The sequence below is a fragment of the Schistocerca gregaria genome, chromosome 7 (genome assembly GCF_023897955.1).
Source record: "Schistocerca gregaria isolate iqSchGreg1 chromosome 7, iqSchGreg1.2, whole genome shotgun sequence".
NCBI classification, from domain to species: Eukaryota; Metazoa; Arthropoda; class Insecta; order Orthoptera; family Acrididae; genus Schistocerca; species Schistocerca gregaria.
Genome location: NC_064926.1, coordinates 9,191,306 through 9,263,394, shown reverse-complemented (window position 1 = coordinate 9,263,394; position 72,089 = coordinate 9,191,306).

Sequence of the window (72,089 nt, the reverse complement as noted above, 5' to 3'; positions counted from 1 at the left end):
CTTCCAGGGAACGATCAAAGCTTAATCTGTTTGAGACATTACTCCCATGGAGGAAAGTGCGCATGGTGTCTGTTGTATTCAATCCCGATGCAATTTCTGTGTTTCATCAACACTCTGATAGTCCACTGATTACAGAATGCCTCCAGATGTGCATCGGAAACTACTACTGGTCTTCCAGTGAACGTTCAAAACGTAGACTGTTTGTGACATTACTCCCATGGAGGAAAGTGCGCATGGTGACTGTTGTATTCAATACCGTCGCATTTTCAGTGTTTCATCAACACTCTGATAGTCCGCCCATTACAGAATGCCCCCAGATGTGCGTCGGAAACTACTACTGGTCTTCCAGGGAACGATCAAAGCGTAAACTCTTTGAGACATTACTCCCATGGAGGAAAGAGCGCATGGTGACTCTTGTATTCAATCCTGATGCAGTTTCTGTGTTTCATCAACACTCTGATAGTCCACACATTACAGAATGTCCCCAGATATGCATCGGAAGCTACAACTGGTCTTGGAGGGAACGATCAAAGCGTAAACTGTTTGAGACATTATTCCCATGGAGGAAAGTGCGCATGGTGACTGTTGTATTCAATCCTGATGCAATTTCTGTGTTTCATCAACACTCTGATAGTCCACAGATTACAGAATGCCTCCAGATGTGCATCGGAAACTACTACTGGTCTTCCAGTGAACGTTCAAAACGTAGACTGTTTGTGACATTACTCCCATGGAGGAAAGTGCGCATGGTGACTGTTGTATTCAATACCGTCGCAATTCCTGTGTTTCATCAACACTTTGAAGGTCCACAGATTACAGAATGCCTCCAGATGTGCATCGGAAACTACTACTGGTCTTGCAGGGAACGATCAAAGCGTAGACTGTTAGAGACATTACTCCCATTGAGGAAAAAGCACATGGTGACTGTTGTATTGAATCCGGATGCAATAACTGTGTTTCATCAACACTTTGAAGGGCCAAAGATTACAGAATGCCTCCAGATGTGCATCGGAAACTACTACTGGTCGTGCAGGAAACGTTCAAACCGTACACTGTTTGAGACATTACTCCCACGGACGAAAGTGCGCATGGTGACTGTTGTATTAAATCCTGACGCAATTTCTGTGTTTCAACAACACTCTGATAGTCCACAGATTACAGAATGCCTCCAGATGTCCACCGGACACTACTACTGGTCTTCCAGGGAACGATCAAATCGTAGACTGTTAGAGACATTACTCCCATGGAGGAATGTGCGCATGGTGACTGTTGTATTGAATCCCGATTCAATTTCTGTGTTTCATCAACACTTTGAAGGTCCAAAGATTACAGAATGCCTCCAGATGTGCATCGGGAACTACTACTGGTCTTCCAGGAAACGATCAAATCGCAGACTGTTTGAGACAATACTCCCATGGAGGAAAGTGCGCATGGTGACTGTTGTATTCAAACCCGAGGCAATTTCTGTGTTTCATCAACCCTTTGAATGTCCACAGATTACAGATTGCTTCCAGATGTTCATCGGAAACTACTACTGGTCTTGCAGGGATCGATCAAAGCGTAGACTGTTTGAGACATTACTCCCATGGATGAAAGTGCGCATGGTGTCTGTTGTATTCAATCCCGATGCAATTTCTGTGTTTCATCAACACTCTGATAGTCCACACATTACAGAATGCCCCCATATGTGCATCGGAAATTACTACTTGTCTTCCATGGAACGATCAAAGCGTAGACTGTTTGAGACATTACTCCCATGGAGGATAATGCGCATGATGACTGTTGTATTCAATCCCGAGGCAATATCTGTGTTTCATCAACACTTTGAAGGTCCACAGATTACAGAATGCCTCCAGATGTGCATCGGAAACTACTACTGGTCTTGCAGGGAACGATCAAAGCGTAGACTGTTTGAGACATTACCCCCATGGAGGAAAGTGCGCATGGTGACTGTTGTATTCAATCCCGATGCAATTTCTGTGTTTCATCAACACCTTGAAGGTCCACAGATTACAGAATGCCTCCAGATGTGCATCGGAAAAAACTACTGGTCCTCCAGGAAACGATCAAAGCGTAGACTGTTTGAGACATTACTCCCAATGAGGAAAGTGCGCATGGTGACTGTTGTATTCAATCCCGATGCAATTTCTGTGTTTCATCATCCCTTTGAAGGTCCACAGATTACAGAATGCCTCCAGATGTGCTTCGGAAACTACTACTGGTCTTGCAGAGAACGATCAAAGCGTAGACTGTTTGAGACATTACTCCCATGGAGGAAAGTGCGCATGGTGACTGTTGTATTCAATCCCGATGCAATTTCTGTGTTTCATCAACCCTTTGAAGGTCCACAGATTACAGAATGCCTCCAGATGTGCTTCGGAAACTACTACTGGTCTTGCAGGGAACGATCAAAGCGTACACTGTTTGAGACATTACCCCATGGAGGAAAGTGCGCATGGTGACTGTTGTATTCAATCCCGATGCAATATCTGTGTTTCATCAACACTCTGGTAGTCCACAGATTACAGAATGACACCAGATGCGCGTCGGAAACTACTACTGGCCTTCCAGGGAACGATCAAAGCGTAAACTGTTTGAGACATTACTCCCATGGAGGAAAGAGCGCATGGTGACTCTTGTATTCAATCCTGATGCAGTTTCTGTGTTTCATCAACACTCTGATAGTCCACAGATTACAGAATGTACCCAGATGTGCATCGGAAGCTACAACTGGTCTTGGAGGGAACGATCAAAGCGTAAACTGTTTGAGACATTATTCCCATGGAGGAAAGTGCGCATGGTGACTGTTGTATTCAATCCTGATGCAATTTGTGTGTTTCATCAACACTCTGATAGTCCACAGATTACAGAATGCCTCCAGATGTGCCTCGGAAACTACTACTGGTCTTCCAGTGAACGTTCAAAACGTAGACTGTTTGTGACATTACTCCCATGGAGGAAAGTGCGCATGGTGACTGTTGTATTCAATACCGTTGCAATTTCTGTGTTTCATCAACACTCTGATAGTCCGCCCATTACAGAATGCCCCCAGATGTGCATCGGAAACTACTACTGGTCTTCCAGGGAACGATCAAAGCTTAATCTGTTTGAGACATTACTCCCATGGAGGAAAGTGCGCATGGTGTCTGTTGTATTCAATCCCGATGCAATTTCTGTGTTTCATCAACACTCTGATAGTCCACTGATTACAGAATGCCTCCAGATGTGCATCAGAAACTACTACTGGTCTTCCAGGGAACGATCAAAGCCTAGATTGTTTGACAATACTCCCGTGGAGGAAAGTGCTCATGGTGACTGTTGTATTCAATCCGGATGAAATTCCTGTGTTTCATCAACACTTTGAAGGTCCACAGATTACAGAATGCCTCCAGATGTGCATCGGAAACTACTACTGGTCTTGCAGGGAACGATCAAAGCGTAGACTGTTAGAGACATTACTCCCATTGAGGAAAAAGCACATGGTGACTGTTGTATTGAATCCCGATGCAATATCTGTGTTTCATCAACACTTTGAAGGTCCAAAGATTACAGAATGCCTCCAGATGTGCATCGGAAACTACTACTGGTCGTCCAGGAAACGATCAAACCGTACACTGTTTGAGACATTACTCCCATGGACGAAAGTGCGCATGGTGACTGTTGTATTAAATCCTGACGCAATTTCTGTGTTTCATCAACACTCTGATAGTTCACACATTACAGAATGCCCCCAGATGTGCATCGGAAACTACTACTGGTCTTCTAGGGAACGATCAAAGCGTAGACTGATTGAGACATTACTCCCATGGAGGAAAGTGCGCATGGTAACTGTTGTATTCAATCCCGCGGCAATTTCTGTGTTTCACCAACACTTTGAAGGTCCACAGATTACAGAATGCCTCCAGATGTGCATCGGAAACTACTACTGGTCTTGCAGGGAACGATCAAATCGTAGACTGTTTGAGACATTACTCCCATGGAAGATAGTGCGCATAGTGACTGTTGTATTCAATCCCGCGGCAATTTCTGTGTTTTACCAACACTTTGAAGGTCCACAGATTACAGAATGCCTCCAGATGTGCATCGGAAACTAGTACTGGTCTTGCAGGGAACGATCAAATCGTAGACTGTTTGAGACATTACTTCCATGGAGGAAAGTGCGCATGACGATTGTTGTATTCAATCCTGATGCAATTTCTGTGTTTCATCAACACTCTGATAGTCCACACATTACAGAATGTCCCCAGATGTGCATCGAAAGCTACTACTGGTCGTGGAGGGAACGATCAAAGCGTAAACTGTTTGAGACATTATTCCCATGGAGGAAAGTGCGCATGGTGACTCTTGTATTCAATCCTGATGCAGTTTCTGTGTTTCATCAACACTCTGATAGTCCACACATTACAGAATGCAACCAGATGTGCGTCGGAAACTACTACTGGTCTTCCAGGGAACGATCAAAGCTTAATCTGTTTGAGACAATACTCCCATGGAGGAAAGTGCGCATGGTGTCTGTTGTATTCAATCCCGATGCAATTTCTGTGTTTCATCAACACTCTGATAGTCCACTGATTACAGAATGCCTCCAGATGTGCATCGGAAACTACTACTGGTCTTCCAGGGAACGATCAAAGCCTAGACTGTTTGAGACATTACTCCCATGGAGGAAAGTGCACATGGTTACTGTTGTATTCAATCCAGCGGCAACTCCTGCGTTTCATCAACACTTTGAAGGTCCACATATTACAGAATATCTCCAGATGTGCATCGGAAACTACTACTGGTCTTGCTGGGAACGATCAAAGCTTAGGCTGTTTGAGACATTACTCCCATGGATTAAAGTGCGCATGGTGACTGTTGTATTCAATCCCGATGCAATTTCTGTGTTTAATTAACACTCTGATAGTCCACACATCACAGAATGCCCACAGATGTTCATCGGAACTACTACTGGTCTTCCAGGGAACGAACAAAGCCTAAACTCTTTGAGACATTACTCCCATGGAGGAAAGTGCGAATGGTGACTGTTGTATTCAATCCTGATGCAATTTCTGTGTTTCATCAACACTCTCATAGCCAGACATTACAGAATGCCACCAGATGTGCATTGGAAACTACTACTGGTCTTCCAGGGAACGATCAAAGAGTAAACTCTTTGAGACATTACTCCCATGGAAGAAAGTGCGCATGGTGACTGTTGTAATCAATCCCGCGGCAATTCCTGTGTTTCATCAACACTTTGAAGGTCCACAGATTAGAGAATGCCTCCAGATGTGCATCGGAAACTACTACTGGTATTGCAGGGAACGATCAAAGCGTAGACTGTTAGAGACATTACTCCCATGGAGGAGAGTGCGCATGGTGTCTGTTGTATTCAATCCCGAGGCAAGTTCTGTGTTTCATCAACACTCTGATAGTCCACAGATTACAGAATGCCTCCAGATGTCCACCGGACACTACTACTGGTCTTGCAGGGAACGATCAAATCGTAGACTGTTTGAGACATTACTCCCATGGAGGATAGTGCGCATAGTGACTGTTGTATTCAATCCCGATTCAATTTCTGTGTTTCATCAACACTTTGAAAGTCCACAGATTACAGAATGCCTCTAGATGTGCATTGGAAACTACTACTGGTCCTCCAGGAAACGATCAAAGCGTAGACTTTTTGAGACATTACTCCCATGGAGGATAGTGACCATGGTGACTGTTGTATTCAATCCCGCGGCAATTTCTGTGTTTTACCAACACTTTGAAGGTCCACAGATTACAGAATGCCTCCAGATGTGCATCGGAAACTAGTACTGGTCTTGCAGGGAACGATCAAATCGTAGACTGTTTGAGACATTACTTCCATGGAGGAAAGTGCGCATGACGATTGTTGTATTCAATCCTGATGCAATTTCGGTGTTTCATTAACACTCTGATAGTCCACTCATTACTGAAAGCCCCCAGATGTGCATCGGAGACTACTACTGGCCTTCCAGGGAACGATCAAAGCGTAAACTGTTTGAGACATTACTCCCATGGAGGAAAGTGCGCATGGTGACTCTTGTATTCAATCCTGATGCAGTTTCTGTGTTTCATCAACACTCTGATAGTCCACACATTACAGAATGTCCCCAGATGTGCATCGAAAGCTACTACTGGTCTTGGAGGGAACGATCAAAGCGTAAACTGTTTGAGACATTATTCCCATGGAGGAAAGTGCGCATGGTGACTCTTGTATTCAATCCTGATGCAGTTTCTGTGTTTCATCAACACTCTGATAGTCCACACATTACAGAATGCAACCAGATGTGCGTCGGAAACTACTACTGGTCTTCCAGGGAACGATCAAAGCTTAATCTGTTTGAGACAATACTCCCATGGAGGAAAGTGCGCATGGTGTCTGTTGTATTCAATCCCGATGCAATTTCTGTGTTTCATCAACACTCTGATAGTCCACTGATTACAGAATGCCTCCAGATGTGCATCGGAAACTACTACTGGTCTTCCAGGGAACGATCAAAGCCTAGACTGTTTGAGACATTACTCCCATGGAGGAAAGTGCGCATGGTTACTGTTGTATTCAATCCAGCGGCAACTCCTGCGTTTCATCAACACTTTGAAGGTCCACAGATTACAGAATATCTCCAGATGTGCATCGGAAACTACTACTGGTCTTGCAGGGAACGATCAAAGCTTAGGCTGTTTGAGACATTACTCCCATGGATTAAAGTGCACATGGTGACTGTTGTATTCAATCCCGATGCAATTTCTGTGTTTAATTAACACTCTGATAGTCCACACATCACAGAATGCCCACAGATGTTCATCGGAACTACTACTGGTCTTCCAGGGAACGAACAAAGCCTAAACGCTTTGAGACATTACTCCCATGGAGGAAAGTGCGCATGGTGACTGTTGTATTCAATCCTGATGCAATTTCTGTGTTTCATCAACACTCTCATAGCCAGACATTACAGAATGCCACCAGATGTGCATTGGAAACTACTACTGGTCTTCCAGGGAACGATCAAAGAGTAAACTCTTTGAGACATTACTCCCATGGAAGAAAGTGCGCATGGTGACTGTTGTATTCAATCCCGCGGCAATTCCTGTGTTTCATCAACACTTTGAAGGTCCACAGATTAGAGAATGCCTCCAGATGTGCATCGGAAACTACTACTGGTATTGCAGGGAACGATCAAAGCGTAGACTGTTAGAGACATTACTCCCATGGAGGAGAGTGCGCATGGTGTCTGTTGTATTCAATCCCGAGGCAAGTTCTGTGTTTCATCAACACTCTGATAGTCCACAGATTACAGAATGCCTCCAGATGTCCACCGGACACTACTACTGGTCTTCCAGGGAACGATCAAATCGTAGACTGTTTGAGACATTACTCCAATGGAGGAAAGTGCGCATGGTGACTGTTGTATTCAATCCCGCGGCAATTCCTGTGTTTCATCAACACTTGGAAGGTCCACAGATTACAAAATGCCTCCAGATGTGCATCGGAAACTACTACTGGTCTTGCTGGGAACGATCAAAGCTTAGGCTGTTTGAGACATTACCCCCATGGAGGAAAGTGCGCATGGTGACTGTTGTATTCAATCCCGATGCAATTTCTGTGTTTCATCAACACCTTGAAGGTCCACAGATTACAGAATGCCTCCAGATGTGCATCGGAAAAAACTACTGGTCCTCCAGGAAACGATCAAAGCCTAGACTGTTTGAGACATTACTCCCAATGAGGAAAGTGCGCATGGTGACTGTTGTATTCAATCCCGATGCAATTTCTGTGTTTCATCATCCCTTTGAAGGTCCACAGATTACAGAATGCCTCCAGATGTGCTTCGGAAACTACTACTGGTCTTGCAGAGAACGATCAAAGCGTAGACTGTTTGAGACATTACTCCCATGGAGGAAAGTGCGCATGGTGACTGTTGTATTCAATCCCGATGCAATTTCTGTGTTTCATCAACCCTTTGAAGGTCCACAGATTACAGAATGCCTCCAGATGTGCTTCGGAAACTACTACTGGTCTTGCAGGGAACGATCAAAGCGTACACTGTTTGAGACATTACCCCATGGAGGAAAGTGCGCATGGTGACTGTTGTATTCAATCCCGATGCAATATCTGTGTTTCATCAACACTCTGGTAGTCCACAGATTACAGAATGACACCAGATGCGCGTCGGAAACTACTACTGGCCTTCCAGGGAACGATCAAAGCGTAAACTGTTTGAGACATTACTCCCATGGAGGAAAGAGCGCATGGTGACTCTTGTATTCAATCCTGATGCAGTTTCTGTGTTTCATCAACACTCTGATAGTCCACAGATTACAGAATGTACCCAGATGTGCATCGGAAGCTACAACTGGTCTTAGAGGGAACGATCAAAGCGTAAACTGTTTGAGACATTATTCCCATGGAGGAAAGTGCGCATGGTGACTGTTGTATTCAATCCTGATGCAATTTGTGTGTTTCATCAACACTCTGATAGTCCACAGATTACAGAATGCCTCCAGATGTGCCTCGGAAACTACTACTGGTCTTCCAGTGAACGTTCAAAACGTAGACTGTTTGTGACATTACTCCCATGGAGGAAAGTGCGCATGGTGACTGTTGTATTCAATACCGTTGCAATTTCTGTGTTTCATCAACACTCTGATAGTCCGCCCATTACAGAATGCCCCCAGATGTGCATCGGAAACTACTACTGGTCTTCCAGGGAACGATCAAAGCTTAATCTGTTTGAGACATTACTCCCATGGAGGAAAGTGCGCATGGTGTCTGTTGTATTCAATCCCGATGCAATTTCTGTGTTTCATCAACACTCTGATAGTCCACTGATTACAGAATGCCTCCAGATGTGCATCAGAAACTACTACTGGTCTTCCAGGGAACGATCAAAGCCTAGATTGTTTGACAATACTCCCGTGGAGGAAAGTGCTCATGGTGACTGTTGTATTCAATCCGGATGAAATTCCTGTGTTTCATCAACACTTTGAAGGTCCACAGATTACAGAATGCCTCCAGATGTGCATCGGAAACTACTACTGGTCTTGCAGGGAACGATCAAAGCGTAGACTGTTAGAGACATTACTCCCATTGAGGAAAAAGCACATGGTGACTGTTGTATTGAATCCCGATGCAATATCTGTGTTTCATCAACACTTTGAAGGTCCAAAGATTACAGAATGCCTCCAGATGTGCATCGGAAACTACTACTGGTCGTCCAGGAAACGATCAAACCGTACACTGTTTGAGACATTACTCCCATGGACGAAAGTGCGCATGGTGACTGTTGTATTAAATCCTGACGCAATTTCTGTGTTTCATCAACACTCTGATAGTTCACACATTACAGAATGCCCCCAGATGTGCATCGGAAACTACTACTGGCCTTCTAGGGAACGATCAAAGCGTAGACTGATTGAGACATTACTCCCATGGAGGAAAGTGCGCATGGTAACTGTTGTATTCAATCCCGCGGCAATTTCTGTGTTTCACCAACACTTTGAAGGTCCACAGATTACAGAATGCCTCCAGATGTGCATCGGAAACTACTACTGGTCTTGCAGGGAACGATCAAATCGTAGACTGTTTGAGACATTACTCCCATGGAAGATAGTGCGCATAGTGACTGTTGTATTCAATCCCGCGGCAATTTCTGTGTTTTACCAACACTTTGAAGGTCCACAGATTACAGAATGCCTCCAGATGTGCATCGGAAACTAGTACTGGTCTTGCAGGGAACGATCAAATCGTAGACTGTTTGAGACATTACTTCCATGGAGGAAAGTGCGCATGACGATTGTTGTATTCAATCCTGATGCAATTTCTGTGTTTCATCAACACTCTGATAGTCCACACATTACAGAATGTCCCCAGATGTGCATCGAAAGCTACTAATGGTCGTGGAGGGAACGATCAAAGCGTAAACTGTTTGAGACATTATTCCCATGGAGGGAAGTGCGCATGGTGACTCTTGTATTCAATCCTGATGCAGTTTCCGTGTTTCATCAACACTCTGATAGTCCACACATTACAGAATGCAACCAGATGTGCGTCGGAAACTACTACTGGTCTTCCAGGGAACGATCAAAGCTTAATCTGTTTGAGACAATACTCCCATGGAGGAAAGTGCGCATGGTGTCTGTTGTATTCAATCCCGATGCAATTTCTGTGTTTCATCAACACTCTGATAGTCCACTGATTACAGAATGCCTCCAGATGTGCATCGGAAACTACTACTGGTCTTCCAGGGAACGATCAAAGCCTAGACTGTTTGAGACATTACTCCCATGGAGGAAAGTGCACATGGTTACTGTTGTATTCAATCCAGCGGCAACTCCTGCGTTTCATCAACACTTTGAAGGTCCACATATTACAGAATATCTCCAGATGTGCATCGGAAACTACTACTGGTCTTGCTGGGAACGTTCAAAGCTTAGGCTGTTTGAGACATTACTCCCATGGATTAAAGTGCGCATGGTGACTGTTGTATTCAATCCCGATGCAATTTCTGTGTTTAATTAACACTCTGATAGTCCACACATCACAGAATGCCCACAGATGTTCATCGGAACTACTACTGGTCTTCCAGGGAACGAACAAAGCCTAAACTCTTTGAGACATTACTCCCATGGAGGAAAGTGCGAATGGTGACTGTTGTATTCAATCCTGATGCAATTTCTGTGTTTCATCAACACTCTCATAGCCAGACATTACAGAATGCCACCAGATGTGCATTGGAAACTACTACTGGTCTTCCAGGGAACGATCAAAGAGTAAACTCTTTGAGACATTACTCCCATGGAAGAAAGTGCGCATGGTGACTGTTGTATTCAATCCCGCGGCAATTCCTGTGTTTCATCAACACTTTGAAGGTCCACAGATTAGAGAATGCCTCCAGATGTGCATCGGAAACTACTACTGGTATTGCAGGGAACGATCAAAGCGTAGACTGTTAGAGACATTACTCCCATGGAGGAGAGTGCGCATGGTGTCTGTTGTATTCAATCCCGAGGCAAGTTCTGTGTTTCATCAACACTCTGATAGTCCACAGATTACAGAATGCCTCCAGATGTCCACCGGACACTACTACTGGTCTTGCAGGGAACGATCAAATCGTAGACTGTTTGAGACATTACTCCCATGGAGGATAGTGCGCATAGTGACTGTTGTATTCAATCCCGATTCAATTTCTGTGTTTCATCAACACTTTGAAAGTCCACAGATTACAGAATGCCTCTAGATGTGCATTGGAAACTACTACTGGTCCTCCAGGAAACGATCAAAGCGTAGACTTTTTGAGACATTACTCCCATGGAGGGTAGTGACCATGGTGACTGTTGTATTCAATCCCGCGGCAATTTCTGTGTTTTACCAACACTTTGAAGGTCCACAGATTACAGAATGCCTCCAGATGTGCATCGGAAACTAGTACTGGTCTTGCAGGGAACGATCAAATCGTAGACTGTTTGAGACATTACTTCCATGGAGGAAAGTGCGCATGACGATTGTTGTATTCAATCCTGATGCAATTTCGGTGTTTCATTAACACTCTGATAGTCCACTCATTACTGAAAGCCCCCAGATGTGCATCGAAAGCTACTACTGGTCTTGGAGGGAACGATCAAAGCGTAAACTGTTTGAGACATTATTCCCATGGAGGAAAGTGCGCATGGTGACTCTTGTATTCAATCCTGATGCAGTTTCTGTGTTTCATCAACACTCTGATAGTCCACACATTACAGAATGCAACCAGATGTGCGTCGGAAACTACTACTGGTCTTCCAGGGAACGATCAAAGCTTAATCTGTTTGAGACAATACTCCCATGGAGGAAAGTGCGCATGGTGTCTGTTGTATTCAATCCCGATGCAATTTCTGTGTTTCATCAACACTCTGATAGTCCACTGATTACAGAATGCCTCCAGATGTGCATCGGAAACTACTACTGGTCTTCCAGGGAACGATCAAAGCCTAGACTGTTTGAGACATTACTCCCATGGAGGAAAGTGCGCATGGTTACTGTTGTATTCAATCCAGCGGCAACTCCTGCGTTTCATCAACACTTTGAAGGTCCACAGATTACAGAATATCTCCAGATGTGCATCGGAAACTACTACTGGTCTTGCAGGGAACGATCAAAGCTTAGGCTGTTTGAGACATTACTCCCATGGATTAAAGTGCGCATGGTGACTGTTGTATTCAATCCCGATGCAATTTCTGTGTTTAATTAACACTCTGATAGTCCACACATCACAGAATGCCCACAGATGTTCATCGGAACTACTACTGGTCTTCCAGGGAACGAACAAAGCCTAAACGCTTTGAGACATTACTCCCATGGAGGAAAGTGCGCATGGTGACTGTTGTATTCAATCCTGATGCAATTTCTGTGTTTCATCAACACTCTCATAGCCAGACATTACAGAATGCCACCAGATGTGCATTGGAAACTACTACTGGTCTTCCAGGGAACGATCAAAGAGTAAACTCTTTGAGACATTACTCCCATGGAAGAAAGTGCGCATGGTGACTGTTGTATTCAATCCCGCGGCAATTCCTGTGTTTCATCAACACTTTGAAGGTCCACAGATTAGAGAATGCCTCCAGATGTGCATCGGAAACTACTACTGGTATTGCAGGGAACGATCAAAGCGTAGACTGTTAGAGACATTACTCCCATGGAGGAGAGTGCGCATGGTGTCTGTTGTATTCAATCCCGAGGCAAGTTCTGTGTTTCATCAACACTCTGATAGTCCACAGATTACAGAATGCCTCCAGATGTCCACCGGACACTACTACTGGTCTTCCAGGGAACGATCAAATCGTAGACTGTTTGAGACATTACTCCAATGGAGGAAAGTGCGCATGGTGACTGTTGTATTCAATCCCGCGGCAATTCCTGTGTTTCATCAACACTTGGAAGGTCCACAGATTACAAAATGCCTCCAGATGTGCATCGGAAACTACTACTGGTATTGCAGGGAACGATCAAAGCGTAGACTGTTAGAGACATTACTCCCATGGAGGAAAGTGCGCATGGTGACTGTTGTATTGAATCCCGATGCAATTTCTGTGTTTCATCAACACTTTGAAGGTCCAAAGATTACAGAATGCCTCCAGATGTGCATCGGGAACTACTACTGGTCTTCCAGGAATCGATCAAACCGCAGACTGTTTGAGACAATACTCCCATAAAGGAAAGTGCGCATGGTGACTGTTGTATTCAAACCCGAGGCAATTTCTGTGTTTCATCAACACTTTGAATGTCCACATATTACAGATTGCCTCCAGATGTTCATCGGAAACTACTACTGGTCTTGCACGGATCGATCATAGCGTAGACTGTTTGAGACATTACTCCCATGGATGAAAGTGCGCATGGTGTCTGTTGTATTCAATCCCGATGCAATTTCTGTGTTTCATCAACACTCTGATAGTCCACACATTACAGAATGCCCCCATATGTGCATCGGAAATTACTACTTGTCTTCCATGGAACGATCAAAGCGTAGACTGTTTGAGACATTACTCCCATGGAGGATAATGCGCATGATGACTGTTGTATTCAATCCCGATGCAGTTTCTGTGTTTCATCAACACCTTGAAGGTCCACAGATTATAGAATGCCTCCAGATGTGCATCGGAAAATACTACTGGTCCTTCAGGAAACGATCAAAGCGTAGACTGTTTGAGACATTACTCCCAATGAGGAAAGTGCGCATGGTGACTGTTGTATTCAATCCCGATGCAATTTCTGTGTTTCATTAACACTTTGAAGGTCCACAGATTACAGAATGCCTCCAGATGTGTATCGCAAACTACTACTGGTCTGGCAGGTAACGATCAATGCGTAGACTGTTTGAGACATTACTCCCATGGAAGAAAGTGCACATGGTGACTGTTGTATTCAATCCCGATGCAATTTCTGTGTTTCATCAACCCTTTGAAGGTCCACAGATTACAGAATGCCTCCAGATGTGCTTCGGAAACTACTAGTGGTCTTACAGGGAACGATCAAAGCGTAGACTGTTTGAGACATTACTCCCATGGAGGAAAGTGCGCATGGTGACTGTTGTATTCAATCCCGATGCAATTTCTGTGTTTCATCAACCCTTTGAAGGTCCACAGATTACAGAATGCCTCCAGATGTGCTTCGGAAACTACTACTGGTCTTGCAGGGAACGATCAAAGCGTACACTGTTTGAGACATTACCCCATGGAGGAAAGTGCGCATGGTGACTGTTGTATTCAATCCCGATGCAATATCTGTGTTTCATCAACACTCTGGTAGTCCACAGATTACAGAATGACACCAGATGCGCGTCGGAAACTACTACTGTTCTTCCAGGGAACGATCAAAGCGTAAACTGTTTGAGACATTACTCCCATGGAGGAAAGAGCGCATGGTGACTCTTGTATTCAATCCTGATGCAGTTTCTGTGTTTCATCAACACTCTGATAGTCCACACATTACAGAATGTCCCCAGATATGCATCGGAAGCTACGACTGGTCTTGGAGGGAACGATCAAAGCGTAAACTGTTTAAGACATTATTTCCATGGAGGAAAGTGCGCGTGGTGACTGTTGTATTCAATCCTGATGCAATTTCTGTGTTTCATCAACACTCTGATAGTCCACAGATTACAGAATGCCTCCAGATGTGCATCGGAAACTACTACTGGTCTTCCAGTGAACGTTCAAAACGTAGACGGTTTGTGACATTACTCCCATGGAGGAAAGTGCGCATGGTGACTGTTGTATTCAATACCGTCGCAATTTCAGTGTTTCATCAACACTCTGATAGTCCGCCCATTACAGAATGCCCCCAGATGTGCGTCGGAAACTACTACTGGTCTTCCAGGGAACGATCAAAGCTTAATCTGTTTGAGACATTACTCCCATGGAGGAAAGTGCGCATGGTGTCTGTTGTATTCAATCCCGATGCAATTTCTGTGTTTCATCAACACTCTGATAGTCCACTGATTACAGAATGCCTCCAGATGTGCATCAGAAACTACTACTGGTCTTCCAGCGAACGATCAAAGCCTAGATTGTTTGAGACAATACTCCCATGGAGGAAAGTGCTCATGGTGACTGTTGTATTCAATCCGGCGGCAATTCCTGTGTTTCATCAACACTTTGAAGGTCCACAGATTACAGAATGCCTCCAGATGTGCATCGGAAACTACTACTGGTCTTGCAGGGAACGATCAAAGCGTAGACTGTTAGAGACATTACTCCCATTGAGGAAAAAGCACATGGTGACTGTTGTATTGAATCCCGATGCAATATCTGTGTTTCATCAACACTTTGAAGGTCCAAAGATTACAGAATGCCTCCAGATGTGCATCGGAAACTACTACTGGTCGTGCAGGAAACGATCAAACCGTACACTCTTTGAGACATTACTCCCATGGACGAAAGTGCGCATGGTGACTGTTGTATTAAATCCTGACGCAATTTCTGTGTTTCAACAACACTCTGATAGTTCACACATTACAGAATGCCCCCAGATGTGCATCGGAAACTACTACTGGTCTTCTAGGGAACGATCAAAGCGTAGACTGATTGAGACATTACTCCCATGGAGGAAAGTGCGCATGGTAACTGTTGTATTCAATCCCGCGGCAATCTCTGTGTTTCACCAACACTTTGAAGGTCCACAGATTACAGAATGCCTCCAGATGTGCATCGGAAACTACTACTGGTCTTGCAGGGAACGATCAAATCGTACACTGTTTGAGACATTACTCCCATGGAGGATAGTGCGCATAGTGACTGTTGTATTCAATCCCGATTCAATTTCTGTGTTTCATCAACACTTTGAATGTCAACAGATTACCCAATGCCCCTAGATGTGCATTGGAAACTACTACTGGTCCTCCAGGAAACGATCAAAGCGTAGACTGTTTGAGACATTACTCCCATGGAGGATAGTGAGCATGGTGACTGTTGTATTCAATCCCGCGGCAATTTCTGTGTTTCACCAACACTTTGAAGGTCCACAGATTACAGAATGCCTCCAGATGTGCATCGGAAACTAGTACTGGTCTTGCAGGGAAAGATCAAATCGTAGACGGTTTGAGACATTACTTCCATGGAGGAAAGTGCGCATGACGAGTGTTGTATTCAATCCTGATGCAATTTCGGTGTTTCATTAACACTATGATTGTCCACTCATTACAGAAAGCCCCCAGATGTGCATCGGAAACTACTACTGGCCTTCCAGGGAACGATCAATGCGTAAACTGTTTGAGACATTACTCCCATGGAGGAAAGTGGTCATGGTGACTCTTGTATTCAATCCTGATGCAGTTTCTGTGTTTCATCAACACTCTGATAGTCCACACATTACAGAATGTACCCAGATGTGCATCGAAAGCTACTACTGGTCTTGCAGGGAACGATCAAATCGTACACTGTTTGAGACATTACTCCCATGGAGGAAAGTGCGCATGGTGTCTGTTGTATTCAATCCTGATGCAATTTCTGTGTTTCATCAACACTCTGATAGTCCACTGATTACAGAATGCCTCCAGATGTGCATCGGAAACTACTACTGGTCTTCCAGGGAACGATCAAAGCCTAGACTGTTTGAGACATTACTCCCATGGAGGAAAGTGCGCATGGTGACTGTTGTATTCAATCCGGCTTCAATTTCAGTGTTTCATCAACACTTTGAAAGTCCACAGATAACAGAATGCCTCCAGATGTGCATCGGAAACTACTACTGGTCTTGCAGGGAACGATCAAAGCGTAGACTGATAGAGACATTATTATCATTGAGGAAAAAGCACATGGTGACTGTTGTATTGAATCCCGATGCAATATCTGTGTTTCATCAACACTTTGAAGGTCCAAAGATTACAGAATGCCTCCAGATGTGCATCGGAAACTACTACTGGTCTTCCAGGAAACGATCAAACCGTACACTGTTTGAGACATTACTCCCATGGACGAAAGTGCGCACGGTGACTGTTGTATTCAATCCTGACGCAATTTCTGTGTTTCATCAACACTCTGATAGTTCACACATTACAGAATGCCCCCAGATGTGCATCGGAAACTACTACTGGTCTTCCAGGGAACGATCAAAGCGTAGACTGAATGAGACATTACTCCCATGGAGGAAAGTGCGCATGGTAACTGTTGTATTCAATCCCGCGGCAATTTCTGTGTTTGACCAACACTTTGAAGGTCCACAGATTACAGAATGCCTCCAGATGTGCATCGGAAACTACTACTGGTCTTGCAGGGAACGATCAAATCGTAGACTCTTTGAGACATTACTCCCATGGAGGATAGTGCGCATAGTGACTGTTGTATTAAATCCCGATTCAATTTCTGTGTTTCATCAACACTTTAAAAGTCCACAGATTACAGAATGCCTCTAGATGTGCATCGGAAACTACTACTGGTCCTCCAGGAAACGTTCAAAGCGTAGACTGTTTGAGACATTACTCCCATGGAGGATAGTGCGCATGGTGACTGTTGTATTCAATCCCGCGGCAATTTCTGGGTTTCACCAACACATTGAAGGTCCACAGATTACAGAATGCCTCCAGATGTGCATCGGAAACTAGTACTGGTCTTGCAGGGAACGATCAAATCGTAGACTGTTTGAGACATTACTTCCATGGAGGAAAGTGCGCATGGTGAGTGTCGTATTCAATCCTGATGCAATTTCGGTGTTTCATCAAGACTCTGATAGTCCACTCATTACAGAATGCCCCCAGATGTGCATCGGAAACTACTACTGGTCTTCCAGGGTACGATCCAAGCGTAAACTCTTTGAGGCATGACTCCCATGGAGTAAAGTGCGCATGGTGACTGTTGTATTCAATCCCGATGCAATTTCTGTGTTTCATCAACACTCTGATAGTCTACAGATTACAGAATGACACCAGATGTGCATCGGAAACTACTACTTGTCTTCCAGGGAACGGTCAAAGCGTAGACTGTTTGAGACATTACTCGCATCTAGGAAAGTGCGCATGGTGACTGTTGTATTCAATCCCGATGCAATTTCTGTGTTTCATCAACACTCTGATAGTCCACACATTACAAAATGTCCCCAGATGTACATCGGAAACTACTACTGGTCTTCCAGGGAACGATCAAAGCGTAAACTGTTTGAGACATTACTCCAATGGAGGAAAGTGTGCATGGTGTCTGTTGTATTCAATCCCTATGCAATTTCTGTGTTTCATCAACACTCTGATAGTCCACAGATTACAGAATGCCTCCAGATGTCCATCGGAAGCTACTACTGGTCTTCCAGGGAACGATCAAATCGTACACTGTTTGAGACATTACTCCCATGGAGGAAATTGCGCATGGTTACTGTTGTATTCAATCCAGCGGCAATTCCTGTGTTTCATCAACACTTTCAAGGTCCACAGATTACAGAATGTCTCCAGATGTTCATCGGAAACTACTACTGGTCTTGCAGGGAACGATCAAAGCGTAGACTGTTAGAGACATTACTCCCATTGAGGAAAAAGCACATGGTGACTGTTGTATTGAATCCCGATGCAATATCTGTGTTTCATCAACACTTTGAAGGTCCACAGATTACAGAATGCCTCCAGATGAGCATCGGAAACTACTACTAGTCTTGCAGGGAACGATCAAAGCGTAGACTGTTTGAGACATTACTCCCATGGATTAAAGTGCGCATGGTGACTGTTGTATTCAATCCCGATGCAATTTCTGTGTTTCATTAACACTCTGATAGTCCACACATCACAGAATGCCCACAGATGTGCATCGGAAACTACTACTGGTCTTCCAGGGAACGATCAAAGCGTAAACTCTTTGAAACATTACTCCCATGGAGGAAAGTGCGCATGGTGACTGTTGTATTCAATCCTGATGCAATTACTGTGTTTCATCAACACTGTGATAGTCCACACATTACAGAATGCCCCAACATGTGCATCGGAAACTACTACTAGTCTTCCATTGAACGATCAAAACGTAAACTGTTTGAGACATTACTCCCATAGAGGAAAGTGCGCATGATGACTGTTGTATTCAATCCCGATGCAATTTCTGTGTTTGAACAATACTCTGATAGTTTTCAGATTACAGAATGCCTCCAGATGTGCATCGGAAACTACTACTGGTCTTCCAGGGGACGATCAAACCGTAGACTGTTTGGGACATTACTCCTATGGAGGAAAGTGCGCATGGTGACTGTTGTATTCAATCCCGAGGCAATTTCTGTGTTTCATCAACACCTTGAAGGTCCACAGATTACAGAATGCCTCCAGATGTGCATCGGAAAATACTACAGGTCCTCCAGGAAACTATCAAAAGCGTAGACTGTTTGAGACATTACACCCATGGAGGAAAGTGCGAATTGTGACTGTTGTATTCAATCCCGATGCAATTTCTGTGTTTCATCAACACTCTGATAGTCCACACATTACAGAATGCCTCCAGATGTGCATCGGAAACTTCTACAGGTCTTCCAGGGAACGATTAAAGCGTAAACTGTTTGAGACATTACTCCCATGGAGGAAAGTGTGCATTTGACTGTTGAATTCAATCCTGATGCAATTTCTGTGTTTCATCAACACTCTGATAGTCCACACATTACAGAATGTCAGAAGATGTGCATCGGAAACTACTACTTGTCTTCCAGGGTACGATCAAAGCGTAGGCTGTTTGAGATATAACTCCCATGGAGGAAAGTGCGCATGGTGACTGTTGTATTCAATCCCGATTCATTATCTTTGTTTCATCAACACTTTGAAGGTCCACAGATTACAGAATGCACCCAGATGTGCATCGGAAACTACTACTTGTCTTCCAGGGAACGATCAAAGCGTAAACCGTTCGAGGCATTACTCCCATGGAGGAAAGTGAGCATGGTGAGTGTTGTATTCAATCCCGATGCAATTTCTGTGTTTCATCAACACTCTGATAGTCCACGTATTACAGAATGCCTCCAGATGTGCATCGAAAACTACTACTGGTCTTCCACGGAACGATCAAAGCGTAGACTGTTTGAGACATTACTCCCATGGAGGAAAGTGCGCATGGTGAGTGTTGTATTCAATCCCGATGCAATTTCTGTGTTTCATCAACACTCTGATAGTCCACACATTACAGAATGTCAGAAGATGTGCATCGGAAACTACTACTGGTCGTGCAGGAAACTATCAAAGCGTAGACTGTTTGAGACATTACTCCCATGGAGGAATGTGCGCATGAAGACTGTTCTATTCAATCCCGATTCAATTTCTGTGTTTCATCAACACTCTGATAGTCCGCACATTACAGAATGGAAACAGATGTGCATCAGAAACTACTACTGGTCTTCCAGGGAACGATCAAAGCGTAAACTGTTCGAGACATTACTACAATGGAGGAAAGTGCGCATGGTGACTGTTGTATTCAATCCTGATGCAATTTCTGTGAATCATCAACACTCTGATAGTCCACACATTACAGAATGCCCCCAGATGTGCATCGGAAACTACTACTGGTCTTCCAGGGAACGATCAAGCGTAAAATGTTTGAGACATTACTCCCATGGAGGAAAGTGCGCATGGTGACTGTTGTATTCAATCCTGATGCAATTTCTGTGTTTCATCAACACTCTGATAGTCCGCACATTACAGAATGGAAACAGATGTGCATCAGAAACTACTACTGGTCTTCCAGGGAACGATCAAAGCGTAAACTGTTTGAGACAATACTACCATGGAGGGAAGTGCGCATGGTGACTGTTGTATTCAATCCTGATGCAATTTCTGTGATTCATCAATACTCTGATAGTCCACACATTACAGAATGCCCCCAGATGTGCATCGGAAACTACTACTGGTCTTCCAGGGAACGATCAAAGCGTGAACTGTTTGAGATATTACTCCCATGGAGGATAGTGCACATGGTGACTGTTGTATTCAATCTCGATGCAATTTCTGTGTTTCATCAACACTCTGATAGTCCACAGATTACAGAATGAGTCCAGATGTGCATCGGAAACTACTACTGGTCTTGCAGGGAACGATCAAAGCGTAGACTGTTTGAGACATTACTCCTATGGAGGAAAATGCGCATGATGACTGTTGTATCCAATCCCGATGCAATTTCTGTGTTTCATCAACACTCTGATAGTCCACACATTACAGAATGCCTGCAGATGTGCATCGGAAACTACTACTGGTCTTCCAGGGAACGATCAAAAGCGTAAACTGTTTGAGACATTATTCCCATGGAGGAAAGTGCGCATGGTGACTGTTGTATTCAATCCTGATGCAATTTCTGTGTTTCATCAACACTCTGATAGTCCACACATTACAGAATGTCAGAAGATGTGCATCGGAAACTACTACTGGTCTTCCAGGGAAAGATCAAAGCGTAGACTGTTTAAGACATTACTCCCATGGAGGAAAGTGCCCATGGTGACTGTTGTATTCAATCCCGATTCAATTTCTGTGTTTCATCAACACTTTGAATGTCCACAGATTACAGAATGCCCCCAGATGTGCATCGGAAACTGCTACTGGTCTTCCAGGGAACGATCAAAGCGTAAACCGTTCGAGGCATTACTCCCATGAAGAAAAGTGCACTTGGTGACTGTTGTATTCAATCCCGATGCAATTTATGTGTTTCATCAACACTCTGATAGTCCACAGATAACAGAATGCCTCCAGATGTGCATCGGAAACTACTACTGGTCTTCCAGGGAACGATAAAAGCGTAGACTGTTTGAGACACTACTCCTATGGAGGAAAATGCACATGATGACTGTTGTATCCAATCCCGATGCAATTTCTGTGTTTCATCAACACTCTGATAGTCCACACATTACAGAATATCAGAAGATGTGCATCGGAAACTACTACTGGTCTTCCAGGGGAAGATCAAAGCGTAGACTGTTTGAGACATTACTCCCATGGAGGAAACTGCGCATGGTGACTGTTGTATTCAATCCCGATTCAATTTCTGTGTTTCATCAACACTTTGAAGGTCCACAGATTACAGAATGCCCCCAGATGTGCATCGGAAACTGCTACTGGTCTTCCAGGGAACGATCAAAGCGTAAACCGTTCGAGGCATTACTCCCATGAAGGAAAGTGCACTTGGTGACTGTTGTATCCAATCCCGATGCAATTTCTGTGTTTCATCACCACTCTGATAGTCCACAGATAACAGAATGCCTCTAGATGTGCATCGGAAACTAATACTGGTCTTCCAGGGAACGATAAAAGCGTAGACTGTTTGAGACATTACTCCTATGTAGGAAATTGCGCATGATGACTGTTGTATCCAATCCCGATGCAATTTCTGTGTTTCATCAACACTCTGATAGTCCACACATTACAGAATGCCCACAGATGTGCATCGGAAACTACTACTGGTCTTGCAGGGAACGATCAAAGCGTAAACTGTTTGAGATATTACTCCCATGGGAGAAAGTGCGCATGGTGACTGTTGTATTCAATCTCGATGCAATTTCTGTGTTGCATCAACACTCTGATAGTCAACAGAATACAGAATGCCTCCAGATGTGCATCGGAAACTACTACTGGTCTTGCAGGGAACGATCAAAGCGTAGACTGTTTGAGACATTACTCCTATGGAGGAAAATATGCATGATGACTGTTGTATCCAATCCCGATGCAATTTCTGTGTTTCATCAACACTCTCATAGTCCACACATTACAGAATGCCAGAAGATGTGCATCGGAAACTTCTACTGGTCTTCCAGGGAAAGATCAAAGCGTAGACTGTTTGAGACATCACTCCCATGGAGGAAACTGCGCATGGTGACTGTTGTATTCAATCAATATTCAATTTCTGTGTTTCATCAACACTTTGAAGGTCCACACATTACAGAATGCCCACAGATGTGCATCGGAAACTACTACTGGTCTTGCAGGGAACAATCAAAGAGTAGACTGTTTGAGACATTACTCCCATTGAGGAAAGTGCGCATGGTGACTGTTGTATTCAATCCCGATGCAATTTCTGTGTTTCATCAACACTCTGATAGTCCACACATTACAGAATGTCCCCAGATGTACATCGGAAACTACTACTGGTCTTCCAGTGAACGATCAAAGCGTAAACTGTTTGAGACATTACTCCCATGGAGGAAAGTGCGCATGGTGACTGTTGTATTCAATCCCGATGCAATTTCTGTATGTCATCAACAATCTGATAGTCCACAGATTACAGAACGCCTCCAGATGTGCATCGGAAACTACTAATGGTCTTGCAGGGAAGGATCAAAGCGTAGACTGTTTGAGACATTACTCCTATGGAGGAAAATGCGCATGATGAATGTTGTATCCAATCCCGATGCAATTTCTGTGTTTTATCAACACTCTGATAGTCCACACATTACAGAATGCCCACAGATGTGCATCGGAAACTACTACTGGTCTTCCAGGGAACGATCAAAAGCGTAAACTGTTTGAGACATTATTCCCATGGAGGAAAGTGCGCATGGTGACTGTTGTATTCAATCCTGATGCAATTTCTGTGTTTCATCAACACTCTGATAGTCCACATATTACAGAATGTCAGAAGATGTGCATCGGAAACTACTACTGGTCTTCCAGGGAAAGATCAAAGCGTAGACTGTTTGAGACATTACTCCCATGGAGGAAAGTGCGCATGGTGACTGTTGTATTCAATCCCGATTCAATTTCTGTGTTTCATCAACACTTTGAAGGTCCACAGATTACAGAATGCCCCCAGATGTGCATCGGAAATTGCTACTGGTCTTCCAGGGAACGATCAAAGCGTAAACCGTTCGAGGCATTACTCCCATGAAGGAAAGTGCACTTGGTGACTGTTGTATTCAATCCCGATGCAATTTCTGTGTTTCATCAACACTCTGATAGTCCACAGATAACAGAATGCCTCCAGATGTGCTTCGGAAACTAGTACTGGTCTTGCAGGGAACGATCAAATCGTAGACTGTTTGAGACATTACTTCAATGGAGGAAAATGCGCATGGTGTGTGTTGTATTCAATCCTGATGCAATTTCGGTGTTTCATCAACACTCTGATGGTCCACTCATTACAGAATGCCCCCAGATGTGCATCGGAAACTACTACTGGTCTTCCAGGGTACGATCAAAGCGTAAACTGTTTGAGGCATGACTCCCATGGAGTAAAGTGCGCATGGTGACTGTTGTATTCAATCCCGACACATTTTCTGTGTTTCATCAACGCTTTGTAGGTCCGCAGATTACAGAATGCCTCCAGATGTGCATCGGAAACTACTACTGGTCTTGCAGGGAACGATCAAAGCGTAGGCTGATTGAGACATTACTCCCATGGATTAAAGTGCGCATGGTGACTGTTGTATTCAATCCCGATGCAATTTTTGTGTTTCATTAACACTCTGATAGTCCACACATCACAGAATGCCCACAGATGTGCATCGGAAACTAATACTGGTCTTCCAGGGAACGATCAAAGCGTAAACTCTTTGAGACATTACTCCCATGGAGGAAAGTGCGCATGGTGACTGTTGTATTCAATCCTGATGCAATTTCTGTGTTCATCAACACCCTGATAGTCCACACATTACAGAATGCCACAACATGTGCATCAGAAACTACTACTAGTCTTCCAGGGAACGATCAAAAGCGTAAACTGTTTGAGACATTATTCCCATAGAGGAAATTGCGCATGGTGACAGTTGTATTCAATCCTGATGCAATTTCTGTGATTCATCAACACTCTGATAGTACACACATTACAGAATGCCCCCAGATGTGCATCGGAAACTACTACTGGTCTTCCAGGGAACGATCAAAGCGTAAAATGTTTGAGACATTCCTCCCATGGAGGAAAGTGTGCATGGTGACTTTTGTATTCAATCCTGATGCAATTTCTGTGTTTCATCAACACTCTGATAGTCCACACATTACAGAATGCTCCCAGATGAGCAACGGAAACTACTACTGGTCTTCCAGGGAACGATCAAAGCGTAAACTGTTTCAGATATTATTCCCATGGAGAAAAGTGCACATGGTGACTGTTGTATTCAATCTCGATGCAATTTCTGTGTTTCATCAACACTCTGATAGTCCACAGATTACAGAATGCCTCCAGATGTGCTTCGGAAACTACTACTGGTCTTGCAGGGAACGATAAGAGCGTAGACTGTTTGAGACATTACTCCTATGGAGGAAAATGCGCATGATGACTGTTGTATCCAATCCCGATGCAATTTCTGTGTTTCATCAATACTCTGATAGTCCACATATTACAGAATGCCCACAGATGTGCATCGGAAACTACTACTGGTCTTCCAGGAAACGATCAAATGCGTAAACTGTTTGAGACATTATTCCCATGGAGGAAAGTGCGCATGGTGACTGTTGTATTCAATCCTGATGCAATTTCTGTGTTTCATCAACACTCTGATAGTCCACACATTACAGAATGTCAGAAGATGTGCATCGGAAACTACTACTGGTCTTCCAGGGAAAGATCAAAGCGTAGACTGTTTGAGACATTACCCCTATGGAGGAAAGTGCGCATGGTGACTGTTGTATTCAATCCCGATTCAATTTATGTGTTTCATCAACACTTTGAAGGTCCACAGATTACAGAATGCCCCCAGATTTGCATCGGAAACTGCTACTGGTCTTCCAGGGAACGATCAAAGCGTAAACCGTTCGAGGCATTACTCCCATGAAGTAAAGTGCACTTGGTGACTGTTGTATTCAATCCCGATGCAATTTCTGTGTTTCATCAACACTCTGATAGTCCACATATTACAGAATGCCCACAGATGTCCATCGGAAACTACTACTGGTCTTCCAGGAAACGATCAAAAGCGTAAACTGTTTGAGACATTATTCCCATGGAGGAAAGTGCGCATGGTGACTGTTGTATTCAATCCTGATGCTATTTCTGTGTTTCATCAACACTCTGATAGTCCACACATTACACAATGTCAGACGATGTGCATCAGAAACTACTACTGGTCTTCCAGGGAACGATAAAAGCGTAGACTGTTTTAGACATTACTCCCATGGAGGAAAGTGCGCATGGTGTGTGTTGTATTCAATCCTGATGCAATTTCGGTGTTTCATCAACACTCTGATAGTCCACTCACTACAGAATGCCCCCAGATGTGCATCGGAAACTACTACTGGTCTTCCAGGGTACGATCAAAGCGTAAACTGTTTGAGGCATGACTCCCATGGAGTAAAGTGCGCATGGTGACTGTTGTATTCAATCCCGATGCAATTTCTTTGTTTCATCAACACTCTGATAGTCTACAGATTACAGAATGACACCAGATGTGCATCGGAAACTACTACTTGTCTTCCAGGGAACGATCAAATCGTAGACTGTTTGAGACATTACTCGCATCTAGGAAAGTGCGCATGGTGACTGTTGTATTCAATCCCGATACATTTTCTGTGTTTCATCAACGCTTTGAAGCTCCACAGATTACAGAATGCCTCTAGATGTGCATCGGAAACTACTACTGGTCTTGCAGGGAACGATCAAAGCGTAGGCTGATTGAGACATTACTCCCATGGATTAAAGTGCGCATGGTGACTGTTGTATTCAATCCCGATGCAATTTTTGTGTTTCATTAACACTCTGATAGTCCACACATCACAGAATGCCCACAGATGTGCATCGGAAACTACTACTGGTCTTCCAGGGAACGATCAAAGCGTAAACTCTTTGAGACATTACTCCCATGGAGGAAAGTGCGCATGGTGACTGTTGTATTCAGTCCTGATGCAATTTCTGTGTTTCATCAACACTCTGATAGTCCACACATTACAGAATGCCCCAACATGTGCATCGGAAACTACTACTAGTCTTCCGTTGAACGATCAAAGCGTAAACTGTTTGAGACATTACTCGCATGGAGGAAAGTGCGCATGATGACTGTTGTATTCAATCCCGATGCAATTTCTGTGTTTCATTAACACTCTGGTAGTCCACACATCACAGAATGCCCACAGATGTGCATTGGAACTACTACAGGTATTCCAGGGAACGATCAAAGCGCAAACCCTTTGAGACATTACTCCCATGGAGCAAAGTGCGCATGGTGACTGTTGTATTCAATCCTGATGCAATTTCTGTGTTTCATCAACACTCTGATAGTCCACACATTACAGAATGCCGCAACATGTGCATCGGAAACTACTACTAGTCTTCCATTGAACGATCAAAGCGTAAACTGTGTGAGACATTACGCCCATGGAGGAAAGTGCGCATGATCACTGTTGTAATCAATCACTTTGCAATTTCTGTGTCTGAACAACACTCTGATAGTTTTCAGATTACAGAATGCCTCCAGATGTGCATCGGAAACTACTACTGGTCTTCCAGGGGACGATCAAACCGTAGAGTGTTTGAGACATTACTCCTATGGAGGATAATGCGCATGATGACTGTTGTATTCAATCCCGAGGCAATTTCTTTGTTTCATCAACACTTTGAAGGTCCACCGATTACAGAATGCCTCCAGATGGGCATCGTAAAACTACTACTGGTCTTGTAGGGAACGGTCAAAGCGTAGACTGTTTGAGACATTACTCCCATGGAGGAAAGTGCGCATGGTGACTGTTGTATACAATCCAGATGAGAATTCTGTGTTTCACCAACACTCTGATAGTCCACACATTTCAGAATGGTAAAAGATGTGCATTGGAAACTACTACTTGTCTTCCAGGGAACGATCAAAGAGTAGCCTGCTTGAGACATTACTCCCATGGAGGAAAGTGCGCATGGTGACTGTTGTATTCAATCGCGATGCAATTTGTGTGTTTCATCAACACCTTGAAGGTCCACAGATTACAGAATGCCTCCAGATGTGCATCGGAAAATACTACTGGTCCTCCAGGAAACGATCAAAGCGTAGACTGTTTGAGACATTACACCCATGAAGGAAAGTGCGAATTGTGACTGTTGTATTCAATCCCGATGCAATTTCTGTGTTTCATCAACACTCTGATAGTCCACACACTGCCGAATGCCTCCAGATGTGCATCGGAAACTACTACAGGTCTTCCAGGGAACGATTAAAAGCGTAAACTGTGTGAGACATTACTCCCATGGAGGAAAGTGCGCATTTGACTGTTGTATTCAATCCAGATGCAATTTCTGTGTTTCATCAACACTCTGATAGTCCACACATTACAGAATGTCAGAAGATGTGCATCGGAAACTACTACTGGTCTTGCAGGGAACGATCAAAGCGTAGACTGTTTGAGATATAACTCCCATGGAGGAAAGTGCCCATGGTGACTCTTGTATTCGATCCCGATTCAATTTCTGTGTTTCATCAACACTCTGATAGTCCACAGATTACAGAATGCCTCCAGATGTGAATCGAAAACTACTACTGGTCTTCCAGGGAACGATCAAAGCGTAGACTGTTTGAGATATTACTCCTATGGAGGAAAGTGCGCATGGTGACTGTTGTATTCAATCCCGATGCAATTTCTGTGTTTCATCAACACTCTGATAGTCCACACATTACAGAATGCCTCCAGATGTGCATCGGAAACTACTACAGGTCTTCCAGGGAACGATTAAAGCGTAAACTGTTTGAGACATTACTCCCATGGAGTAAATTGCGCATGGTTACTGTTGAATTCAATCCAGCGGCAATTCCTGTGTTTCATCAACACTTTGAAGGTCCACAGATTACAGAATATCTCCAGATGTGCATCGGAAACAACTACTGGTCTTGCAGGGAACGATCAAACCGTAGACTGTTTGAGACATTACACCCATGGAGGAAATTGCGAATTGTGACTGTTGCATTTAATCCCGATGCATATTTCTGTGTTTCATCAACACTCTGATAGTCCACACATTACAGAATGTCCCAACATGTACATCGGAAACTACTACTAGTCTTCCATTGAACGATCAGAGCGTAAACTGTTTGAGACATTACTCCCATGGAGGAAATCCCGATGCAATTTCTGTGTTTTAACAACACTCTGATAGTTTTCAGATTACAGAATGCCTCCAGATGTGCATCGGAAACTACTACTGGTGTTCCAGGGGACGATCAAACCGTAGACTGTTTTAGACATTACTCCTATGGAGGAAAATGCGCATGATGACTGTTGTATTCAATCCCGAGGCAATTTCTATGTTTTATCAACACTCTGATAGTCCACACATTACAGAATGTCATAAGATGTGCATCGGAAACTACTACTGGTCTTGCAGGAAACGATGAGACATTACTCCCATGGAGGAAAATGCGCATGGTGACTGTTCTATTCAATCCCGATGCAATTTCTGTGTTTCATCACAACTCTGATAGTCCGCACATTACAGAATGGCCCCAGATGTGCATTAGAAACTACTACTGGTCTTCCAGGGAACGATCAAAGCGTAGACTGTTTGAGACATTACTCCCAAGGAGGAAATTGCGCATGGTTACTGTTGTATTCAATCCAGCGGCAATTCCTGTGTTTCATCAACACTTTGAAGGACCACAGATTACAGAATATCTCCAAATGTGCATCGGAAACTACTACTGGTCTTGCAGGGAACGATCAAAGCGTAGGCTGTTTGAGACATTACCCCCATGGATTAAAGTGCACATGGTGACTGTTGTATTCAATCCCGATGCAATTTCTGTGTTTCATTAACACTCTGGTAGTCCACACATCACAGAATGCCCACAGATGTGCATTGGAACTACTACAGGTATTCCAGGGAACGATCAAAGCGCAAACTCTTTGAGACATTACTCCCATGGAGCAAAGTGCGCATGGTGACTGTTGTATTCAATCCTGATGCAATTTCTGTGTTTCATCAACACTCTGATAGTCCACACATTACAGAATGCCCCAACATGTGCATCGGAAACTACTACTAGTCTTCGATTGAACGATCAAAGCGTAAATTGTGTGAGACATTACTCCCATGGAGGAAAGTGCGCATGATGACTGTTGTAATCAATCACTTTGCAATTTCTGTGTCTGAACAACACTCTGATAGTTTTCAGATTACAGAATGCCTCCAGATGTGCATCGGAAACTACTACTGGTCTTCCAGGGGACGATCAAACCGTAGAGTGTTTGAGACATTACTCCTATGGAGGATAATGCGCATGATGACTGTTGTATTCAATCCCGTGGCAATTTCTTTGTTTCATCAACACTTTGAAGGTCCACCGATTACAGAATGCCTCCAGATTGGCATCGTAAAACTACTACTGGTCTTGTAGGGAACGGTCAAAGCGTAGACTCTTTGAGACCTTACTCCCATGGAGGAAAGTGCGCATGGTGACTGTTGTATACAATCCAGATGAGAATTCTGTGTTTCACCAACACTCTGATAGTCCACACTTTTCAGAATGGTACCAGATGTGCATTGGAAACTACTACTTGTCTTCCAGGGAACGATCAAAGAGTAGCCTGTTTGAGACATTACTCCCATGGAGGAAAGTGCGCATGGTGACTGTTGTATTCAATCGCGATGCAATTTGTGTGTTTTATCAACACCTTGAAGGTCCATAGATTACAGAATGCCTCCAGATGTGCATCGGAAAATACTACTGGTCCTCCAGGAAACGATCAAAGCGTAGACTGTTTGAGACATTACACCCATGGAGGAAAGTGCGAATTGTGACTGTTGTATTCAATCCCGATGCAATTTCTGTGTTTCATCAACACTCTGATAGTCCACACATTGCAGAATGCCACCAGATGTGCATCGGAAACTACTACAGGTCTTCCAGGGAACGATTAAAAGCGTAAACTGTGTGAGACATTACTCCCATGGAGGAAAGTGCGCATTTGACTGTTGTATTCAATCCAGATGCAATTTCTGTGTTTCATCAACACTCTGATAGTCCACACATTACAGAATGTCAGAAGATGTGCATCGGAAACTACTACTGGTCTTCCAGGGAACGATCAAAGCGTAGACTGTTTGAGATATAACTCCCATGGAGGAAAGTGCCCATGGTGACTCTTGTATTCGATCCCGATTCAATTTCTGTGTTTCATCAACACTCTGATAGTCCACAGATTACAGAAAGCCTCCAGATGTGCATCGAAAACTACTACTGGTCTTCCAGGGAACGATCAAAGCGTAGACTGTTTGAGATATTACTCCTATGGAGGAAAGTGCGCATGATGAGTGTTGTATTCAATCCCGATGCAATTTCTGTGTTTCATCAACACTCTGATAGTCGACACATTACAGAATGGCCCCAGATGTGCATCAGAAACTACTACTGGTCTTCCAGGGAACGATCAAAGCGTAAACTGTTCGAGACATTACTACCATGGAGGAAAGTGCGCATGGTGACTGTTTTATTCAATCCTGATGCAGTTTCTGTGATTCATCAACACTCTGATAGTCCACACATTACAGAATGCCTCCAGATGTGCATCGGAAAATACAACTGGTCCTGCAGGAAACGATCAAAGCGTAGACTGTTAGAGACATTACTCCCATGAAGGAAAGTGCGCATGGTGATTGTATTGAATCCCGATGCAATTTCTGTTTTTATTCAACACTTTGAAGGTCCAAAGATTACAGAATGCCTCCAGATGTGCATCGCAAACTACTGCTGGTCTTGCAGGGAACGAACAAAGCGTAGACTGTTTGAGACATTACTCCCATGGAGAAAATTGCGAATGGAGTCTGTTGTATTGAATCCCGATGCAATTTCTGTGTTTCATCAACACCATGAAAGTAAACAGATTACAGAATGCCTCCAGATGGGCATCGGAAACTACTACTAGTCTTGCAGGGAACGATCAAAGCGTAGACTGTTTGAGACATTACTCCCATGGATTAAAGTGCGCATGGTGACTGTTGTATTCAATCCCGCTGCAGTTTCTGTGTTTCATTAACACTCTGATAGTCCACACATCACAGAATGCCCACAGTTGTGCATCGGAAACTACTACTGGTCTTCCAGGGAACGATCAAAGCGTAAACTCTTTGAAACATTACTCCCATGGAGGAAAGTACGCATGGTGACTGTTGTATTCAATCCTGATGCAATATCTGTGTTTCATCAACACTCTGATAGTCCACACATTACAGAATGCCCCAACATGTGCATCGGAAACTACTACTAGTCTTCCATTGAACGATCAAAGCATAAACTGTTTGAGACATTACTCCCATGGAAGAAAGTGCGCATGATGACTGTCGTATTCAATCCCGATGCAATTTCTGTGTTTGCCCAATACTCTGATAGTTTTCAGATTACAGAATGCCTCCAGATGTGCATCGGAAACTACTACTGGTCTTCCAGGGGACGATCAAACCGTAGACTGTTTGGGACATTACTCCTATTGAGGAAAATGCGCATGATGACTGTTGTATTCAATCCAGAGGCAATTTCTGTGTTTCATCAACACTCTCAATGTCCACCGATTACAGAATGCCTCCAGATGGGCATCGGAAACTACTACTGGTCTTGTAGGGAACGGTCAAAGCGTAGACTGTTTGAGACATTACTCCCATTGAGGAATGTGCGCATGGTGACTGTTGTATTCAATCCCGATGCAATTTCTAAGTTTCATCAACACCTTGAGGGTCCACAGATTACAGAATGCCTCCAGATGTGCATCGAAAATACTACTGGTCCTCCAGAAACGATCAAAGCGTAGACTGTTTGAGACATTACTCCTATGGAGGAAAATGCGCATGATGACTGTTGTATTCAATCCCGATGCAATTTCTGTGTTTCATCAACACTCTGATAGTCCACACATTACAGAATGCCCCCAGATGTGCATCGGAAACTACTACTGGTCTTCCAGGGAACGATGAAAGCGTAAACTGTTAGAGACATTACACCCATGGAGGAAAGTGCGCATGGTGACTGTTGTCTTCAATCCCGATGCACTTTCTGTGTTTCATCAACACTCTGATAGTCCACACATTACAGAATGGCACCAGATGTGCATTGTAAACTACTACTTGTCTTCCAGGGAACGATCAAAGAGTAGACTGTTTGAGACATTACTCCCACGGAGGAAAGTGCGCATGGTGACTGTTGTATTCAAACCCGATGTAATTTCTGTGTTTCATCAACACCTTGAAGGTCCACAGATTACAGAATGCCTCCAGATGTGCATTGGAAAATACTACTGGTCCTCCAGGAAACGATCAAAGCGTAGACTGTTTGAGACATTACACCCATGGAGGAAAGTGTGAATTGTGACTGTTGTATTCAATCCCGATGCAATTTCTGTGTATCATCAACACTCTGATAGTCCACACATTACAGAATGCCTCCAGATGTGCATCAGAAACTACTACAGGTCTTCCAGGGAACGATTAAAGCGTAAACTGTTTGAGACATTACTCCCATGGAGGAAAGTGCGCATTTGACTGTTGTATTCAATCCTGATGCAATTTCTGTGTCTCATCAACACTCTGATAGTCCACACATTACAGAATGTCAGAAGATGTGCATCGGAAACTACTACTGGTCTTGCAGGAAACGATCAGATCGTAGACTGTTTGAGACATTACTTCCATGGAGGAATGTGCGCATGGTGAGTGTTGTATTCAATTCTGATGCAATTTCGGTGTTTCATCAACACTCTGATAGTCCACTGATTACAGAATGCCCCCAGATGTGCATCGGAAACTACTACTGGTCTTCCGGTTAACGATCAAAGCGTAGACTCTTTGAGACATTACTCCCATGGAGGAAAGTGTGCATGGTTACTGTTGAATTCAACCCAGCGGCAATTCCAGTGTTTCATCAACACTTTGAAGGTCCACAGATTACAGAATATCTCCAGATGTGCATCGGAAACTACTACTGGTCTTGCAGGGAACGATCAAAGCGTAGACTGTTAGAGACATTACTCCCATGGAGGAAAGTGCGCATGGTGATTGTTGTATTGAATCCCGATGCAATTTCTGTGTTTATTCAACACTTTGAAGGTCCAAAGATTACAGAATGCCTCCTGATGTGCATCGGAAACTATTACTGGTATTGCAGGGAACGAACAAAGCGTACACTGTTTGAGACATTACTCCCATGGAGGAAGGTGCACATGGAGTCTGTTGTATTGAATCCCGATGCAATTTCTGTGTTTCATCAACACCTTGAAGGTCCACAGATTACAGAATGCCTCCAGATGAGCATCGGAAACTACTACTAGTCTAACAGGGAACGATCAAAGAGTAGACTCTTTGAGACATTACTCCCATGATTTAAAGTGCGCATGGTGACTGTTGTATTCAATGCCGATGCAATTTCTGTGTTTCATTAACACTCTGATAGTCCACACATCACCGAATTCCCACAGATGTGCATCGGAAACTACTACTGGTATTCCAGGGAACGATCAAAGCGTAAACTCTTTGAGACATTACTCCCATGGAGGAAAGTGCGCATGGTGACTGTTGTATTCAATCCTGATGCAATATCTGTGTTTCATCAACACTCTGATAGTCCACACATTACAGAATGCCCCAACATGTGCATCGGAAACTACTACTAGTCGTCCATTGAACGATAAAAGCGTAAACTGTTTGAGACATTACTCCCATGGAGGAAAGTGCGCATGATGACTGTTGTATTCAATCCCGATACAATATCTGTGTTTGAACAACACTCTGATAGTTTACAGATTACAGAATGCCTATAGATGTGGATCGGAAACTACTACTGGTCTTCCTGGGGACGATCAAACCGTAGACTGTTTGAGACATTACTCCAATGTAGGAAAATGCGCATGATGACTGTTGTATCCAATCCCGAGGCAATGTCTGTGTTTCATCAACACTTCAAAGGTCCACCGATTACAGAATGCCTCCAGATGGGCATCGGAAACTGCTACTGCTCTTGCAGGGAACGGTAAAAGCGTAGACTGTTTGAGACATTACTCCCATGGAGGAAAGTGCGCATAGTGACTGTTGTATACAATCCAGATGCAATTTCTGTGTTTCATCAACACTCTGATAGTCCACACATTACAGAATGGCACCAGATGTGCATTGGGAACTACTACTAGTCTTCCAGGGAACGATCAAAGCGTAGACTGTTTGAGATATAACTATCATGGAGGAAAGTGCGCATTGTGACTCTTGTATTCGATCCCGATTCAATTTCTGTGTTTCATCAACACTCTGATATTCCACAGATTACAGAAAGCCTCGAAATGTGCATCGAAAACTACTACTGGTCTTCCAGGGAACGATGAAAGCGTAGACTGTTTGAGACATTATTCCCATGGAGGAAAGTGCGCATGGTGAGTGTTGTATTCAATCCCGATGCAATTTCTGTGTTTCATCAACACTCTGATAGTCCACACATTACAGAAAGTCAGAAGATGTGCATCGGAAACTACTACTGGGCTTGCAGGAAACGATCAAAGCGTAGACTGTTTCAGACATTACTACCATGGAGGAAAGTGCGCATGGTGACTGTTGTATTCAATCCTGATGCAATTTCTGTGTTTCATCAACACTCCGATGGTCCACACATTACAGAATGCCACCAGATGTGAATCGGAAACTACTACTGGTCTTCCAGTGAACGATCAAAGCGTAAAATGTTTGAGACATTACTCCCATGGAGGAAAGTGCGCATGGTGACTGTTGTATTAAATCCTGATGCAATTTCTGTGTTTCATCAACACGCTGATAGTCCACACATTACAGAATGCTCCCAGATGAGCAACGGAAACTACTACTGGTCTTCCAGGGAACGATCAAAGCGTAAACTGTTTGAGACATTACTCCCATGGAGGAAAGTGCACATGGTGACTGTTGTATTCAATCTCGATGCAATTTCTGTGTTTCATTAACACTCTGATAGTCCACAGATTACAGAATGCCTCCTGATGTGCATCGGAAACTACTACTGGTCTTGCAGGGAACGATCAAAGCGTAAACTGTTTGAGACATTACTCCCATGGAGGAAAGTGCGCATGGTGACTGTTGTATTCAATCCCGATGCAATTTCTGTGTTTCATCAACACTCTGATAGTCCACACATTACAGAATGCCCACAGATGTGCATCGGAAACTCTACTGGTCTTCCAGGGAACGATGAAAGCGTAAACTGTTTGAGACATTATTCCCATGGAGGAAAATGTGCATGGTGACTGTTTTATTCAATCCTGATGCAATCTCTGTGTTTCATCAACACTCTGATAGTCCACACATTACAGAATGTCAGAAGATGTGCATCGGAAACTACTACTGGTCTTCCAGGGAAAGATCAAAGCGTAGACTGTTTGAGACATTACTCCCATGGAGGAAAGTGCGCATGGTGACTGTTGTATTCAATCCTGATGCAATTTCTGTGTTTCATCAACACTCTGATAGTCCACACATTACAGAATATCTCCAGATGTGCATCGGAAACTACTACTGGTCTTGCAGGGAACGATCAAAGCGTAGACTGTTTGTGACATTACCCCATGGAGGAAAGTGCGCATGGTGAGTGTTGTATTCAATCCTGATGCAATTTCTGTGTTTCATCAACACTCTGCTAGTCCACACATTACAGAATGCCTCCAGATGTGCGTCGGAAACTACTACTGGCCTTCCAGGGAACGATCAAAGCGTAAACTGTTTGAGACATTTCTCCCATGAAGGAAAGTGTGCATGGTGTCTGTTGTATTCAATCCCGATTCAATTTCTGTGTTTCACAACACTTTGAAGGTCCACAGATTACAGAATGCCCCCAGATGTGCATCGGAAACTGCTACTGGTCTTCCAGGGACGATAAAAGCGTAAACCGTTCGAAGCTTTACTCCCATGGAGGAAAGTGCACATGGTGACTGTTGTATTCGATCCCGATGCAATTTCTGTGTTTCATCAACACTCTGATAGTCCACAGATTACAGAATGCCTCCAGATGTGCATCGGAAACTACTACTGGTCTTGCAGGGAACGATCAAAGCGTAGACTGTTAGAGACATTACTCCCATGGAGGAAAGTGCGCATGGTGATTGTTGTATTGAATCCCGATGCAATTTCTGTGTTTATTCAACACTTTGAAGGTCCAAAGATTACAGAATGCCTCCTGATGTGCATCGGAAACTATTACTGGTCTTGCAGGGAACGAACAAAGCGTACACTGTTTGAGACATTACTCCCATGGAGGAAGGTGCACATGGAGTCTGTTGTATTGAATCCCGATGCAATTTCTGTGTTTCATCAACACCTTGAAGGTCCACAGATTACAGAATGCCTCCAGATGAGCATCGGAAACTACTACTAGTCTAACAGGGAACGATCAAAGAGTAGACTCTTTGAGACATTACTCCCATGATTTAAAGTGCGCATGGTGACTGTTGTATTCAATGCCGATGCAATTTCTGTGTTTCATTAACACTCTGATAGTCCACACATCACCGAATTCCCACAGATGTGCATCGGAAACTACTACTGGTATTCCAGGGAACGATCAAAGCGTAAACTCATTGAGACATTACTCCCATGGAGGAAAGTGCGCATGGTGACTGTTGTATTCAATCCTGATGCAATTTCTGTGTTTCATCAACACTCTGATAGTCCACACATTACAGAATGCCCCAACATGTGCATCGGAAACTACTACTAGTCGTCCATTGAACGATAAAAGCGTAAACTGTTTGAGACATTACTCCCATGGAGGAAAGTGCGCATGATGACTGTTGTATTCAATCCCGATACAATATCTGTGTTTGAACAACACTCTGATAGTTTACAGATTACAGAATGCCTATAGATGTGGATCGGAAACTACTACTGGTCTTCCTGGGGACGATCAAACCGTAGACTGTTTGAGACATTACTCCAATGTAGGAAAATGCGCATGATGACTGTTGTATCCAATCCCGAGGCAATGTCTGTGTTTCATCAACACTTCAAAGGTCCACCGATTACAGAATGCCTCCAGATGGGCATCGGAAACTGCTACTGGTCTTGCAGGGAACGGTAAAAGCGTAGACTGTTTGAGACATTACTACCATGGAGGAAAGTGCGCATGGTGACTGTTGTATTCGATCCCGATTCAATTTCTGTGTTTCATCAACACTCTGATATTCCACAGATTACAGAAAGCCTCGAGATGTGCATCGAAAACTACTACTGGTCTTCCAGGGAACGATGAAAGCGTAGACTGTTTGAGACATTATTCCCATGGAGGAAAGTGCGCATGGTGAGTGTTGTATTCAATCCCGATGCAATTTCTGTGTTTCATCAACACTCTGATAGTCCACACATTACAGAAAGTCAGAAGATGTGCATCGGAAACTACTACTGGGCTTGCAGGAAACGATCAAAGCGTAGACTGTTTGAGACATTACTACCATGGAGGAAAGTGCGCATGGTGACTGTTGTATTCAATCCTGATGCAATTTCTGTGTTTCATCAACACTCTGATGGTCCACACATTACAGAATGCCCCCAGATGTCAATCGGAAACTACTACTGGTCTTCCAGTGAACGATCAAAGCGTAAAATGTTTGAGACATTACTCCCATGGAGGAAAGTGCACATGGTGACTGTTGTATTCAATCTCGATGCAATTTCTGTGTTTCATTAACACTCTGATAGTCCACAGATTACAGAATGCCTCCTGATGTGCATCGGAAACTACTACTGGTCTTGCAGGGAACGATCAAAGCGTAAACTGTTTGAGACATTACTCCCATGGAGGAAAGTGCGCATGGTGACTGTTGTATTCAATCCCGATGCAATTTCTGTGTTTCATCAACACTCTGATAGTCCACACATTACAGAATGCCCACAGATGTGCATCGGAAACTCTACTGGTCTTCCAGGGAACGATGAAAGCGTAAACTGTTTGAGACATTATTCCCATGGAGGAAAGTGCGCATGGTGACTGTTGTAATCAATCCTGATGCAATTTCTGTGTTTCATCAACACTCTGATAGTCCACACATTACAGAATATCTCCAGATGTGCGTCGGAAACTACTACTGGCCTTCCAGGGAACGATCAAAGCGTAAACTGTTTGAGACATTTCTCCCATGAAGGAAAGTGTGCATGGTGTCTGTTGTATTCAATCCCGATTCAATTTCTGTGTTTCACAACACTTTGAAGGTCCACAGATTACAGAATGCCCCCAGATGTGCATCGGAAACTGCTACTGGTCTTCCAGGGACGATAAAAGCGTAAACCGTTCGAAGCTTTACTCCCATGGAGGAAAGTGCACATGGTGACTGTTGTATTCGATCCCGATGCAATTTCTGTGTTTCATCAACACTCTGATAGTCCACAGATTACAGAATGCCTCCAGATGTGCATCGGAAACTACTACTGGTCTTGCAGGGAACGATCAAAGCGTAGACTGTTAGAGACATTACTCCCATGGAGGAAAGTGCGCATGGTGATTGTTGTATTGAATCCCGATGCAATTTCTGTGTTTATTCAACACTTTGAAGGTCCAAAGATTACAGAATGCCTCCTGATGTGCATCGGAAACTATTACTGGTCTTGCAGGGAACGAACAAAGCGTACACTGTTTGAGACATTACTCCCATGGAGGAAGGTGCACATGGAGTCTGTTGTATTGAATCCCGATGCAATTTCTGTGTTTCATCAACACCTTGAAGGTCCACAGATTACAGAATGCCTCCAGATGAGCATCGGAAACTACTACTAGTCTAACAGGGAACGATCAAAGAGTAGACTCTTTGAGACATTACTCCCATGATTTAAAGTGCGCATGGTGACTGTTGTATTCAATGCCGATGCAATTTCTGTGTTTCATTAACACTCTGATAGTCCACACATCACCGAATTCCCACAGATGTGCATCGGAAACTACTACTGGTATTCCAGGGAACGATCAAAGCGTAAACTCATTGAGACATTACTCCCATGGAGGAAAGTGCGCATGGTGACTGTTGTATTCAATCCTGATGCAATTTCTGTGTTTCATCAACACTCTGATAGTCCACACATTACAGAATGCCCCAACATGTGCATCGGAAACTACTACTAGTCGTCCATTGAACGATAAAAGCGTAAACTGTTTGAGACATTACTCCCATGGAGGAAAGTGCGCATGATGACTGTTGTATTCAATCCCGATACAATATCTGTGTTTGAACAACACTCTGATAGTTTACAGATTACAGAATGCCTATAGATGTGGATCGGAAACTACTACTGGTCTTCCTGGGGACGATCAAACCGTAGACTGTTTGAGACATTACTCCAATGTAGGAAAATGCGCATGATGACTGTTGTATCCAATCCCGAGGCAATGTCTGTGTTTCATCAACACTTCAAAGGTCCACCGATTACAGAATGCCTCCAGATGGGCATCGGAAACTGCTACTGGTCTTGCAGGGAACGGTAAAAGCGTAGACTGTTTGAGACATTACTACCATGGAGGAAAGTGCGCATGGTGACTGTTGTATTCGATCCCGATTCAATTTCTGTGTTTCATCAACACTCTGATATTCCACAGATTACAGAAAGCCTCGAGATGTGCATCGAAAACTACTACTGGTCTTCCAGGGAACGATGAAAGCGTAGACTGTTTGAGACATTATTCCCATGGAGGAAAGTGCGCATGGTGAGTGTTGTATTCAATCCCGATGCAATTTCTGTGTTTCATCAACACTCTGATAGTCCACACATTACAGAAAGTCAGAAGATGTGCATCGGAAACTACTACTGGGCTTGCAGGAAACGATCAAAGCGTAGACTGTTTGAGACATTACTACCATGGAGGAAAGTGCGCATGGTGACTGTTGTATTCAATCCTGATGCAATTTCTGTGTTTCATCAACACTCTGATGGTCCACACATTACAGAATGCCCCCAGATGTCAATCGGAAACTACTACTGGTCTTCCAGTGAACGATCAAAGCGTAAAATGTTTGAGACATTACTCCCATGGAGGAAAGTGCACATGGTGACTGTTGTATTCAATCTCGATGCAATTTCTGTGTTTCATTAACACTCTGATAGTCCACAGATTACAGAATGCCTCCTGATGTGCATCGGAAACTACTACTGGTCTTGCAGGGAACGATCAAAGCGTAAACTGTTTGAGACATTACTCCCATGGAGGAAAGTGCGCATGGTGACTGTTGTATTCAATCCCGATGCAATTTCTGTGTTTCATCAACACTCTGATAGTCCACACATTACAGAATGCCCACAGATGTGCATCGGAAACTCTACTGGTCTTCCAGGGAACGATGAAAGCGTAAACTGTTTGAGACATTATTCCCATGGAGGAAAGTGCGCATGGTGACTGTTGTAATCAATCCTGATGCAATTTCTGTGTTTCATCAACACTCTGATAGTCCACACATTACAGAATATCTCCAGATGTGCATCGGAAACTACTACTGGTCTTGCAGGGAACGATCAAAGCGTAGACTGTTTGTGACATTACCCCATGGAGGAAAGTGCGCATGGTGAGTGTTGTATTCAATCCTGATGCAATTTCTGTGTTTCATCAACACTCTGCTAGTCCACACATTACAGAATGCCTCCAGATGTGCGTCGGAAACTACTACTGGCCTTCCAGGGAACGATCAAAGCGTAAACTGTTTGAGACATTTCTCCCATGAAGGAAAGTGTGCATGGTGTTTGTTGTATTCAATCCCGATGCAATTTCTGTGTTTATTCAACACTTTGAAGGTCCAAAGATTACAGAATGCCTCCTGATGTGCATCGGAAACTATTACTGGTCTTGCAGGGAACGAACAAAGCGTAGACTGTTTGAGACATTACTCCCATGGAGGAAAGGACAAATGGAGTCTGTTGTATTGAATCCCGATGCAATTTCTGTGTTTCATCAACACCTTGAAGGTCCACAGATTACAGAATGCCTCAAGATGAGCATCGGAAACTACTACTAGTCTTGCAGGGAACGATCAAAGCGTAGACTCTTTGAGACATTACTCCCATGATTGAAAGTGCGCATGGTGACTGTTGTATTCAATGCCGATGCAATTTCTGTGTTTCATTAACACTCTGATAGTCCACACATCACCGAATTCCCACAGATGTGCATCGGAAACTACTACTGGTTTTCCAGGGAACGATCAAAGCGTAAACTCTTTGAGACATTACTCCCATGGAGGAAAGTGCGCATGGTGACTGTTGTATTCAATCCTGATGCAATTCCTGTGTTTCATCAACACTCTGATAGTCCACACATTACAGAATGCCCCAACATGTGCATCGGAAACTACTACTAGTCTTCCATTGAACGATAAAAGCGTAAACTGTTTGAGACATTACTCCCATGGAGGAAAGTGCGCATGATGACTGTTGTATTCAATCCCGACACAATATCTGTGTTTGAACAACACTCTGGTAGTTTACAGATTACAAAATGCCTCCAGATGTGCATCGGAAACTACTAATGGTCTTCCTGGGGACGATCAAACCGTAGACTGTTTGAGACATTTCTCCTATGGAGGAAAATGCGCATGATGACTGTTGTATTCAATCCCGAGGCAATTTCTGTGTTTCATTAACACTTCGAAGGTCCACCGATTACAGAATGCCTCCAGATGGGCATCGGAAACTACTACTGGTCTTGCAGGGAACGGTAAAAGCGTAGACTGTTTGAGACATTACTCCCATGGAGGAAAGTGCGCATAGTGACTGTTGTATACAATCCAGATGCAATTTCTATGTTTCATCAACACTCTGATAGTCCACACATTACAGAATGGCACCAGATGTGCATTGGGAACTACTACTTGTCTTCCAGGGAACGATCAAAGCGTAGACTGTTTGAGATATAACTCCCATGGAGGAAAGTACGCATTGTGACTCTTGTATTCGATCCCGATTCAATTTCTGTGTTTCATCAACACTCTGATAGTCCACAGATTACAGAAAGCCTCGAGATGTGCATCGGAAACTACTACTGGTCTTCCAGGGAACGATCAAAGCGTAAAATGTTTGAGACATTACCCCATGGACTAAAGTGCGCATGGTGAGTGTTGTATTCAATCCTGATGCAATTTCTGTGTTTCATCAACACTCTGATAGTCCACTGATTAAAGAATGCCTCCAGATGTGTATCGGAAACTACTACTGGTCTTCCGGGGAACGATCAAAGCGTAGACTGTTTGGGACATTACTCCCATGGAGGAAAGTGTGCATGGTTACTGTTGTATTCAACCCAGCGGCAATTCCAGTATTTCATCAACACTTTGAAGGTCCACAGATTACAGAATATCTCCAGATGTGTATCGGAAACTACTACTGGTCTTGCAGGGAACGATCAAAGCGTAGACTGTTAGAGACATTACTCCCATGGAGGAAAGTGCGCATGGTGATTGTTGTATTGAATCCCGATGCAATTTCTGTGTTTATTCAACACTTTGAAGGTCCAAAGATTACAGAATGCCCCAACATGTGCATCGGAAACTACTACTAGTCTTGCATTGAACGATAAAAGCGTAAACTGTTTGAGACATTATTCCCATGGAGGAAAGTGCGCATGATGACTGTTGTATTCAATCCCGATACAATTTCTGTGTTTGAACAACACTCTGATAGTTTACAGATTACAGAATGCCTCCAGATGTGCTTCGGAAACTACTACTGGTCTTCCTGGGGACGATCTAACCGTAGACTGTTTGAGACACTACTCCTATGGAGGAAAATGCGCATGATGACTGTTGTATTCAATCCCGAGGCAATTTCTGTGTTTCATCAACACTTCGAAGGTCCACCGATTACAGAATGCCTCCAGATGGGCATCGGAAACTACTACTGGTCTTGCAGGGAACGGTAAAAGCGTAGACTGTTTGAGACATTACTCCCATGGAGGAAAGTGCGCATAGTGACTGTTGTATACAATCCAGATGCAATTTCTGTGTTTCATCAACACTCTGATAGTCCACACATTACAGAATGGTACCAGATGTGCATTGGGAACTACTACTTGTCTTCCAGGGAACGATCAAAGAGTAGACTGTTTGAGATATAACTCCCATGGAGGAATGTGCGCATTGTGACTCTTGTATTCGATCCCGATTCAATTTCTGTGTTTCATCAACACTCTGATAGTCCACAGATTACAGAAAGCCTCGAGATGTGCATCGAAAACTACTACTGGTCTTCCAGGGAACGATCAAAGCGTAGACTGTTTGAGACATTATTCCCATTGAGAAAAGTGCGCATGGTGAGTGTTGGATTCAATCCCGATGCAATTTCTGTGTTTCATCAACACTCTGATAGTCCACACATTACAGAATGTCAGAAGATGTGCATCGGAAACTACTACTGGTCTTGCGGGAAACGATCAAAGCGTAGACTGTTTGAGACATTACTCCCATGGAGGAAAGTGGGCATGGTGACTGTTCTATTCCATCCCGATGCAATTTCTGTGTTTCATCAACACTCTGATAGTCCACACATTACAGAATGGCCCCAGATGTGCATCAGAAACTACTACTGGTCTTGCAGGGAACGATCAAAGTGTAAACTGTTTGTGACATTACTACCATGGAGGAAAGTGCGCATGGTGACTGTTGTATTCAATCCTGATGCAATTTCTGTGTTTCATCAACACTCTGATGGTCCACACATTACCGAATGCCCCCAGATGTGCATCGGAAACTACTACTGGTCTTCCAGGGAACGATCAAAGCGTAAAATGTTTGAGACATTACTCCCATGGAGGAAAGTGCGCATGGTGACTGTTGTATTCAATCCTGATGCAATATCTGTGTTTCATCAACACGCTGATAGTCCACACATTACAGAATGCTCCCAGATGAGCAACGGAAACTACTACTTGTCTTCCAGGGAACGATCAAAGCGTAAACTGTTTGAGATATTACTCTCATGGAGGAAAGTGCACATGGTGACTGTTGTATTCAATCTCGATGCAATTTCTGTGTTTCATTAACACTCTGATAGTCCACAGATTACAGAATGCCTCCTGATGTGCATCGGAAACTACTACTGGTCTTGCAGGGAACGATCAAAGCGTAGACTGTTTGAGACATTACTCCCATGGAGGAAAGTGCGCATGGTGACTGTTGTATTCAATCCCGATGCAAATTCTGTGTTTCATCAACACTCTGACAGTCCACACATTACAGAATGCCCACAGATGTGCATCGGAAACTACTACTGGTCTTCCAGGGAACGATCAAAGCGTAAACTGTTTGAGACATTATTCCCATGGAGGAAAGTGTGCATGGTGACTGTTGTATTCAACTACGATGCAGTTTCTGTGTTTCATCAACACTCTGATAGTCCACACATCACAGAATGCCCACAGATGTGCATCGGAAACTACTACTGGTCTTCCAAGGAACGATCAAAGCGTAAACTGTTTGATACAATACGCCCATGGAGGGAAGTGCGCATGGTGACTGTTGGATTCAATCCTGATGCAATTTCTGTGATTCATCAACACTCTGATAGTCAACACATTACAGAATGTCCCCAGATGTGCATAGGAAACTACTACTGGTCTTGCAGGGAACGATCAAATCGTAAACTGTTTGAGATATTACTCCCATGGAGGAAAGTGCGCATGGTCACTGTTGTATTCAATCCCGATGCAATTTCTGTGTTTGATCAACACTCTGATAGTCCACAGATCACAGAATGAATCCAGATGTGCCTCGGAAACTACTACTGGTCTTGCAGGGAACGATCAAAGCGTAGACTGTTTGAGACATTACTCCCATGGAGGAAAGTGCGCATGGTGACTGTTGTATTCAATACCGATGCAATTTCTGTGTTTCATTACACTCTGATAGTCCACACATTACAGAATGCCTAGAGATGTGCATCGGAAACTACTACAGGTCTTCCAGGGAACGATTAAAGCGTAAACTGTTTGAGACATTACTCCCATGGAGGAAAGTGCGCATTTGACTGTTGTATTCAATCCTGATGCAATTTCTGTGTTTCATCAACACTCTGATAGTCCACACGTTACAGAATGTCAGAAGATGTGCATCGGAAACTACTACTGGTCTTCCAGGGAACGATCAAAGCGTACACTGTTTGAGATATAACTCCCATGGAGGAAAGTGCGCATGGTGAGTCTTGTACTCGATCCCGATTCAATTTCTGTGTTTCATTACACTCTGATAGTCCACACATTACAGAATGCCTAGAGATGCGCATCGGAAACTACTACAGGTCTTCCAGGGAACGATCAAAGCGTAGACTGTTTGAGACATTCTTCCCAAGGAGGAAAGTGCGCATGGTGAGTGTTGTATTCAATCCCGATGCAATTTCTGTGTTTCATCAACACTCTGATAGTCCACACATTACAGAATGTCAGAAGATGTGCATCGGAAACTACTACTGGTCTTGCAGGAAACGATCAAAGCGTAGACTGTTTGAGACATAACTCCCATGGAGGAAAGTGCGCATGGTGACTGTTCTATTCAATCCCGATGCAATTTCTGTGTTTCATCAACACTCTGATAGTCCACACACTACAGAATGGCCCCAGATGTGCATCAGAAACTACTACTGGTCTTCCAGGGAACGATCAAAGCGTAAACCGTATGAGACATTACTACCATGGAGGAAAGTGCGCATGGTGACTGTTGTATTCATTCCTGATGAAATTTCTGTGTTTCATCAACACTCTGATAGACCACACATTACAGAATGCCCACAGATGTGCATCGGAAACTACTACTCTTCTTCCAGGGAACAATCAAAGCGTAAAATGTTTGAGACATTACTCCCATGTAGGAAAGGGCGCATGGTGACTGTTGTATTCAATCCTGATGCAATTTCTGTGTTTCATCAACACTCTGATAGTCCACACATTACAGAATGCTCCCAGATGAGCAACGGAAACTACTACTGGTCTTCCAGGGAACGATCAAAGCGCAAACTGTTTGAGATATTACTCCCACGGAGGAAAACTGCACATGGTGACTGTTGTATTCAATCTCGATGCAATTTCTGTGTTTCATTAACACTCTGATAGTCTACAGATTACAGAATTCCTCCAGATGTGCATCGGAATCTACTACTGGTCTTGCAGGGAACGATCAAAGCGTAGACTGTTTGAGACATTACAACCATGGAGGAGAGTGCGCATGGTGACTGTTGTATTCAATCCCGATGCAATTTCTGTGTTTCATCAACACTCTGATAGTCCACACATTACAGAATGCCCACAGACGTGCATCGGAAACTACTACTGGTCTTCCAGGGAACGATCAAAGCGTATACTGTTTGAGATATTATTCCCATGGAGGAAAGTGCGCATGATGACTGTTGTATTCAATCCCGATGCAATTTCTGTGTTTCATCAACACTTTGAAGGTCCACAGATTACAGAATGCCTCCAGATGTGCATCGGAAACTACTACTAGTCTTGCAGGGAACGATCAAATCGTAGACTGTTTGAGACATTACTCCCATGAAGGAAAGTGCGCATGGTGACTGTTGTATTCAATCCCGCTGCAGTTTCTGTGTTTCATCAGCACTCTGATAGTCCACACATTACAGAATGCCCACAGATGTGCATCGGAAACTACTACTGGTCTTGCAGGGAACGATCAAAGCGTAAACTGTTTGAGACATTACACCCATGGAGGGAAGTGCGCATGGTGACTGTTGGATTCAATCCTGATGCAATTTCTGTGATTCTTCAACACTCTGATAGTCAACACATTACAGAATGTCCCCAGATGTGCATCGGAAACTACTACTGGTCTTGCAGGGAACGATCAAAGCATAAACTGTTTGAGATATTACTCCCATGGAGGAAAGTGCGCATGGTCACTGTTGTATTCAATCCCGATGCAATTTCTGTGTTTCCTCAACACTCTGATAGTCCACACATTACAGAATGTCAGAAGATGTGCATCGGAAACTACTACTGGTCTTGCAGGAAACGATCAAAGCGTAGACTGTTTGAGACATTACTCCAATGGAGGAAAGTGCGCATGGTGACTGTTCTATTCAATCCCGATGCAATTTCTGTGTTTCATCAACACTCTGATAGTCCACACATTACAGGATGTCCCCAGATGTGCGTCAGAAACTACTACTGGTCTTCCAGGGAACGATCAAAGCGTAAACTGTATGAGACATTACTACCATGGAGGAAAGTGCGCATGGTGACTGTTGTATTCATTCCTGATGAAATTTCTGTGTTTCATCAACACTCTGATAGTCCACACATTACAGAATGCTCCCAGATGAGCAACGGAAACTACTACTGGTCTTCCAGGGAACGATCAAAGCGTAAACTGTTTGAGATATTACTCCCATGGAGGAAAGTGCACATGGTGACTGTTGTATTCAATCTCGATGCAATTTCTGTGTTTCATTAACACTCTGATAGTCTGAAGATTACAGAATGCCTCCAGATGTGCATCGGAATCTACTACTGGTCTTGCAGGGAACGATCAAAGCGTAGACTGTTTGAGACATTACAACCATGGAGGAAAGTGCGCATGGTGACTGTTGTATTCAATCCCGATGCAATTTCTGTGTTTCATCAACACTCTGATAGTCCACACATTACAGAATGCCCACAGATGTGCATCGGAAACTACTACTGGTCTTCCAGGGAACGATCAAAGCGTAAACTGTTTGAGATATTATTCCCATGGAGGAAAGTGCGCATGGTGACTGTTGTATTCAATCCCGATGCAATTTCTGTGTTTCATCAACACTTTGAAGGTCCACAGATTACAGAATGCCTCCAGATGTGCATCGGAAACTACTACTGGTCTTGCAGGGAACGATCAAAACGTAGACTGTTTGAGACATTACTCCCATGGAGGAAAGTGCGCATGGTGACTGTTGTATTCGATCCCGCTGCAGTTTCTGTGTTTCATCAGCACTCTGATAGTCCACACATTACAGAATGCCCACAGATGTGCGTTGGAAACTACTACTGGTCTTGCAGGGAACGATCAAAGCGTAAACTGTTTGAGACATTACACCCATGGAGGGAAGTGCGCATGGTGACTGTTGGATTCAATCCTGATGCAATTTCTGTGATTCATCAACACTCTGATAGTCAACACATTACAGCATGTCCCCAGATGTGCATCGGAAACTACTACTGGTCTTGCAGGGAACGATCAAAGCGTAAACTGTTTGACATATTACTCCCATGGAGGAAAGTGCGCATGGTCACTGTTGTATTCAATCCCGAAGACATTTCTGAGTTTCATCAACACTCTCATAGTCCACAGATCACAGAATGAATCCAGATGTGCCTCAGAAACTACTACTGGCCTTGCAGGGAACGATCAAAGCGTAGACTGTTTGAGACATTACTCCCATGGAGGAAAGTGCGCATGGTGACTGTTGTATTCAATCCTGAAGCAATTTCTGTGTTTCATCAACACTCTGATAGTCCACACATTACAGAATGCCCCAGATGTGCGTCGGAAACTACTACTTGTCTTCCAGGGAACGATCAAAGCGTAAACTGTTTGAGACATTACTCCCATGGAGGAAATTGCGCATGGTGACTGTTGTATTCAATCCCGATGCAATTCCTGTGTTTCATCAACACTTTGAAGGTCCACAGATTACAGATTGCCTCCAGATGTGCATCGGAAACTACTACTGGTCTTGCAGGGAACGATCAAAGCGTAAACTGTTTGAGACATTACTGCCATGGAGGAAAGTGCTCATGGTGTCTGTTGTATTCAATCCTGATGCTATTTTTGTGTTTCATCAACACTCTGATAGTCCACACATTACTGAATGCCCCAAATGTGCATCAAAAACTACCACTGAACTTTTAGGGAATGATCAAAGCGTAAACTGTTTGAGACATTACTCCCATGGAGGAAAGTGCGCATGGTGACTGTTGTATTCAATCCCGATGCAAATTCTGTGTTTCATCAACACTCTGATAGTCCACAGATTACAGAATGATACCAGATGTGCATCGGAAACTACTGCATGTCTTCCAGGGAACGATCAAAGCGTAGACTGTTTGAGACATTACTCCCATGGAGGAAAGTGCGCATGGTGACTGTTGTATTCAATCCCGATGCAATTTCTGTGTTTCATCAACACTTTGAAGTTCCACAGATTACAGAATGCCTCCAGATGTGCATCGGACAATACCACTGGTCCTCCACGAAACGATCAAAGCGTAGACTATTTGAGACATTACTCCCATATAGGAAAGTGCGCATGGTGACTGCTGTATTCAATCCCGATGCAATTTCTGTGTTTCATCAACACTCTGATAGTCCACACATTACAGAATGCCCCCAGATGTGCATCGGAAACTACTACTGGTCTTCCAGGGAACGATCAAAGCGTAAAATGTTTGAGACATTACTCCCATGGAGGAAAGTGCGCATTTGACTGTTGTATTAAATCCTGATGCAATATCTGTGTTTCATCAACACTCTGATAGTCCACACATTACAGAATGCTCCCAGATGAGCAACGGAAACTACTACTGGTCTTCCAGGGAACGACCAAAGCGTAGACTGTTTGTGACCTTACTCCAATGGAGGTAATTGCGCATGGTGACTGTTGTATTCAATCCCGATGCAATTCCTGTCTTTCATCAACACTTTGAAGGTCCACAGATTACAGAATGCCTCCAGGTGTGCATCGGAAACTACTACTGGCCTTGCTGGGAACGATCAAAGCGTAGACTGTTTGAGACATTACTCCCATGGAGGAAAGTGCGCATGGTGACTGTTTTATTCACCCTGATGCAGTTTCTGTGTTTCATCAACACTGATAGTCCACACATTACAGAATGCCCACAGATGTACATCGGAAACTACTACTGGTCTTGCACAGAACGCTCAAAGCGTAAACTGTTTGAGACATTACTCCCATGGAGGAAAGTGCGCATGGTGACTGTTGTATTCAATCCTGATGCAATTTCTGTGGTTCATAAACACTCTGATAGTCCACACATTACAGAATGTCAGAATATGTGCATCGGAAACCACTACTGGTCTTCCAGGGTTAGATCAAAGCGTAGAATGTTTGAGACATTACTCCCATGGAGGAAAGTGCGCATGGTGGCTGTTGTATTCAATCCCGATTCAATTTCTGTGTTTCATCAACATTCTGATAGTCCACAGATTACGGAATGCCTCCAGATGTGCATCGGAAACTACTACTGGTCTTCCAGGAAAGATCAAAGCGTAGACTGTTTGAGACATTACTCCCATTGAGGAAAGTGCGCATGGTGACTGTTGTATTCAATCCCGATGCAATTTCTGTGTTTCATCAACACTCTGATAGTCCACAGATCACAGAGTGCCTCCAGATGTGCCTCGGAAACTACTACTGGTCTTGCAGGGAACGATCAAAGCGTAGACAGTTTGAGACATTACAACCATGGAGGAATGTGCGCATGGTGACTGTTTTATTCTATCCCGATGCAGTTTCTCTGTTTCATCAACACTCTGATAGTCCACAGATTACAGAATGCCTCCAGATGTGCATCGGAAACTAGTACTGGTCTTCCAAGGACCGATCAAAGCGTAAACTGTATGAGACATTACTCCCATATATTAAAGTGCGCATGGTGACTGTTGTATTCAATCCCGATGCAATTTCTGTGTTTCATCAACACTCTGATAGTCCACAGATAACAGAATGCCTACAGATGTGCCTCGGAAACTACTACTCACCTTCCAGGGAAGGTACAAAGCGTAGACTGTTTGTGACACTACTCCCATCGAGGAAAGTGCGCATGGTGACAGTTGTATTCAATCCTGAAGCAATTTCTCTGTTTCATCAACACTCTGATAGTCCACAGATTACAGAATGATACCAGATGTGTATCGGAAACTATTACTTGTCCTCCAGGGAACGATCAAAGCGTAGACTGTTTGAGACATTACTCCCATGGAGGAAAGTGCGCATGGTGACTGTTGTATTCAATCCCGATGCAATTTCTGTGTTTCATCAACACCTTGAAGTTCCACAGATTACAGAATGCCTCCAGATGTGCATCGGACAATACTACTGGTCCTCCAGGAAACGATCAAAGCGTAGCCTATTTGAGACATTACTCCCATGGAGGAAAGTGCGCATGGTGACTGTTGTATTCAATCCCGACGCAATTTCTGTGTTTCATCAACACTCTGATAGTCCACACATTACAAAATGCTCCGAGATGAGCAACGGAAACTACTACTGGTCTTCCAGGGAACGATCAATGCGTAAACTGTTTGAGACATTACTCCCATAGAGGAAAGGGCACATGGTGACTGTTGTATTCAATCCCGATGGAATTTCTGTGTTTTATCAACACTCTGACAGTCCACAGATTACAGAATGCCTCCAGATGTGCATCGGAAACTATTACTGATCTTGCAGGGAACGATCAAAGCGTAGACTGTTTGAGACATTACTCCCATGGAGGGAAGTGCGCATGGTGACTGTTGTATTCTATCCCGATCCAATGTCTGTGTTTCATCAATACTCTGATGGTCCACAGATCACACAATGCCTCCAGATGTGCCTCGGAAACTACTACTGCCCTTCCAGGGAACGATCAAAGCGTAGGCTGTTTGTGACATTACTCCCATGGAGGAAAGTGCGCTTGGTGACGGTTGTATTCAATCCTGAAGCAATTTCTGTGTTTCATCAACACTCGGATAGTCCACACATTACAGAATGGCCCCAGATGTGCTTCGGAAACTACTACTTGTCTTCCAGGGAACGATCAAAGCGTAAACTGTTTGAGACATTACTCCCATGGAGGAAATTGTACATTTTGACTGTTGTATTCACTCCCGATGCAATTCCTGTGTTTCATCAACACTTTGAAGGTCCACAGATTACAGAATGCCTCCAGATGTGCATCGGAAACTACTACTGGTCTTGCTGGGAACGATCAAAGCGTAGACTGTTTGAGACATTACTCCCATGGAGGAAAGTGCGCATGGTGACTGTTGGATTTAATCCTGATGCAATTTCTGTGAATCATCAACACTCTGATAGTCAACACATTACGGAATGTCCCCAGATGTTCATCGGAAACTATACTGGTCTTCCAGGGAGCGATCAAAGCGTAAACTGTTTGAGACATTACTCCCATGGAGGAAAGTGCACATGGTGACTGTTGTATTCAATCCTGAAGCAATTTCTGTGTTTCATCAACACTCTGACGGTCCACAGATTACAGAATGATACCAGATGTGTATCGGAAACTATTACTTGTCCTCCAGGGAACGAACAAAGCGTAGCCTGTTTGAGACATTACTTCCATGGAGGAAAGTGCGCATGGTGACTGTTGTATTCAATCCCGATTCAATTTCTGTGTTTCATCAACACTTTGAAGTTCCACAGATTACAGAATGCCTCCAGATGTGCATCGGACAATACTACTGGTCCTCCAGGAAACGGTCAAAGCGTAGCCTATTTGGGACATTATTCCCTTGGAGGAAAGTACGCATGGTGACTGTTGTATTCAATCCCGACGCAATTTCTGTGTTTCATCAACACTCTGATAGTCCACACATTACAGAATGCTCCGAGATGAGCAACGGAAACTACTACTGGTCTTCCAGGGAACGATCAAAGCGTAAACTGTTTGAGACATTACTCCCATAGAGGAAAGTGCACATGGTGACTGTTGTATTCAATCCCGATGCAATTTCTGTGTTTCATCAACACTCTGATAGTCCACAGATTACAGAATGCCCCCAGATGTGCATCGGAAACTACTACTGATCTTGCAGGGAGCGATCAAAGCGTAGACTGTTTGAGACATTACTCCCATGGAGGAAAGTGCGCATGGTGACTGTTGTATTCAATCCCGATGCAACTTCTGTGTTTCATCAACACTCTGATAGTCCACAGATCACACAATGCCTCCAGATGCTTCTCGGAAACTACTACTGGCCTTCCAGGGAACGATCAAAGCGTAGACTGTTTGTGACATTACTCCCATGGAGGAAAGTGCGCTTGGTGACTGTTGTATTCAATCCTGAAGCAATTTATGTGTTTCATCAACTCTCTGATAGTCCACACATTACAGAATGGCCCCAGATGTGCGTCGGAAACTACTACTGGTCTTCCAGGGAACGATCAAAGCGTATACTGTTTGAGACAATACTCCCATGGAGGAAATTGCGCATGGTGACAGTTGTATTCAATCCCGATGCACTTCCTGTGTTTCATCAACACTTTGAAGGTCCACAGATTACAGAATGCCTCCAGATGTGCATCGGAAACTACTGCTGGTCTTGCAGGGAACGATCAAAGCGTAGACTGTTTGAGACATTACTCCCATGGAGGAAAGTGCGCATGGTGACTGTTGTATTCAATCCCGATGCAATTTCTGTGTATCATCAACACTTTGAAGTTCCACAGATTACAGAATGCCGCCAGATGTGCATCGGAAGCTACTACTGGTCCTCTAGGAAACGATCAAAGCGTAGACTATTTGAGATATTACTCCCATGGAGGAAAGTGCGCATGGTGACTGTTTTATTCAATCCTGATGCAATATCTGTGTTTCATCAACACACTGATAGTCCACACATTACAGAATGCTCGCAGATGAGCAACGGAAACTACTACTAGTCTTCCAGGGAACGATCAATGCGTAAACTGTTTGAGACATTACTCCCATAGAGGAAAGTGCACATGGTGACTGTTGTATTCAATCCCGATGCAATTTCTGTGTTTCATCAACACTCTGATAGTCCACACATTACAGAATGCCCACAGAGGTGCATCGGAAACTACTACTGGTCTTCCAGGGAACGATCAAAGCTTAAACTGTTTGAGACATTACTCCCATGGAGGAAAGTGCGCATGGTGACTGTTGTATTCAATCCCGATCCAATTTCTGTGTTTCATCAATACTCTGATAGTCCACAGATCACACAATGCCTCCAGATGTGCATCGGAAACTACTACTGGCCTTCCAGGGAACGATCAAAGCGTAGGCTGTTTGTGACATTACTCCCATGGAGGAAAGTGCGCTTGGTGACTGTTGTATTCAAGCCTGAAGCAATTTCTGTGTTTCATCAACACTCGGATAGTCCACACATTACAGAATGGCCCCAGATGTGCTTCGGAAACTACTACTTGTCTTCCAGGGCACGATCAAAGCGTAAACTGTTTGAGACATTACTCCCATGGAGGAAATTGTACATTTTGACTGTTGTATTCACTCCCGATGCAATTCCTGTGTTTCATCAACACTTTGAAAGTCCACAGATTACAGAATGCCTCCAGATGTGCATCGGAAACTACTACTGGTCTTGCTGGGAACGATCAAAGCGTAGACTGTTTGAGACATTACTCCCATGGAGGAAAGTGCGCATGGTGACTGTTGGATTTAATCCTGATGCAATTTCTGTGAATCATCAACACTCTGATAGTCAACACATTACGGAATGTCCCCAGATGTGCATCGGAAACTATACTGGTCTTCCAGGGAGCGATCAAAGCGTAAACTGTTTGAGACATTACTCCCATGGAGGAAAGTGCACATGGTGACTGTTGTATTCAATCCTGAAGCAATTTCTGTGTTTCATCAACACTCTGATGGTCCACAGATTACAGAATGATACCAGATGTGTATCGGAAACTATTACTTGTCCTCCAGGGAACGAACAAAACGTAGACTGTTTGAGACATTACTTCCATGGAGGAAAGTGCGCATGGTGACTGTTGTATTCAATCCCGATTCAATTTCTGTGTTTCATCAACACTTTGAAGTTCCACAGATTACAGAATGCCTCCAGATGTGCATCGGACAATACTACTGGTCCTCCAGGAAACGGTCAAAGCGTAGCCTATTTGGGACATTATTCCCTTGGAGGAAAGTACGCATGGTGACTGTTGTATTCAATCCCGACGCAATTTCTGTGTTTCATCAACACTCTGATAGTCCGCACATTACAGAATGCTCCGAGATGAGCAACGGAAACTACTACTGGTCTTCCAGGGAACGATCAAAGCGTAAACTGTTTGAGACATTACTCCCATAGAGGAAAGTGCACATGGTGACTGTTGTATTCAATCCCGATGCAATTTCTGTGTTTCATCAACACTCTGATAGTCCACAGATTACAGAATGCCCCCAGATGTGCATCGGAAACTACTACTGATCTTGCAGGGAGCGATCAAAGCGTAGACTGTTTGAGACATTACTCCCATGGAGGAAAGTGCGCATGGTGACTGTTGTATTCAATCCCGATGCAACTTCTGTGTTTCATCAACACTCTGATAGTCCACAGATCACACAATGCCTCCAGATGTGTCTCGGAAACTACTACTGGCCTTCCAGGGAACGATCAAAGCGTAGACTGTTTGTGACATTACTCCCATGGAGGAAAGTGCGCTTGGTGACTGTTGTATTCAATCCTGAAGCAATTTATGTGTTTCATCAACTCTCTGATAGTCCACACATTACAGAATGGCCCCAGATGTGCGTCGGAAACTACTACTGGTCTTCCAGGGAACGATCAAAGCGTAAACTGTTTGAGACAATACTCCCATGGAGGAAATTGCGCATGGTGACAGTTGTATTCAATCCCAATGCACTTCCTGTGTTTCATCAACACTTTGAAGGTCCACAGATTACAGAATGCCTCCAGATGTGCATCGGAAACTACTGCTGGTCTTGCAGGGAACGATCAAAGCGTAGACTGTTTGAGACATTACTCCCATGGAGGAAAGTGCGCATGGTGACTGTTGTATTCAATCCCGATGCAACTTCTGTGTTTCATCAACACTCTGATAGTCCACAGATTACAGAATGCCTCCAGATGTGCATCGGAAACTACTACTGGCCTTCCAGGGAACGATGAAAGCGTAGACTGTTTGTGACATTACTCCCATGGAGGAAATTGCGCATGGTGACTGTTGTATTCAATCCCGATGCAATTTCTGTGTTTTATCAACACTCTGACAGTCCACAGATTACAGAATGCCTCCAGATGTGCATCGGAAACTATTACTGATCTTGCAGGGAACGATCAAAGCGTAGACTGTTTGAGACATTACTCCCATGGAGGGAAGTGCGCATGGTGACTGTTGTATTCAATCCCGATCCAATTTCTGTGTTTCATCAATACTCTGATAGTCCACAGATCACACAATGCCTCCAGATGTGCCACGGAAACTACTACTGGCCTTCCAGGGAACGATCAAAGCGTAGGCTGTTTGTGACATTACTCCCATGGAGGAAAGTGCGCTTGGTGACTGTTGTATTCAATCCTGAAGCAATTTCTGTGTTTCATCAACACTCGGATAGTCCACACATTACAGAATGGCCCCAGATGTGCTTCGGAAACTACTACTTGTCTTCCAGGGAACGATCAAAGCGTAAACTGTTTGAGACATTACTCCCATGGAGGAAATTGTACATTTTGACTGTTGTATTCACTCCCGATGCAATTCCTGTGTTTCATCAACACTTTGAAAGTCCACAGATTACAGAATGCCTCCAGATGTGCATCGGAAACTACTACTGGTCTTGCTGGGAACGATCAAAGCGTAGACTGTTTGAGACATTACTCCCATGGAGGAAAGTGCGCATGGTGACTGTTGGATTTAATCCTGATGCAATTTCTGTGAATCATCAACACTCTGATAGTCAACACATTACGGAATGTCCCCAGATGTGCATCGGAAACTATACTGGTGTTCCAGGGAGCGATCAAAGCGTAAACTGTTTGAGACATTACTCCCATGGAGGAAAGTGCACATGGTGACTGTTGTATTCAATCCTGAAGCAATTTCTGTGTTTCATCAACACTCTGATGGTCCACAGATTACAGAATGATACCAGATGTGTATCGGAAACTATTACTTGTCCTCCAGGGAACGAACAAAGCGTAGACTGTTTGAGACATTACTTCCATGGAGGAAAGTGCGCATGGTGACTGTTGTATTCAATCCCGATTCAATTTCTGTGTTTCATCAACACTTTGAAGTTCCACAGATTACAGAATGCCTCCAGATGTGCATCGGACAATACTACTGGTCCTCCAGGAAACGGTCAAAGCGTAGCCTATTTGGGACATTATTCCCTTGGAGGAAAGTACGCATGGTGACTGTTGTATTCAATCCCGACGCAATTTCTGTGTTTCATCAACACTCTGATAGTCCACACATTACAGAATGCTCCGAGATGAGCAACGGAAACTACTACTGGTCTTCCAGGGAACGATCAAAGCTTAAACTGTTTGAGACATTACTCCCATGGAGGAAAGTGCGCATGGTGACTGTTGTATTCAATCCCGATGCAATTTCTGTGATTCATCAACACTCTGATAGTCCACAGATTACAGAATGCCTCCAGATGTGCATCGGAAACTACTACTGGCCTTCCAGGGAACGATCAAAGCGTAGACTGTTTGTGACATTACTCCCATGGAGGAAATTGCGCATGGTGACTGTTGTATTCAATCCCGATGCAATTCCTGTCTTTCATCAACACTTTGAAGGTCCACAGATTACAGAATGCCTCCAGATGTGCATCGGAAACTACTACTGGCCTTGCTGGGAACGATCAAAGCGTAGACTGTTTGAGACATTACTCCCATGGAGGAAAGTACGCATGGTGACTGTTTTATTCACCCTGATGCAGTTTAAGTGTTTCATCAACACTCTGATAGTCCACACATTACAGAATGCTCACAGATGTACATCGGAAACTACTACTGGTCTTGCACAGAACGATCAAAGCGTACACTGTTTCAGACATTACTCCCATGGAGGAAAGTGCGCATGGTGACTGTTGTATTCAATCCTGATGCAATTTCTGTGGTTCATAAACACTCTGATAATCCACACATTACAGAATGTCAGAATATGTGCATCGGAAACCACTACTGGTCTTCCAGTGAAAGATCAAAGCGTAGACTGTTTGAGACATTACTCCCATGGAGGAAAGTGCGCATGGTGACTGTTGTATTCAATCCCGATTCAATTTCTGTGTTTCATCAACACTCTGATAGTCCACAGATTACGGAATGCCTCCAGATGTACATCGGAAACTTCTACTGGTCTTCCAGGGAAAGATCAAAGCGTAGACTGTTTGAGACATTACTCCCATGGAGGAAAGTGCGCATGGTGACTGTTGTATTCAATCCCGATGCAATTTCTGTGTTTCATCAACACTTTGAACGTCCACAGATTACAGAATGCCTCCAGATGTGCATCGGAAACTACTACTTGTCTTGTAGGGAACGATCAAAGCGTAGACTGTTTGAGACATTACATCCATGGAGGAAAGTGGGCATGGTGACTGTTGTATTCATTCCCGATGCAGTTTCTGTGTTTCATCAACACTCTGATAATCCACACATAACAGAATGCCAACAGATGTGCATCGGAAACTACTACTGGTCTCCCAGGGAACGATCAAATCGTAAACTGTTTGAGACATTACTCCCATGGACTAAAGTAGGCATGGTGACTGTTGTATTCAATCCCGATGCAATTTCTGTGTTTCATCAACACTCTGATAGTCCACAGATTACAGAATGATGCCAGATGTGCATCGGAAACTACTACTGATCTTGCAGGGAACGATCAAAGCGTAGACTGTTTGAGACATTACTCCTATGGAGGAAAGTGCGCATGGTGACTGTTGTATTCAATCCCGATGCAATTTCAGTGTTTCATCAACACTCTGATAGTCCACACATTACAGAATGCCCACAGAAGTGCATCGGAAACTACTACTGGTCTTCCAGTGAACGATCAAAGCGTAAACTGTTTAAGACATTACTCCCATGGAGGGAAGTGCGCATGGTGCCTGTTGGATTCAATACTGATGCAATTTCTGTGATTCATCAACACTCTGATAGTCAACACATTACAGAATGTCCCCAGATGTGCATCGGAAACTACAACTGGTCTTGCAGGGAACGATCTAAGCGTAAACAGTTTGAGACATTACTCCCATGCAGGAAAGTGCGCATGGTGACTGTTGTAATCAATCCCGATGCAATTCCTGTCTTTCATCAACACTTTGAAGGTCCACAGATTACAGAATGCCTCCAGATGTGCATCGGAAACTACTACTGGCCTTGCTGGGAACGATCAAAGCGTAGACTGTTTGAGACATTACTCCCATGGAGGAAAGTGCGCATGGTGACTGTTTTATTCACCCTGATGCAGTTTCTGTGTTTCATCAACACTCTGATAGTCCACACATTACAGAATGCCCACAGATGTACATCGGAAACTACTACTGGTCTTGCACAGAACGATCAAAGCGTAAACTGTTTGAGACATTACTCCCATGGAGGAAAGTGCGCATGGTGACTGTTGTATTCAATCCTGATGCAATTTCTGTGGTTCATAAACACTCTGATAGTCCACACATTACAGAATGTCAGAATATGTGCATCGGAAACCACTACTGGTCTTCCAGGGAAAGATCAAAGCGTGGACTGTTTGAGACATTACTCCCATGGAGGAAAGTGCGCATGGTGACTGTTGTATTCAATCCCGATTCAATTTCTGTGTTTCATCAACACTCTGATAGTCCACAGATTACGGAATGCCTCCAGATGTGCATCGGAAACTACTACTGGTCTTCCAGGGAAAGATCAAAGCGTAGACTGTTTGAGACATTACTCCCATGGAGGAAAGTGCGCATGGTGACTGTTGTATTCAAGCCCGATGCAATTTCTGTGTTTCATCAACACTTTGAACGTCCACAGATTACAGAATGCCTCCAGATGTGCATCGGAAACTACTACTTGTCTTGTAGGGAACGATCAAAGCGTAGACTGTTTGAGACATTACATCCATGGAGGAAAGTGGGCATGGTGACTGTTGAATTCATTCCCGATGCAGTTTCTGTGTTTCATCAACACTTTGATAGTCCACACATAACAGAATGCCCACAGATGTGCATCGGAAACTACTACTGGTCTCCCAGGGAACGATCAAATCGTAAACTGTTTGAGACATTACTCCCATGGAGGAAAGTGGGCATGGTGACTGTTGTATTCAATCCCGATGCAATTTCTGTGTTTCATCAACACTCTGATAGTCCACAGATTACAGAATGCCTCCAGATGTGCCTCAGAAACTACAACTGGCCTTCCAGGGAACGATCAAAGCGCAGACTGTTTGTGACATTACTCCCATGGAGGAAAGTGCGCATGGTGACTGTTGTATTCAATCCTGAAGCAATTTCTGTGTTTCACAACACTCTGATAGTCCACACATTACAGAATGGCCCCAGATGTGCGTCGGAAACTGCTACTGGTCTTCCAGGGAACGATCAAAACGTAAACTGTTTGAGACATTACTCCCATGTAGGAAAGTGCACATGGTGACTGTTGTATTCAATCCCGATGCAATTTCTGTGTTTCATCAAAACTTTGAAGTTCCACAGATTACAGAATGCCGCCAGATGTGCATCGGAAGGTACTACTGGTCCTCTAGGAAACGATCAAAGCGTAGACTATTTGAGACATTACTCCCATGGAGGAAAGTGCGCATTGTGACTGTTGTATTCAATCCCGATGCAATTTCTGTGTTTCATTAACACTCTGATAGTCCACACATTACAGAATGCCCCCAGATGTGCATCGGAAACTGCTACTGGTGTTCCAGTGAACGATCAAAGCGTAAACTGTTTAAGACATTACTCCCATGGCGGGAAGTGCGCATGGTGACTGTTGGATTCAATCCTGATGCAATTTCTGTGATTCATCAACACTCTGATAGTCAACACATTACAGAATGTCCCCAGATGTGCATCTGAAACTACTACTGGTCTTGCAGGGAACGATCTAAGCGTAAACAGTTTGAGACATTACTCCCACGCAGGAAAGTGCGCATGGTGACTGTTGTATTCAATCCCGATGCAATTTCTGTGTTTCATCAACACTCTGATAGTCCACAGATCACAGAATGCCTCCAGATGTGCCTCGGAAACTACTACTGGTCTTGCAGGGAACGATCAAAGCGTAGACAGTTTGAGACATTACAACCATGGAGGAATGTGCGCATGGTGACTGTTGTATTCAATCCCGATGCAGTTTCTGTGTTTCATCAACACTCTGATAGTCCACAGATTACAGAATGCCTCCAGATGTGCATCGGAAACTAGTACTGGTCTTCCAAGGACCGATCAAAGCGTAAACAGTATGAGACATTACTCCCATATATTAAAGTGCGCATGGTGACTGTTGTATTCAATCCCGATGCAATTCCTGTGGTTATACAACACTCTGATAGTCCAAAGATTACAGAATGCCTCCAGATAGGCATCGGAAACTACTACTGGTCTTGCAGGGAACGATCAAAGCGTACACTGTTTGAGACATTACTCAAATGGAGGAAAGTGCGCATGGTGACTGTTGTATTCAATCCCGATGTAATTACTATGTTTAATCAACATTCTGATACTCCACATATTACAGAATGCCTCCAGATGTGCAACGGAAACTACTACTGATCTTCCTGGGAACGAACAAAGCGTAAACTGTTTCAGACATTACTCCCATGGAGGAAAGTGCGCATGGTGACTGTTGTATTCAATCCCGATGCAATTTCTGTGTTTCATCAACACTCTGATAGTCCACAGATAACAGAATGCCTACAGATGTGCCTCGGAAACTACTACTCACCTTCCAGGGAACGATCAACGCGTAGACTGTTTGTGACACTACTCCCATCGAGGAAAGTGCGCATGGTGACTGTTGTATTCAATCCTGAAGCAATTTCTCTGTTTCATCAACACTCTGATAGTCCACAGATTACAGAATGATACCAGATGTGTATCGGAAACTATTACTTGTCCTCCAGGGAACGATCAAAGCGTAGACTGTTTGAGACAATACTCCCATGGAGGAAATTGTACTTGGTGACTGTTGTATTCACTCCCGATGCAATTCCTGTGTTTCATCAACACTTTGAAGGTCCACAGATTACAGAATGCCTCCAGATGTGCATCGGAAACTACTACTGGTCTTGCAGGGAACGATCAAAGCGTAGACTGTTTGAGACATTACTCCCATGGAGGAAAGTGCGCATGGTGACTGTTGTATTCAATCCCGATGCAATTTCTGTGTTTCATCAAAACTTTGAAGTTCCACAGATTACAGAATGCCGCCAGATGTGCATCGGAAGCTACTACTGGTCCTCTAGGAAACGATCAAAGCGTAGACTATTTGAGACATTACTCCCATGGAGGAAAGTGCGCATTGTGACTGTTGTATTCAATCCCGATGCAATTTCTGTGTTTCATTAACACTCTGATAGTCCACACATTACAGAATGCCCCCAGATGTGCATCGGAAACTACTACTGGTCTTCCAGGGAACGATCAAAGCGTAAAATGTTTGAGACATTAGTCCCATGGAAGAAGGTGCGCATGGTGTCTGTTGGCTTTAAACCTGATGCAATTTCTGTGATTCATCAACACTCTGATAGTCAACACATTACGGAATGTCCCCAGATGTGCATCGGAAACTACTACTGGTCTTCCAGGGAGCGAACAAAGCGTAAACTGTTTGAGACATTACTCCCATGCAGGAAAGTGCGCATGGTGACTGTTGTATTCAATCCCGATGCAATTTCTGTGTTTCATCAACACTCTGATAGTCCACAGATTACAGAATGCCTCCAGATGTGCCTCGGAAACTACTACTGGTCTTCCAGGAAACGATCACAGCGTAGACTGTTTGTGACATTACTCCCACGGAGGAAAGTGCGCATGGTGAATGTTTTATTCAATCCTGAAGCAATTTCTGTGTTTCATCAACACTCTGATAGTCCACAGATAACAGAATGATACCAGATGTGTATCGGAAACTATTACTTGTCCTCCAGGGAACGATCAAAGCGTAGACTGTTTGAGACGTTAATCCCATGGAGGAAAGTGCGCATGGTGACTGTTGTATTCAATCCCGTTGCAATTTCTGTGTTTCATCAACACTTTGAAGTTCCACAGATTACAGAATGCCTCCAGATGTGCATCGGACAATACTACTGGTCCTCCAGGAAACGATCAAAGCGTAGCCTATTTGAGACATTACTCCCATGGAGGAAAGTGCACATGGTGACTGTTGTATTCAATCCCGACGCAATTTCTGTGTTTCATCAACACTCTGATAGTCCACACATTACAGAATGCTCCGAGATGAGCAACGGAAACTACTACTGGTCTTCCAGGGAACGATCAAAGCGTAAACTGTTTGAGACATTACTCCCATAGAGGAAAGTGCACATGGTGACTGTTGTATTCAATCCCGATGCAATTTCTGTGTTTCATCAACACTCTGATAGTCCACAGGTTACAGAATGCCTCCAGATGTGCATCGGAAACTATTACTGATCTTGCAATGAACGATCAAAGCGTAGACTGTTTGAGACATTACTCCCATGGAGGGAAGTGTGCATGGTGACTGTTGTATTCAATCCCGATGCAATTTCTGTGTTTCATCAACACTCTGATAGTCCACAGATCACACAATGCCTCCAGATGTGCCTCGGAAACTACTACTGGCCTTCCAGGGAACGATCAAAGCGTAGACTGTTTGTGACATTACTCCCACGGAGGAAAGTGCGCATGGTGAATGTTGTTTTCAATCCTGAAGCAATTTCTGTGTTTCATCAACACTCTGATGGTCCACAGATAACAGAATGATACCAGATGTGTATCGGAAACTATTACTTGTCCTCCAGGGAACGATCAAAGCGTAGACTGTTTGAGACATTACTCCCATGGAGGAAAGTGCGCATGGTGACTGTTGTATTCAATCCCGTTGCAATTTCTGTGTTTCATCAACACTTTGAAGTTCCACAGATTACAGAATGCCTCCAGATGTGCATCGGACAATACTACTGGTTCTCCAGGAAACGATCAAAGCGTAGACTATTTGGGACATTATTCCCATGGAGGAAAGTGCGCATGGTGACTGTTGTATTCAATCCCGACGCAATTTCTGTGTTTCATCAACACTCTGATAGTCCACACATTACAGAATGCTCCGAGATGAGCAACGGAAACTACTACTGGTCTTCCAGGGAACGATCAAAGCGTAAACTCTTTGAGACATTACTCCCATAGAGGAAAGTGCACATGGTGACTGTTGTATTCAATCACGATGCAATTTCTGTGTTTCAACAACACCCTGATAGTCCACAGATTACAGAATGCCTCCAGATGTGCATCGGAAACTACTACTGATGTTGCAGGGAATGATCAAAGCGTAGACTGTTTGAGACATTACTCCCCTGGAGGAAAGTGCGCATGGTGCATGTTGTATTCAATCCCGATGCAATTTCTGTGTTTCTTCAACACTTTGAAGGTCCACAGATTACAGAATGCCTCCAGATGTGCATCGGAAACTACTACTGGTCTTGCAGGGAACGATCAAAGCGTAGACTGTTTGAGACATTACAATAATGGAGTAAAGTGCGCATGGTGACTGTTGTATTCAATCCCGATGCAGTTTCTATGTTTCATCAACACTCTGATAGTCCACACATTACAGAATGCCCACAGATGTGCATCGGAAACTACTACTGGTCTTCCAGGGAACGATCAAAGCGTAAACTGTTTGAGACATTACTCCCATGGAGGGAAGTGCGCATGGTCACTGTTGGATTCAATCCTGATGCAATTTCTGTGATTCATCAACACTCCGATTGTCCACACATTACAGTATGTCCCCAGATGTGCATCGGAAACTACTACTGGTCTTCCAGGGAACGATCAAAGCGTGAACTGTTTGAGACATTACTCCAATGGAGGAAAGTCCGCATGGTGACTGTAGTATTCAATCCCGATGCTATTTCTGTGTTTCATCAACACTCTGGTATTCCACAGATTACAGAATGCCTCCAGATGTGCATCGGAAACTACTACTGGTCTTCCAGGGAACGATAAAAGCGTAGAATGTTTGAGACATTACTCCCATGGAGGAAAGTGCGCTTGGTGAATGTTGTATTCAGTCCCGATGCAATTTCTGTGTTTCATCAACACTCTGATAGTCCACACATTACAGAATGCCCACAGATGTGCATCGGAAACTACTACTGGTCTTCCAGGGAACGATCAAAGCGTAAACTGTTTGAGACATTACCCCCATGGAGGAAAGTGCGCATGGTGACTGTTGTATTCAATCCCGATTCAATTTCTGTGTTTCATCAACACTCTGATAGTCCACACATTACAGAATGTCAGAAGATGAGCATCGGAAACTACTACTGGTCTTCCAGGGAAAGATCAAATCGTAGACTGTTTGAAACATTACTCCCACGGAGGAAAGTGCGCATAGTGACTGTTGTATTCAATCCCGATTCAATTTCTGTGTTTCATCAACACTTTGAAGGTCCACAGATTACAGAATGCCCCCAGATGTGCATCGGAAACTGCTACTGGTCTTCCAATGACGATAAAAGCGTAAACCGTTCGAAGCATTACTCCCATGGAGGAAAGTGCACATGGTGACTGTTGTATTCGATCCCGATGCAATTTCTGTGTTTCATCAACACTCTGATAGTCCACAGATTACAGAATGCCTCCAGATGTGCATCGGAAACTACTACTGGTCTTCCAGGGAACGATCAAAGCGTAGACTGTTTGAGACACTACTCCCATGGAGGAAATTGCGCATGGTGACTGTTGTATTCAATCCCGATGCAGTTTCTATGTTTCATCAACACTCTGATAGTCCACACATTACAGAATGCCCACACATGTGCATCGGAAACTACTACTGGTCTTCCAGGGAACGATCAAAGCGTAAAATGTTAGAAACATTACTCCCATGGAGGAAAGTGCGCATGGTAACTGTTGTATTCAATCCCGATGCAATTTCTGTGATTCATCAACACTCTGATAGTCCACAGATTACAGAATGCCTCCAGATGTGCATCGGAAACTACTACTGGTCTTGCACAGAACGATCAAAGCGTAAACTGTTTGAGACATTACTCCCATGGAGGAAAGTGCGCATGGTGACTGTTGTTTTCAATGACGATGCAATTTCTTTGTTTCATCAACACTCTGATTGTCCACAGATTACAGAATGATACCAGATGTGTATCGGAAACTACTACTTGTCTTCCAGGGAACGATCAAAGCTTAATCTGTTTGAGACATTACTCCCATGGAGGAAAGTGCGCATGGTGACTGTTGTATTCAATCCCGATGCAATTTCTGTGTTTCATCAACACTTTGAAGTTCCACAGATTATAGAATGCCTCCAGAGGTGCATCGGACAATACTATTGGTCCTCCAGGAACGATCAAAGCGTAGACTATTTGAGACATTACTCCCATGGAGGGAAGTGCGCGTGGTCACTGTTGGATTCAATCCTGATGCAATTTCTGTGTTTCATCAACACTCCGATAGTCCACACATTACAGAATGCCTCCAGATGTGCATCGGAAACTACTACTGGTCTTGCACAGAACGATCAAAGCGTAAACTGTTTGAGACATTACCCCCATGGAGGAAAGTGCGCATGGTGACTGTTGTATTCAATCCTGATGCAATTTCTGTGTTTCATCAACACTCTGATAGTCCACACATTACAGAATGTCAGAAGATGTGCATCGGAAACTACTACTGGCCTTCCAGGGAAAGATCAAATGGTAGACTGTTTGAAACATTACTCCCACGGAGGAAAGTGCGCATAGTGACTGTTGTATTCAATCCCGATTCAATTTCTGTGTTTCATCAACACTTTGAAGGTCCACAGATTACAGAATGCCTCCAGATGTGCATCGGAAACTGCTACTGGTCTTCCAGGGACGATAAAAGCGTAAACCGTTCGAAGCATTACACCCATGGAGGAAAGTGCACATGGTGACTGTTGTATTCGATCCCGATGCAATTTCTGTGTTTCATCAACACTCTGATAGTCCACAGATTACAGAATGCCTCCAGATGTGCATCGGAAACTACTACTGGTCTTCCAGGGAACGATAAAAGCGTAGACTGTTTGAGACATTAATCCCATGGAGGAAAGTGCGCATGGTGACTGTTGTATTCAATCCCGACGCAATTTCTGTGTTTCATCAACTCTTTGAAGGTCCACAGATTACAGAATGCCTCCAGATGTGCATCGGAAACTACTACTGGTCTTGCAGTGAACGATCAAAGCGTAGACTGTTTGAGACACTACTCCCATGGAGGAAAGTGCGCATGGTGACTGTTGTATTCAATCTCGATGCAATTTCTGTGTTTCATCAACACTCTGATAGTCCACACATTACAGAATGCCCACAGATGTGCATCGGAAACTACTACTGGTCTTCCAGGGAACGATCAAATCGTAAACTGTTTGAGACATTACTCCCATGGAGGAAAGTGCACATGGTGACTGTTGTATTCAATCCCGATGCAATTTCTGTGTTTCATCAACACTTTGAAGGCCCACAGATTACAGAATGCCTCCAGATGTGCATCGGAATGTTCTACTGGTCTTGCAGGGAACGATCAAAGCGTAGACTGTTTGAGACATTACAACAATGGAGGAAAGTGCGCATGGTGACTGTTGTATTCAATCCCGATGCAGTTTCTATGTTTCATCAACACTCTGATAGTCCACACATTACAGAATGCCCACACATGTGCATCGGAAACTACTACTGGTCTTCCAGGGAACGATCAAAGCGTAAAATGTTAGAGACATTACTCCCATGGAGGAAAGTGCGCATGGTGACTGTTGTATTCAATCCCGATGCAATTTCTGTGATTCATCAACACTCTGATAGTCCACAGATTACAGAATGCCTCCAGATGTGCATCGGAAACTACTACTGGTCTTGCACAGAACGATCAGAGCGTAAACCGTTTGAGACATTACTCCCATGGATGAAAGTGCGCATGGTGTCTGTTGTTTTCAATGACGATGCAATTTCTTTGTTTCATCAACACTCTGATAGTCCACAGATTACAGAATGATACCAGATGTGTATCGGAAACTACTACTTGTCTTCCAGGGAACGATCAAAGCTTAATCTGTTTGAGACATTACTCCCATGGAGGAAAGTGCGCATGGTGACTGTTGTATTCAATCCCGATGCAATTTCTGTGTTTCATCAACACTTTGAAGTTCCACAGATTATAGAATGCCTCCAGAGGTGCATCGGACAATACTATTGGTATTCCAGGAACGATCAAAGCGTAGACTATTTGAGACATTACTCCCATGGAGGAAAGTGCGCATGGTGACTGTTGTATTCAATCCCGATGCAATTTCTGTGTTTCATCAACACTCTGATAGTCCACACATTACAGAATGCTCCCAGATGAGCAACGGAAACTACTACTGATCTTCCAGGGAACGATCAAAGCGTAAACTGTTTGAGACATTACTCCCATAGAGGAAAGTGCACATGGTGACTGTTGTATTCAATCCCGATGCAATTTCTGTGTTTCATCAACACTCTGATAGTCCATAGATTACAGAATGCCTCCAGATGTACATCGGAAACTACTACTGATCTTGCAGGGAACGATCAAAGCGTAGATTGTTTGAGACATTACTACCATGGAGGAAAATGCGCATGGTGACTGTTGTATTCAATCCCCATGCAACTTCTGTGTTTCATCAACACTCTGATAGTCCACACATTACAGAATGCCCACAAAAGTGCATTGGAAACTACTACTGCTCTTCCAGGGAACGATCAAAGCGTAAACTGTTTGAGACATTACTCCCATGGAGGAAAGTGCGCATGGTGACTGTTGTATTCAATCCCAAGGCAATTTCTGTGTTTCATCAACAGTCTGATAGTCAATAGATTACAGAATGCCTCCAGATGTGCATCGGAAACTACTACTGGGCTTCCAGGGAACGATCAAAGCGTAGACTCTTAGAGACATTACTCCCATGGAGGAAAGTGCGCATGGTGACTGTTGTATTCAATCCCGATGCAGTTTCTGTGTTTCATCAACACTCTGATAGTCCACACATTACAGAATGCCCAGAGATGTGCATCGGAAACTACTACTTGTCTTCCAGGGAACGATCAAAGCGTAGACTGTTTGAGACATTACTACCATGGAGGAAACTGCGCATGGTGACTGTTGTATTCAATCCCGATGCAATTTCTGTGTTTCATCAACACTCTGATAGTCCACAGATTACAGAATGCCTCCAGATGTGCATCGGAAACTACTACTGATCTTGCAGGGAACGATCAAAGCATAGACTGTTTGTGACATTACTCCCCTGGAGGAAAGTGCGCATGGTGACTGTTGTATTCAATCCCGATGCAATTTCTGCGTTTCATCAACACTTTGTAGGTCCACAGATTACAGAATGCATCCAGATGTGCATCGGAAACTATTACTGGTCTTGCAGGGAACGATCACAGCGTAGACTGTTTGAGACATTGCAATCATGGAGTAAAGTGCGCATGGTGACTGTTGTATTCAATCCCGATGCAGTTTCTATGTTTCATCAACACTCTGATAGTCCACACATTACAGAATGCCCACAGATGTGCATCGGAAACTACTACTGGTCTTCCAGGGAACGATCAAAGCGTAAACTGTTTGAGACATTACTCCCATGGAGGGAAGTGCGCATGGTCACTGTTGGATTCAATCCAGATGCAATTTCTGTGATTCATCAACACTCCGATAGTCCACACATTACAGAATGTCCCCAGATGTGCATCGGAAACTACTACTGGTCTTCCAGGGAACGATCAAAGCGTGGACTGTTTGAGACATTACTCCCATGGAGGAAAGTCCGCATGGTGACTGTAGTATTCAATCCCGATGCAATTTCTGCGTTTCATCAACACTCTGATAGTCCACAGATTACAGAATGCCTCCAGATGTGCATCGGAATCTACTACTGGTCTTCCAGGGAACGATAAAAGCGTAGAATGTTTGAGACATTACAATCATGGATTAAAGTGCGCATGGTGACTGTTGTATTCAATCCCGATGCAGTTTCTATGTTTCATCAACACTCTGATAGTCCACACATTACAGAATGCCCACAGATGTGCATTGGAAACTACTACTGGTCTTCCAGGGAACGATCAAAGCGTAAACTGTTTGAGACATTACTCCCATGGAGGGAAGTGCACTGTTGGATTCAATCCTGATGCAATTTCTGTGATTCATCAACACTCCGTTAGTCCACACATTACAGAATGTCCCCAGATGTGCATCGGAAACTACTACTGGTCTTCCAGGGAACGATCAAAGCGTGAACTGTTTGAGACATTACTCCAATGGAGGAAAGTCCGCATGGTGACTGTAGTATTCAATCCCGATGCAATTTCTGTGTTTCATCAACACTCTGATAGTCCACAGATTACAGAATGCCTCCAGATGTGCATCGGAATCTACTAATGGTCTTCCAGGGAACGATAAAAGTGTAGAATGTTTGAGACATTACTCCCATGGAGGAAAGTGCGCTTGGTGACTGTTGTATTCAATCCCGATGCAATTTCTGTGTTTCATCAACACTCTGATAGTCCACACATTACAGAATGCCCACAGATGTGCATCGGAAACTACTACTGGTCTTCCAGGGAACGATCAAAGCGTAAACTGTTTGAGACATTACTCCCATGGAGGAAAGTGCGCATGGTGACTGTTGTATTCAATCCTGATGCAATTTCTGTGTTTCATCAACACTCTGATAGTCGACACATTACAGAATGTCAGAAGATGTGCATCGGAAACTACTACTGGTCTTCCAGGGAAAGATCAAAAGGTAGACTGTTTGAAACATTACTCCCACGGAGGAAAGTGCGCATGGTGACTGTTGTATTCAATCCCGATTCAATTTCTGTGTTTCATCAACACTTTGAAGGTCCACAGATTACAGAATGCCCCCAGATGTGCATCGGAAACTGCTACTGGTCTTCCAGGGACGATAAAAGCGTAAACCGTTCGAAGCATTACTCCCATGGAAGAAAGTGCACATGGTGACTGTTGTATTCGATCCCGATGCAATTTCTGTGTTTCATCAACACTCTGATAGTCCACAGATTACAGAATGCCTCCAGATGTGCATCAGAAACTACTACTGGTCTTCCAGGGAACGATAAAAGCGTAGACAGTTTGAGACATTAATCCCATGGAGGAAAGTGCGCATGGTGACTGTTGTATTCAATCCCGACGCAATTTCTGTGTTTCATCAACTCTTTGAAGGTCCACAGATTACAGAATGTCTCCAGATGTGCATCGGAAACTACTACTGGTCTTGCAGGGAACGATCAAAGCGTAG